This window comes from Somniosus microcephalus, chromosome 22 (assembly GCF_052327205.1).
Source record: "Somniosus microcephalus isolate GS21.2 chromosome 22, FLI_Smic_1.0, whole genome shotgun sequence".
Lineage (NCBI taxonomy): Eukaryota > Metazoa > Chordata > Chondrichthyes > Squaliformes > Somniosidae > Somniosus > Somniosus microcephalus.
This window is the reverse complement of record NC_141008.1, coordinates 70,962,377-71,034,465: the sequence shown is the minus strand read 5'-3', so window position 1 is coordinate 71,034,465 and position 72,089 is coordinate 70,962,377. Positions and strand designations below refer to the sequence as shown.

The 72,089-nt window shown below is 47.7% G+C and overlaps 1 pseudogene; it reads left to right on the top strand.

Annotated features, from left to right (window-relative positions):
- The first annotated feature begins 37,053 nt into the window (after window positions 1–37,053).
- On the top strand, window positions 37,054–51,129 carry LOC147102515 (uncharacterized; annotated as a pseudogene).
- The last annotated feature ends 20,960 nt before the right edge of the window (window positions 51,130–72,089 follow it).

The following is a 72,089-nucleotide window of genomic DNA, read 5'->3' as shown; positions in this document are numbered from 1 at the left end:
TGAGTTATATTGTCACTTCCCAGGTTGTTCTCTGGCCAGGGAAAGTAGAGATAAGCTGTTCTCCTCAAAGCTCCACTCACTGTGATCAAAACACCAGTTAGCAAAGAGCCAACAGGATACCAAAAAGTTCAAAAGTAAACAATGAAAAGAAAAGAAAACACTGCAGTCGCTGAAAAAAAGAGAAAATGTTGAAAACATTCAGCAAGTCAGCCACAGCATCCGTGGAGTGAAGCGCAGTTAACATTTCAGGCAATTGTCTTCTTGTGTATATGGATTTCACCGCCACCCCACCCCCTTTCACCGCCCCCCCCCCCCACCTTCTCTTGCTCAGTTCCTTTTTACAAGTTGTTCATCTGTAATATATTCTGATTCTGATGATGGCCAATTGCCTGAAACTTAGCTTCTCTCCACAGAAGCTGTGCCTGACTTGCTGAGCGTTCCCAGCAGTTTCTGTGAAAAATGAAAATGAAATGGGCAGGTTTTCCTGTTCTTGTGCCTGGGGCTCGGAGAACATCTGGGTGCAACGAATGCAGGACAATCAGGCGGGAAGGAGTGCACGCCCACAAGGGAGCCTGACTGATTTTCCATCCATGCATAGGGCAATTGTGGATTGACCTCCCCAAACTCTGGGGGAGGAAGAAGCAACAGAGGGAAAAAAAACTACTACTAATTTCAGTAAAAACCCTGAGAAATTCATTCCAGATTGCCTAACACAATCAAGTCAGTTCCATGAAACAATGGCTATATACATTAGAATTACTTAGGTACAGGCCATTCAGCCCAGCCTGTTAAATCTGGTGTTTATTTTCCATAGGAGTTGTCGTTTTAATCCCATGTGCCCACCATCTCCCCATATCCTTTTATTCCTCTTTCCTTCAACTGCTTATCTAACCAATTCTTAAATGTTGACACGGGGCCGAATTTTGCCAGTGCTCAGAGAGCGGGTTCGGAGGCGGGTCCGCTGTCAAAATCCTAAAGATTGACAGCGGGCCAGTATCCCACTCTGAACCCGCCTCCTTGTCAGTTTCCCGAGTGCCGGTTCTGCCTGCGCTTTGCAGACACGGCACTGAGTGGCGGGTCATTTAATTGTGCTTGTTAGGAGGGTGTTTAAAGCAATTTAATCCCCATTTTCCCAGTTCTAAAGCATTATCCCAAGTTTTCCACGAGGTTCCCGTCGCTCGGGGATCACGCCAGGTAAGTATGTCGGGTTCTGAACAACTCTGCATTCCTTTCAATAGGTGACAGCTGCAAAAGTGGTATAAAAGCCACCATTTTACAGCTGGTCACTTTCCAATCTTAGAAACTGGAGCATTAATAATTTGGAACCCACTTTTGAGCTTTACGCACTTTTGAAGTGTTTGGAGTAATCTCTCTATCCACTGTCACCTCCTTGGAACAACCTATCTCGACATTGACAGATTATTTTGTCATCTCAACCTCATCTGCCGTCTATTCCATCAACATCGGTGCCCTTGAAAAAATTTCACCTTGGTCCTCAGAATCCCAACCCGATCAGCCCCAACACCAGCATCACCAGGCACACCAGCAGCACCAACATCCACACCAACCTTCTCCGCAATCAACTGGTGCTGCACTGGACACAGGGCATCATCACCCATGCACATTGCTGCCCGGGATGCCAACAATGGCCTCACCGTGTCCAGCTTAGCTTCACTTAACACTATACACCCTGGCTGCCACTTGATGCACCAGGTTGGCACCACCCCACGCCAGCACCATAAAGAATCCCTACAATGTCCAAGCCATTCCTTTCACACTCATCATCATTGGGGGGTGGGGGGGAGGGGCAGACCATTATGTCTCACCGTTCACTGGAATTCACTAAGACACTTTCAAAGGTGCACACAAATCTGTCCAAGAGGCAAAGTGGTGACAATAAGGATTTCAATGATTAACAACACATTAACAGAAAGATTACACAAACATTGGCCCAGAAATTCCAGAACGGGGCTTGCAGCGCGTGCAAGCCCCGTATTTACACTTACCCCGCGCTACTGCCGATCAGCTCCAGGGACGCCTGGAATTGGTGTTTCCAGAAGAAGAATCCCGGGCAGCGTATGACGTCACGCCGCCCAGGAGTGCAGCCAGCGCGAAGTCAGGAGCGTGCAGTGCAAGTGAGACACGCCCCTTGAGGTCTCAGTTTCACTGGACACGCCCCCAATGTTTCTGTCAAGCTGCTAACCATTTTTACATGCAAAGCAGCAGTTTAAATAGGTTTTTGGAAGTTTTTTGAAGATTTTGGTAACTTTTATAAACTTTTTTAAATGTTTACATTATTTTGAGTAATCTGAAGTAGTTTTAAAGAGAATTAAAGCAATTTAAAGACTTTTAAAAGCCCTAAAAGAATTTTTTATATTCCATTTATTTATTTAGCAATGTCGTCGTCATACGTGTCTTCACACTGTTCCCTTTGGGGAACTGTATGAAGTGGTGGAAGGATTTATGGCCGTGATTAACGCTCATTGCGTGACCGTAACCATCTTTGAACCAGCCATTAGGGCGGTTAGTCCTATGGCGGGAGGGTTTTACAGGCTCCCACAAGCTATACAAGGAGGGGGGGCCACCCACACCCACGGACGCAAATATCCCACTGGATGTCAACCCAGAATTTAGAGCCGGAGCTTCGACTCCACTTGCCGGGACTGTCTGGAGCGGGGTTCGAAACCCTACCCTGATCTGGCCCAGCGGCGGGGATCCTACCGCTATGACAAAGGCCCAATCCGATTAGCAACGTGAAATGGCAGCATAGGGCTCCAGTCACGGGGACGGAAAGGGCGCAGGAAACGTATGGGTGTCACCTTTTGTGCGGAGTGGGCCTTTTGCGTAGCAGTAAGCATCCCCGCCGCTGGGCCAGAAGGAGTAGGGTTTTGAACCCCACTCCAGACAGTCCCGGCAAGTGGAGTCGGAGCTCCAACTTTAAATTCTGGGTGGACATCCAGCGGGATGCTTGCGTCCGTGGGTGTTGGTGGCCCCCCCCCCCTCAGATGGGTTGTGGGAGCCCGTAAAACCCGCCCGCCATAGGACTAACCACCCTAATGGCTGGTTCAAAGATGGTTACGGTCATGGAATGAGCGTTAATCACGGCCATAAATCCTTCCACCACTTCATACAGTTCCCCAAAGGGAACAGTGTGAGGATACGTACGATGATGACCTCTTGCGCAATGCACCTCCTTGGACCCTCAGTCGCAGATGCGAGGGGGCAAGTTGTGCAATTGTTAAATTTTTTATTTTATTGACATGTAAAATGTTGGCCCAGTAATTCCCTTCCAAATGCGCTAGTACGGTCGGGGTACTTACGCATCTGGCCGGATGAAATGCCGGTTTTCAGCATGCACAGTGCATGTGGGGAAAACTGGCATTTCCTGTCCTCTGAACGAAGGGGTTCAGAGGCAGAACGCGTGCGACTGCACAGGCAGCGCGTGCGCAGTATAATTCGCCGCTTTCATTAATGCTTTCAGTGAGGTCCAGTCATTACAACTTACACATGAAAAAAGCATGGGTACAGTTGCTCCAGAGGAAGATATTTCTTATCGTGGAGCTTCTGAAAGTATGTATGTCTGTATATATTCCTTTGCGTGTTATGTATATATTCCTTTACTTATGTGTATGAATGTATTATTTAATTATGACTTTCAGAGAAAGTAACTTATTGGAAAATCATAATTAAAAATATACATTCATACACATTAGTAAAGGAATATAAAACATACATACATATACGTAAAGGAATATATGTGGACATACATACATAACTCATTCTCACATTCCATTCACACAGCCACAATTGCTCCTTCTACCTACCGTTCTGAAAACCCGTTTAAAAAAAAAAAATTAAAGTTTAAAACTTAGTTAAAATTTCTTAAAATATAACTTCCCTCCCTTTCCCAAACCTAAATATTGCATTTCATAAGCTCCTCCATAAAATATATCTCCTTCCCCAGCCAATGAACAACTTTACACTTGCTTTTTTTAAGTGCAAGTTCTAGGGACTTACCCTCACTGAATCCATCAGTGAAATCTACAAAGTTCACTGCGCAAGCGCTGCCTGTGCAGTCGCACGTGCTGTGAATAGACCTCGGGTCTGGAAATGCCGGCGTTCCCCGCATGCGCTGTTCCTGCTGAACGCCGGCATTTCCAACGGCCAGATGCGTGAGTACCCCGACCGTACTCACGCTTCTGGCCTGGAATTTCTGGCCCATTGACTAAAATACCCAAGTGCCTAACCGTGTGTGTTGTTAGTTGGTATGATTGGACTAGGATGAGGGTGAGTGTGAGGGGTGGCTAGTGAGATGGAGAAGTGATAATATAGATAGAGAGGGATGGGTGGAGGTGCAAGGTAAGTTAGGGTGAGTAAGGATGTGCAGGAGTAGGGTAGGGAAGGCAGAGTGATGGAGATATGATGAGTGGCACAGCAGGATGAGGTTGAGTTTGGCTTTGCAGTAACATTTCGTGATCTACTGAGATAATTGAAAGGTTTGCGCCACTGCAGCCTGGTCCTCCTAATGACATCCCTGCTTGTGTCCTCCTGTGCAAGGTGCAACCAGGCTGCGTTGGTGTCCTGGGATGGTGTCTTCCACCCATTGGAAGGGAAGAGAACCTCCCTGCGTGCTGTGACTCCCTCCATAAGCATATGGAGAGAGTCATGGGAGGGCCTGGGTGCAGCCGTGCACCTCTGTGCAGCGATTGTCAGTGTTTGCAGCACCTCAATGCTAGAACACTGACAGCACAACTGTCAAAATCAATTTGGACATGGCCCCTTTAAGGAAACCGGCTGATGATGCGTCATCAAATGAAGTCATCAGACACACTTCCTATTAATTGGCTGGGAACCTCGCAGGGCGGGGCTTAACAAGCCCCATCATTGTAAAATCTTGTTGGAGGCCGGGATCGAGACGGATGCTGGGTCCCCACACGTGGCGCCACGGATATCGCCCGCCCCGGACCCGCTGAGTTGGAAAAATCCAGCCCCTGGTCTCTGCTTCAATCACTAGCTCTGGTAATGCATTCCACAGCCTCACAACACTCAAAAAATTCTCCTGCTCCTTGTCCTAAATCTCTTACAGTTAATCTTATATCTATGTCCCTTTGTTCTAGACCCTCGAACCACTGGAAACAGTCAGTTTTCAAACACTGTCTCAGCCCTTCGTAATGACGGTTACCTGAGTTAATTTGTGAACAGTTTCAAAGATGTGTTTCAGATCGTTTTTCAGACTGTTATTTCCACCTTGCAAAACACTTTGCTATATTCATAGTTTTTTTAATATAGCTTTGACAATTTTCCATTATAATGTAAAGTGCACAACAGCTGTAATGTATATCTCACTACATGCCCATTTTGGTAAAGCTTGAAATAGAGTTTGTGCAATTTACCTTCAAAGAGTTACATGTTGAAAGTTGTAGAAAAGATTCATTTTCAAATTGAAGAAAACTGCACCTTAGCAGATCAGCAAATGCTTCGAGGACAGAGTCCAAGCATACTAGAAAAACAAAAAATTTCCAATATAAATATAGACATGTAGGGTCTGGGGTTCCTAGCCGAAGAATTGAGATCGACTCTGAAAATCAAAAAAAATAACATTTAATGAACAAACGAAGCTGTACAGGAAACTGTAGGATACAATGCAAATAGGTCTGGTCTGCTTGAAAGCCTCTCTGGAAACTGCTAGAAGGTTCCGAGCTCAACTGCTAGCAGGTTCCGAGCTCAACTGCTAGAAGGTTCCGAGCTCTACTGCTAGAAGGTTCCGCGCTCTGACGTCATGAAGTCATCACATTCTTCCCGCCGTTGGGAGATCACGTGACGGACGTCATGACGTCATCACGCGGAGTACAGGAAAGAAGCCCTAGCACAGTTAACAGATACATTAAAGGTGCAGCCCCCAGCTGTACTACATTGCTGTAAAAGGAATTATATACAATTGTCCGCAATCCTCTGGTGGTTCCGCCACATGCGCCCCCCCAGAATTGCTTTTTTTTAATTCATTGATGGGATGTGGGCGTCGCTAGCTGGCTAGGCCTGCATTTAGTGCCCATCCCTAATTGCCCTTGAGAAGATGGTGGTGAGCCGCCTTCTTGAACCGCTGCAGTCCATATGGTGTAGGTACACCCACAATGCTGTTAGGAAGGGAGTTCCAGGATTTTGGCCCAACGACAGTGAAGGAACGGCGATACAGGTCCAAGTCAGGATGTTGTGTGGCTTGGAGGGGAACTTGTAGGTGTGATGTTCCCATACGTCTGCTGCCCTTGTCCTTCTAAGTGGTAGAGGTCGACGGTTTGGAAGGTGCTGTTGAAGGAGCTTTGGCGAGTTGCTGCAGTGCATCTTGTAGATGGTACACACTGCAGCCACAGTGTGCCGGTGGTGGAGGGAGTGAATGTTGAAGGTGGTGGATGGAGTGCCAATCAAGCGGGCTGCTTTATCCTGAATGGTGTCAAGCTTCTTGAGTGTTGTTGGAGTTGCACTCATCCAGGCAAGTGGAGAGTATTCCATCACACTCCTGACTTGTGCCTTGTAGATGGTGGAAAGGCTTTGGGGAGTCAGGAGGTGAGACACTCGCTGCAGAATTCCCAGCCTCTGGCCTGCTCATGTAGCCGCAGTATTTATATGGCTGGTCCAGTTCAGTTTCTGATCAATGGTAACCCCCAGGATGTTGATAGTGGGGGAATCAGCAATGGTAATGCCATTGAATGTCAAGGGGAGATGGTTAGAGTCTCGCTTGTTGGAGATGGTCATTGCCTGGCACTTGTGTGGTGCGAATGTTACTTGCCACTTGTCAGCCCAAGTCTGAATGTTGTCCAGGTCTTGCTGCATATGGACACGGACTGCGACAGTATCTGACGAGTCTCGAATGGTGCTGAACAGTGTGCAATCATCAGCGAACATCCCCACTTCTGACCTTATGATGGAGGGAAGGTCATTGATGAAACAGCTGAAGATGGTTGGGCCTAGGACACTGCCCTGAGGAACTCCTGCAGTGATGTCATGTGATTGGGATGAATGACCTCCAACAACCACAGCCAACTTCCTTTGTGCTAGGTATGATTCCAACCAATGGAGAGTTTTCCCCTTGATTCCCATTGACTTCAGTTTTGCTAGGGCTCCTTGATGCCACACTCGATCAAATGCTACCTTGATGTCAAGGGCAGTCACTCTCACCTCACCTCTTGAGTTCAGCTCTTTTGTCCATGTTTGGACCAAGGCTGTAATGAGGTCAGGAGCTGAGTGGCCCTGGCAGAACCCAAACTGGGCATCAGTTAGCAGGTTATTGCTGAGTAAGTGCCGCTTGATAGCACTGTCAACGACACCTTCCATCACTTTGCTGATGCTTGAGAGTAGACTGATGGGACGGTAATTGGTCGGGTCAGATTTGTCCTGCTTTTTGTAGACAGGACATACTTGGGCAATTTTCCACATTGCCGGGTAGATGCCAGTGTTGTAGCTGTACTGGAACAGCTTGGCTAGGGGCGCAGCTAGTTCTGGAGCACAAGTCTTCAGTACTATTGCCGGAATGTTGTCAGGGCCCATAGCCTTTGCAGTATCCAGTGTCTTCAGCCGTTTCTTGACATCACGTGGAGTGAATTGAATGGGCTGAAGACTGGCATCTGTGATGCTGGGGACCTCAGGAGGAGGCCGAGATGGATCATCCACTCGGCACTTCTGGCTGAAGATAGTTGCAAATGCTTCAGCCTTGTCTTTTGCACTCACAGAGAAGGTAAGGCGAGAAGGGGGTCTGATGAGTCTGTCCGACTGACTGCGATACCCCGGCAGCTGGAATGGAGCGCTAGAAGACGAACTGGCCATTGGCTGTGGTTGGGATGATGCCGCAGGCGGAGGAGAAGAGGAGTCCGGCTGTGGTCGACCCGGTGAGGCGGGCACTGGCGACTCGGCGGATGACTGTGGCTGTACTGGACCGGCAGTCGACGGTGGACGACCATGACGAGGCGGCTGAGCGGTGACGACTGGTTCACTCAGATCCAGATGCGCCGGTTTCAACCGGTTGATGGAGATGTGGTCAGGCTTACCGCCAACGTCGACTGGGAAGGACTTGTCGCCTGACGAGATGACGCGAAACGGACCTGTGTAAGGCGGTTTGAGCGGGATTTTGCGAGCATCCTGCTGAATGAACACGTATTCTGCGCTCTTAAGATCCACCAGGACATGGGAGCGCTGCAGGTCATGATGCGACGTAGGCACTGGGATGAAATTCCTAGCCGCTTCCTGGTGGCTGACGAGCTGCTGAGCTGGGGACCAGGGTTCCGTGTGAGGAGGAAGAAAATCGCCAGGCACTCTGAGTGGTTGGCCGTAAACCAGCTCTGCTGAAGAAGAATGCAGGTCGTCCTTAGGCGCCGTGCGAAGACCTAGCAGCACCCAAGGGAGCCTGTCCACCCAACTAGGCCGATGGAGACTAGCACGCAGTGCGGCTTTAAGGGACCTGTGGAATCTTTCACACAGGCCGTTTGCCTGTGGATGGTAGGCGGTGGTACAATGAAGCTTGGTGCCCAAACCTTGAGCTACGGCGTTCCAAAGCTCAGAGGTAAATTGAGGCCCCCCGGTCGGAGATGTCAGCCGGTACCCCGAACCGAGCTACCCACAACGAGATGAAGGCTCTGGAGACGTCTGCCGCTGTGGTGGCAACCAAAGGAATTGCCTCTGGCCGCCTGGTGGTGCGGTCTACCACGGTGAGGAGGTGAGTGTACCCGCGAGAGGAAGGGAGAGGACCAACCAGGTCCACGTGCACATGGTCGAATCGACGCTCCGGAACCGGAAAAGTGGCGACTGGGGCCTTAACATGGCGTTGTATCTTGGACTTCTGGCAACTCACGCAGGTATTGGTCCAGTCACGGACGTCGAGATGCATGCCCTTCCAGACGAATTTCTTTGCCATGAGTCGTTGTGACGCTCTCATGCCAGGGTGTGACAACCCGTGGATAGTGTCGAAAATTCTCCTGCGCCATTCGACTGGAACGATTGGACGTGGGATGCCCATTGAGATGTCACACAGGAGTGTGGTCCCTGCGGCCTGGAAACTGACATCAGCCACTTGTAAGCTGGAAGGTGCGGTCCGGTATGCCTGCACTTCAGGGTCTGCCTTCTGTTCTTTTGCCAAACCAACATAGTCGACTCCCAGGTGTGCTGCGTGTAGCTGGGCGCGGGAGAGACAATCCGCCACCAGGTTGTCTTTGTCCGAGACATGTTATATGTCGGTTGTAAATTCAGATATGTACGTAAGATGACGTTGTTGCCGTGCCGACCATGGTTCCGCTGTCTTGGCCATCGCAAAAGTAAGTGGCTTGTGGTCTACAAAAGCCGTGAATGGGCGTCCTTCCAGTAGGAAGCGAAAATGGCGGATGGCCAGAAACAATGCCAACAACTCCCTATCAAAAGTACTATACTTGCGTTCGTTCTTCCGCAATTGGCGGCTGAAGAAAGCCAGTGGTTGCCATGTGCCGTCGACCCACTGCTCCTGTACTGCCCCGATGGCATAATCAGATGCGTCAGTGGTAAGGGCAATGGTTGCGCCCGGAAGGGGATGTGCCAACATGGTCGCAGCGGCCAAAGCGTTCTTAGTGTCGAGGAAAGCCTGGTCCATCTCGGGTGTCCAATCGATCGGGCCTTTGCCCGATTTACCTCTGAGGGCCTCGTACAAAGGTTGCATCAACAATGCCGCCTTGGGGACGAACCGATGATAAAAATTGACCATTCCCAGAAATTCCTGGAGGGCCCCGACGGTCTGAGGAAGAGGGAATGAGGTGACTGCTTCCACCTTCGTGGCCAGCGGGACGGCGCCTTCTGAGGTGATTCTGTGTCCCAGGAAATCAATGCTGTGCAACCCAAACTGGCACTTGGCCGGGTTGATAATAAGGCCATGTTGGCCGAGACGAGAAAAAGGGTACGCAAGTGTGTAATGTGTTCTTTCGTGCTGTTACTGGCAATAAGGATGTCATCTAGGTAGACGAAGATGAACGGCAGATAGCGCAACACGGAATCCATGAGACGTTGGAAGGCTTGTGCTGCATTCTTCAGCCCAAACGGCATACGAAGGAACTCAAAGAGCCCGAAAGGTGTGATGACGGCAGTTTTGGGGACGTCCTGAGGATGCACGGGCACTTGATGATAGCCTCGGAGGAGGCCTACTTTGGAAAAGATGGAATTCCCTGCCAGATGGGCCGAAAAATCCTGAATGTGAGGAATTGGGTACCGATCCGGTGTGGTAGCCTCATTCAGGCGTCTGTAGTCGCCGCATGGTCGCCATCCGCCGCCCAGCTTAGGAACAATGTGTAATGGCGAGGACCAAGGACTATTCGAACGTCGAATAATACCCAGGCATTCCATTGTATGGAACTCCGCCTTGGCGGCCGCGAGTTTACCGGGTTCCAGCCTTCGAGCTCTCGCATAAACGGGGGATCCTGTCGTGGTAATGTGGTGCGCCACACCGTGCCTCGCGACTGAAGAAGAAAATGTGGGCCTGGTGAGCTCAGGGAACTCACTGAGAAGACGAGAGAACTCATTTGGAGATGGGACTGCACAGGCAACTGACCAAGACATCGCGGTGCTTCGGTGGCAGGGGACCGAGTGAAAAGTGGAGGCACTGATTAGCCGGCAGTGTCGGACGTCGACGAGAAACCTGTTTGCGCAGAAGAAATCTGCCCCCAGGATGGCCTGTGAGACTTTTGCCGTGATGAACTCCTAAACAAAACGTTGGCCGCCAAAACTCAACTGGACCCTACGCTTTCCGAACGTGCGAATGGCCGCACCATTGGCTGCCTCGAGGGGGGGACCTTGACTGCCGGATTGAAGATCTAGCTTCGACGCTGGTAGGATACTGCACTGGGAGCCAGTATCACAGAGAAAACGTCGCCCTGACAGGGAGTCTGTAATGTATAGGAGTTTCCCTGTGGACCCGACAGCCATCGCAACTCTGGCGCGTCCCTTAGGCCTTATTGATCTTCTCAGAAACCGCTGGTTTGAGGTAGGTTTTTTTTTGGTGAGAAACTGCAGGGCGGACGGCAATTTCTGGCCTTCACGCCGTGGTATGCACACCAGCCTGCAGGAGGAGGAGTCATAAGAACATAAGAAATAGGAGCAGGAGTAGGCCAATTGGCCCCTCGAGCCTGCTCCGCCATTCAATAAGATCATGGCTGATCTGATCCTAACCGCCAATCCACTATCACAGAACCATCTCTTGAATCTAACAGAATTAGACACACGAAATAGGAGCAGGATCAGGCTACACGGCCCCTGGGCCCGCTCCGCTACCCACAGGGCCATGACCGATCCGAACCTAGACTCATGTCCAAATTCCTGCCCGCTCCCCGTAACCCTTAATTCCCTTTACTTCTAGGAAACTGTCTGTTTCTGTTTTAAATTTATGTAATGATGTAGCTTCTACAGCTTTTTGGGGCAGCATATTCCATGGACCTACCACCCTCTGAGTGAAGTAGTTCCTCCTCATCTCAGTTTTGAAACAGCAGCCCCTTATTCTAAGACTATGCCCCCTAGTTCTAGTTTCACCCATCATCGGGAACATCTTCCCCGCATCCGCCCGATCCAACCCCTTCACAATCTGATATGTTTCAATAAGATCGCCTCTCATTCTTCTGAACTCCAATGAGTACAGTCCCAATCTACTCAACCTCTCCTCATATGTCCATCCCCTCATCCCCGGGATTAACCGAGTGAACCTTCTTTGTACTGACTCGAGAGCAAGTATGTCCTTTCTTAAGTATGGACACCAAAACTGTACGCAGTATTCCAGGTGTGGTCTCACCAATACCTTGTACAACTGAAGCAATACCTCCCTATTTTTATATTCTATCCCCCTAGCAATGAAAGCCAACATTCCATTGGCCTTCTTAATCACTTGCTGCACCTGCATACTAACCTTTTGAGTTTCGTGCACCAGGACCCCCAGATCCCTTTGTACTTCAGTACTTTCCAGTTTCTTGCCATTAAGATAATAACTTGCTCTACGATTTTTCCTGCCAAAGTGCATAACCTCACACTTTCCAGTATTGTATTCCATCTGCCAAATCTCTGCCCACTTACTTAGCCTGTCTATGTCCCCTTGAAGGTTTTTTATGTCCTCCTCACTCACTACTTTCCCCCCCATCTTAGTATCATCTGCAAACTTTGATATGTTACACTCGGTCCCCTCCTCCAAATCATTAATATAGATTGTAAAGAGTTGGGGACCCAGCACTGACCCCTGCGGAACACCACTAGTTACTGATTGCCAGTCTGAGAATGAACCATTTATCCCAACTCTCTGCCTTCTGTTAGATTCGCTCTTGTGGGGGATGGGCGCCTCATGGCTGCATAAGATTGTTGTGAGACGGTGAATATTTTATCCGCTTCCACGGCGAGTTCAGCACAATCTGTGATCGCGGAATTGGCCAATGCCATCTGTACTGGCTCTGGTAGTTGACAGAGAAACAGCTCACGGAACAGAAAACATTGCGATTCCGAGCCCAAAAGCGTGAGCATTTGGCTCATGAGCTCTGAGGGTTTTGAGTCCCCGAGGCCGGGCATGGAGATAAGTCTGCGAGCGCGCTCTGACTTGGACAGACCAAAAATCTGCAGTAAACGTGCTTTTAAAGCTTCGTACTTGCCATCGTTCGGTGGACTCTCGAGGAGGCTGACGACCCGCGAGGCCGTGGCGCTGTCGAGGGCGGAGACCATGTAATAATAACGGGTCGAATCCGCTGCTACTCCCTGGATTGCAAATTGGGCTTCCGCCTGGAAAAACCACGCGGCCGGTTGTTGCTCCCAAAATTGCGGCAGTTTGAGGGTGACGGCGTTCGTGTCCATGATGTAACTTCAACGAAAATTGTTCAAAGAAATCGGGGTCACCAATGTAGGAACTGGGGTTCCTAGCCGAAGAATTGAGATCGACTCTGAAAATCAAAAACAATAACATTTAATGAACAAACGAAGCTGTACAGGAAACTGTAGGATACAATGCAAATAGGTCTGGTCTGCTTGAAAGCCTCTCTGGAAACTGCTAGAAGGTTCCGAGCTCAACTGCTTGCAGGTTCCGAGCTCAACTGCTAGAAGGTTCCGAGCTCTACTGCTAGAAGGTTCCGACCTCTGACGTCATGGCGTCATCACGTTCTTCCCGCCGTTGAGAGATCATGTGACGGACGGCATGACGTCATCACGCGGAGTACAGGAAAGAAGCCCTAGTACAGTTAACAGATACATTAAAGGTGCAGCCCCCAGCTGTACTACATTGCTGTAAAAGGAATTATATACAATTGTCCGTAATCCTCTGGTGGTTCCGCCACAGACTGATTATTGAGAAATGTCTTAACATGCGAGCACTAATGAGCCAAGCGTTTTGGGTTAGGACAATCTCATTTAAAAAAAATATATCTAATGACCAAATCTAGGAGCCCAAAGGGTCTGGTGAGGTAGGGCCGATCTATTGACCTGAAAGACCATTGACTCTGTGGGACAGGGTCATTTTAATATTCAGGAGGGGTGTTCTGCCCCCCACCCCCACAGAGGTGCAACAGTGGTACCTGCCCCGAGTTGCTGGCGTGAGATCAGAGTTACACCCTGCTGCTCCAATAGCAAGAGCCTTGACCCTTAACGGGCAATCAGAAAAAAATACTTGTTTCCTTTGGGAAACCACCCAGAGCCTCTGCTCATAAGGTAATTGATCCCACTGCAATCAATTATCTTTGTCCCTCAACTTCTTTGGGGCCTTCAGAAGGCCAAAAGCTGTATCCACACCTGCTCTTAGCTCTCAGCGGGTATGGGATCTTCACGGCCGATCGTACCATTCTGATGAAACACAGCTTGTCGTCCATGAGCAATGCCAAGGAAGTTCTACATGTAAAAACATGTAAAAATACTTTAATAGCATGAAGGTTTGTCAGTGTGGGGAAGTTAGAGTCAAAGTGAAGAGAATGGAAGGAATAGCATGCTGCACAATGCAGAGGTTAGACTGGTTTCAGGATGCCGGGTAACTATAGCTTTGAAGTTGTGCAAATATTAATGTATGAATGCTCAATGCATTTGTATGAAATTCCTCTCCTTTAACAGAGGTATTAACCATCTATTTTTGAGATTTTTCTTGACTTGAAGCTAGATTAATGCCTCTGGTAAAATAGCAGAAAAGGACATTTCAGATGAACATGCAAAGGGTCGGTACATTAGTATTTACTCAGTATGATTAAAGGCCAATATATTCAGTTGTATATGAACACAGGAAGGCTATCTGCCTTCGAGTGAAAAGTAGATATCATAGAATTGAATCATAGAATCATAGAATGGTTACAGCACGGAAGGCGGCCATTTGGCCCGTTGAGCCCGTGCCGGCTCTCTGCAAGAGCACTTCAGCTAGTCCCACTCCCCCGCCCTTTCCCTGTAGCCCTGCACATTTCTTTCCTTCAGGTACTTATCCAACTCCCTTTTGAAAGCAATGATTGAGTCTGCCTCCACCACCCTTTCAGGCAGTCCATTCCAAATCTTAACCATGTAAAAAAGTTTTTTCTTGCATTGCCTTTGGTTCTTTTGCCAATCACCTTAAATCTGTGTCCTCTGGTTCTCGACCCTTCTGCCAATGGGAACAGTTTCTCTCTATCTACTCTGTCTAGACCCCTCATGATTGTGAACACCTCTATCAAATCTCCTCTCAACCTTCTCTGCTCCAAGGAGAACAACCCCAGCTTCTCCAGTCTATCAACGTAACTGAAGTCCCTCATCCCTGGAATCATTCTCGTAAATCTTTTCTGCACCCTCTCTAAGGCCTTCACATCCTTCCTAAAGTGCGGTGCCTAGAATTGGACACAGTACTCCAGTTGTAGCCGAATCAGTGTTTTATACAGGTTCATCATAATTTCCACACTTTTACACTCTATACCTCTATTCATGAAGCCCAGGATCCCGTAAGCCTTTTTAACTGCTTTCTCAACCTGCCCTGCCACCTTCAACGATTTGTGCGCACATACCCCCAGGTGTCTCCATTCGTGCACCCCCTTTAGGATTGTACCCTTTAGTTTATATGTCCTCTCCTCATTCTTCCTACTAAAATGTTTGACTTCACACTTTTCTGCGTTAAATTTCATCTGCCACGTGTCCGCCCATTCCACCAGCCTGTCTATGTCTTCCTGAAGTCTATCACTCTCCTCACTGTTCACTATACTTCCAAGTTTTGTGTCATCTGCAAATTTTGAAATTGTGCCCTGTACACCCACGTCCAAGTCATTAATATATATCAAGAAAAGCAGTGGTCCTAGAACCGACCCCAGGGGAACACCACTGTATACCTTCCTCCAGTCCGAAAAACAACCGTTCACCACTACTCTCTGGCCTAGAAATTCAGTTGGTTGCGCCAGCAGTTAGCGCCTAAAGAAAAGTGAATGTCGGGTGCTATGCGTGTTGCGCCCGGGCGCAGCGCAGTTTGCGCCTCGCCCCAAATTAAGTTGGCCGTTAGCGCCAGCGCAAAGTTTAGCGCCCGGATGCGCGCGCAGAAAATGACGTCACATCCTCGTGCAACGCCCTTTGGCCGCCCCGATTCCAAACTTCAGTCGGACCGCCCCATTGTGCGGCTGGCGGCCGGAGCGTTTGAAAAAGGGAACGCAACACAGCCAGAGCGGGCCCCGGGGGGCGCAAATTAAAGGGGACGTACCCTCCAGTATAAAGGCCAGCCATTTTGCAGCAAACACTCTTGTGCAACGCATTTCTGGACACACAACAAGGAGGATAGCTAACTGGTTTCAAGCAGCAACAGCTCAGGTATTTTTGGACTCAGGCCAGAGCGCTGCAAGTGGCCTTTTGGAAATTTGACTGTTTGCCAGGATTTGATGGGGGTTGCATGGGGTGCCAACACGGAGCTGCAGCGCCATGTCCGTAGGGCTCGCAGACGCATTGTGAGAGGGGCAGCCCTGGCTAGAGGCAGAGGGGGCTACAGGCGTCAGCCACGTAGGCCTTACCCAGTCAGGCTATACCGCCAGCAGCGCTCCTACCTCAACATGACTGGCGCGCGATGTGTTAGAAGGCTCCGATTCCGAAAGGAGGTGGTTGCAGAGATCTGCCACCTGCTTCGCAGAGATCTGCGTCCAAAGCTCAGGTGCAGGACGTCTCTGTCGGTGGAAGTGAAGGTGACGGTGGCATTGAACTTCTATGCCACCGGCTCCTTCCAATCTGCTGCTGGGGACATAGCTAACATCTCCCAGTACGGCGCGCATCGCTGCATCCGCCAGGTGACCGAAGCACTGTTCAGAAGGAGACGCCAATTCATCTCCTTCCCCATGGCCCTGGAGAGCCAGCATCAGCGCGCATTGGGATTTGCAAGACTCGCGGCCTTCCCCTTGGTGCAGGGTGCCATTGACTGTACGCATGGGGCTTTGCGGGCCCCTCTGGAGCATGGCGAGCAGTATCGCAACAGGAAGGGCTACCATTCTCTGAATGTGCAGCTGGTGTGTGACCACAAGCAGCGCATCATGGCTGTCAATGCCAGCTTTCCAGGCAGCAGCCACGATGCGTTTGTCCTGCGGCAGAGTACTGTGCATGACATGTTCGAGGCACAGCCTCCCCCAAGAGGATGGCTACTCGGGGACAAAGGCTATCCTTTGTGTACCTGGCTCATGACCCCGCTCCGCGCGCCCAGGACCGCTGCTGAAGAGGCATACAACGAGAGCCGTCAAACCACCCGCAACATCATCGAGCAAACTATTGGGGTCCTCAAGCAGCAGTTCCGCTGCCTTGATCGCTCCGGAGGATCTCTGCAGTATTCGCCGGACCGGGTCTCCCAATTTGTGGTAGTTTGCTGCATGTTACACAACCTGGCTATCCGCAGGACTCAGGCACTGCCACCTGACGTTGGACCACCACCTCAGGAGGAGGAGCAGGAGGAGGAGCAGGAGTACGTTCCCAGGAGGGAGCGACCAGGGCCAAGGGCCGCGCGACGCCACCTTATTACACGTTACTTCTAAGCCCCCTGTCAGGGAATGCCTTGTGGCCATGAGGGAAGATGAATGCAGCTGCTCCGCAAGCCCTCAGCCAGCGAAGCCAACAAACACTAACAAGAACAACCATGGAGACTCTATGAATAAAGATAATTATTTATTACACAAAAATGAAAACCCATTCCCACATGAATCCCCAAAAACAATCAACGGGCCCCACAAAAAGCCCAACAAACGACTCACTCCCACAAACTGGGGAGGAATAACTCCACATTTGTACAAACCTGGCCTCAACCTCGGCCTTAACGCAAAAAATAAGCCCACGAACCAAACAACCACGGGCAAAAGAACGATGGCCACCGCCGTATAAAACGAAAGCTGGCCACACCCTCTACTGAGTGGCCCGCAAGGGCGAGACCTTGTCCAGCCTTTTGCCTCCCCTGCCCGGCCTGCTGCTCCTTCGCAAGCTCTGCCCAGTGGCTGCTGCGAGGCTGGGGGAAGGCGCCTGAGGCTCAGATGTCCTTCCACCAGATGCCCTTGGGGGGCGGCCTACACGGCCTTTGGGCCTCGAGGGGCCGGCTGCTGAGTGGCGCACCTGAGCCTGGCCACCATCAGCTGCAGCCGCTTGCCCTTGACGCCCCAGTGGGGGAGTGGCGGCGACGGATGGCGCAATGTGGGCAAGCTGGCGTCTGGGATGCGCTGGCTGGTGCTGTGGCGCGCTGGCACTCGGCCGGGCCCGCATTGCAGGATCCACACCAATCAGCCGAGGGGCGGCTCGCTGGGATGCTGCAGCGCGGCGGGTGCCCTGGCGATGCCTGCCTGAGACAACGCGTGTGGCAGCAATGAGTGCCCCTGTTGTCCTGGTGTGCGCCCGCATTCCACCCGCCAGGGACTTGACGGCATCAGTGAGCATGCGGCCACTCGCGGCAGTTGATGCCCCGAACTCGCGCACACTGATCGCCAGCGACTCGATGGCCTCAGGCATGCGCCCCACCACGCGCATGAGCTCCGTGTGGCGCCGGTCCGAATCCTCGGCCATCTTGTCCAGCTTCCGCGCCTCCTCCGAGGTGAAGGTGTCCGGACTGGAGTCGGGACTCTCCCGCTGGGGAGCAGAGGACCGAACTAGGGGAACCTTGCCACGTTGGTGGCGGCGAGTGTCCCGATCAACTGCACTCCCCTCTGATCCTTCCCCCCTTTGGGGGGAAGGCCGCGGCCCACGCGCAGGGCTCCTGGGTGGCTGGACGCCACTGGTCCCAGCAGCTGCAATCCCCTGCGACAGTTGGTCCAGGCACTCGTCCAGTGAGGACGTGTCAATCATTTCGTCCTCTCCTGCGGGACCTGAGTGTTCCCCTGATGGTCCGGCTTGCTCTTGCTCCTCCTCCTCCTCCTGCTCGGAGGGGCTGTCACTGGCAGCTTCAGGGACCTGGTCGTCACCAGCTGAAAGCAGGAATGCACAAGAGTAGCTTCAGAGTGAGGAGACGGCGTCAGCGAGGGAGTCAGGACTGGTGGCATTCAGCGCATTGGTGGGACAGTGGCAAAGGAGGTAGCTCGGATGCGCAAGTGCGACGCGAGAGGGCCAAAAGACGAGGTCCTTACCATTGCCGGGCAGTGGAGGGTCGGCTACTCCGCACGCTGTGGGCACGATCAGCCGGGCTCCCATGAGCCCACTCACGCGCTCCTCCAGGGGAGTGAGCTTCTGCAGCTAGGCGCGGCCTCCCCTGGTCCTGGCATGGGCCTGGCGATTATTGGCAAGTTTAGCCTGCAAGAGAAAGGACGGGCTGTAAGTACGGAGTGTAGCCCTGATGTAGTGTGCACTGCCTCCCATGGTGGAATAGCTTGGCCAGAGTGTAGCCCTGATGTACTGTGCACTGCCTCCCATGGTGGAATAGCTTGGCCAGAGTGTAGCCCTGATGTACTGTGCACTGCCTCCCATGGTGGAATAGCTTGGCCAGAGTGTAGAGTGCAGAATGGGCAATTGATGCTCATGACTGTCCCAAAGCTGCTGGCTGAGGGCTGGCCATTAGGCCTTTCAGCTCCCTTTGCCCATCATGTCAGGTGTACATGCAAGAATGAGGAGGAGACTGGAAAGGGTACTCACCCTGACAATCCTGGTCAGGTCGTTGTATTTTTTCCGACATTGGGTGTGGGTCCTGGGGGCATCGCCGGTGACCGTCACCCTGTTGGCGATCTGCTTCCAGGCTCTGGTGTATTCTTGGTGGGTCGGATTCCTCCCAGTCTCTGGGAACAAGATCCTGCGCCTCTTCTCCAGAGCTGTCACCATTATTCCCAGATCACGCTCTGAGAAGCGCAGGGCACGCTCACGGGCCTTCTCTGGCGTTGCCATGACTCCCTGGGGCTGAGCAGCAGTGTTGAGGCCTATTTGCAAAGCTGCAGTGTGCAGGGCGTGGCAGCAGACCAAATCGTCCCTTCCCCCTTAAGAGCTGGTCGGCGCCACGGGGCCTGCTGTCAATCAAAAAATGACCGCACCCGCGCTGCGCCCCACCTCAGCGCTATCCCTCTGCACCGCCGGCTTAGCGCCTAAAGATAGTAGTGGAACGCCTCTTTTAGCGCTCCAGCAACCTCTTAGGGCGAAGCGACTGAATTTCCGGCAAGGGGGCGCAACTTTGGGGCGGGCGCTAACTTCGGGCGGGCGCTAACGTTAGCGCCCCAAAACTGGCTATACTGAAATTCTAGGCCTCTGTTTCCTAACACTTAGCCAAATCTGTGTCCATGCTGCCACTGTCCCTTTTATTCCATGGGCTTCAACTTTGCTGGCAAGCCCTATCATGTGACACTTTGTTGAATGCCTTTTGGAAATCCATGTAGACCACATCAACCGCATTACCCTCATCAACCCATTCTGTTACCTCATCAAAGAACTCAATCAAGTTAGTTAAACTCGATTTGCCTTTAACAAATCCGTGTTGGCTTTCCTTAATGAATCCACACTTGTCCAAGTGACTGTTAATTTTGTCCCTGATTACTGTTTCTAAAAGCTTCCCCACTATTGAGGTCAAACTGACTGGCCTGTAGTTGCTGGGTTTATCTTTACACCCTTTTTAGAACAATGGTGTAACATTTGCAATTCTCCAGTCCTCTGGCACCACCCCTGTATCTAAGGAGGATTGGAATATTATGGCCAGTACCTCCGCGATTTCCACCCTCAATTCCCTCAGCATCCTAGGATGCATCCCATCCACTCCTGGTGATTTATCTACTTTAAGTATCGCCGGCCTTTCTAATACCTCTTTATCAATTTTTATCCTATCAAGTATCTCCACTACCTCCTCCTTTACTATGTCTATGGAAGCATCCTCTTCCTTGGTGAAGACAGATGCAAAGTATTCATTTAGTACCTCAGCCATACCCTCTGCCTCCATGCGTAGGTCTCCTTTTTGGTCCCTAATCGGCCCCACCCCTCCTCTTACTACCCTTTTACTATTTATATGCCGATAGAAGACTGTTGGATTACCTTATATGTTGGCTGCCATTCTATTCTCATACCCTCTCTTTGCCCCTCTTATTTTCTTTTGCACTTCTCCTCTGACCTTTCTGTATTTAGCCTGATTCTCAGATGTATTTACAACGTGACATCTGTCGTACACGCTCTTTTTCTGCTTCATCATATTCTCTATCTCTTTTGTCATCCAGGGAGCCCTGACTTTAGTTGCCCTGCCTTTCCCCCTAGTGGGAATGTACCTCAACTGTACCTCAACTATTTCCTCTTTAAAGGCAGCCCATTGTTCCATTACAGTTTTGCCTGCCAATCTTTGATTCCAGTTTACCCGGGCCAGATCCGTTCTCATCCCACTGAAATTGTCCTTCCCCCAGTTAAACTTTCTTACCCTAGATTGTTCCCTGTCCTTTTCCATAGCTAATCTAAACCTTATGATACTATGATTGCTGTTCCCTAAATGTTCCCCTACTGACACTTGCTCTACTTGAACTGCCTCATTCCCCAGAACCAGATCCAGCAATGCCTCCTCCCTGGTCGGGCCGGAAACATACTGATCAAGAAAGGTCTCCTGAACACACTTCAGAAATTCTTCCCCTTCTCTGCCCTTAACACTATTACGATCCCAGTCTATATTAGGATAGTTGAAGTCCCCCATTATCACTACTCTATAGTTCTTGCACCTCTCAGTAATTTCTCTGCAAATTTGCTCCTCCATATCTTTCCCACGAGTTGGTGGTCTATAGAATACACCTAGTAGTGTAATGGCACCTCGATTATTTCTTAACTCTAGCCATATAGATACTGTCCTTGACCCCTCCAGGACATCCTCCCTCTCCATTACTGTAACATTCTCCTTGACCAATACTGCCACACCACCTCCTATCTTTCCTGAACACTTTATAACCAGAAATATTTAATACCCAATCCTGCCCTTTTTTGAGCCAGGTCTCAGTTATTGCCACAACATCATATTCCCATGTGGCTATTTGTGCCTGCAGCTCACTGACCTTGTTTACTACGCTTCGTGCGTTCACATACATACACTGTAAACCCATCCTAGACCATCCTGTATTCTCTCTTGGTTTGACCCCACCTAATACTTTACTATCTCTTACGTTAGTGCTCTCTGCCTCTCCCAATCATTTGAACACTTTATTTCCCCTTTTTAATGTTACATCCTGGTGCCCATTCCCCTGCCAAATTAGTTTAAACCCTCCCCAACAGCACTAGCAAACCTCCCTGCGAGGATATTGGTCCCGGCCCTGTTGAGGTGCAACCCGTCCGGGCTGTACAGGTCCTGCCTCCCCCAGAACCACTCCCATTGCCCCAGGAATCTGAAGCCCTCCCTCCTGCACCATCTCTCCAGCCACGCATCTGCTCTATCCTCCTATTTCTGTACTCACTAGCGTGTGGCATCAGGAGTAATCCAGAGATTACTACCTTTGAGGTCTTACTTTTTAATCTCTTTCCTAGCTCCCTGAAATCTGCCTGCAGGACCTCATCCCTCTTTCTACCTATGTTGTTGGTACCGATATGGACCACAACCTCTGGCTGTTCACCCTCCTGCTTCAGAATGTGCTGCAGCTGCTCGATGACATCCTTGACCCTGGCACCAGGGAGGCAACATACCATCCTGGAGTCATGTCTCCGGCCGCAGAAATGACTGTCTGCTCCCCTAACTATCGAATCCCCTACCACTATTGCTTTCCCACTCTTCTTCCCCTCCCCCCTCTTCCCCTCCCCTCCCCTCCCCTCCTTCCCCCCCTTCCCCTCCCCCCTTCCCCTCCCCCTCCCCCCTTCCCCTCCCCCTCCCCCCCTCCCCCCCTCCCCCTCCTCCCCCCCTCCCCTCCCTCCCTCTCCCCCCCTCCCTCCCTCTCCCCCCCCTCCCCCCCTCCCTCCCTCTCCCCCCCTCCCTCCCTCTCCCCCCTCTCCCCCCCCTCCCTCCCCTCCCTCCCTCTCCCCCCCCCCCCTCCCTCTCCCCCCCCCTCCTCCCTCCCTCCGCTGCTCCGGTCTGCAGGAATTCCCTTAGTACTTGAAGTTTACAGCACTATTAATTCACTAATGAACTTCATCAAAGCACTTTTATATGACCATTGCTTTAGAACTTGCTTATTTTTCTTACCACTGTTTTAGTTCCCATTCCAGGAGATCGGTGCCCGTGAGCCAGCTTCTGCTGTTTCCACTACTACATCCAGCGCCCTCATACCTGCAGCAGAATTCTAGACCCGCAGAATGATAGGTCCTTGATCCTTGTACAGAAAACTTTCGTTTAAACGGAGGTTAAATCTCCAGAATGCTCTATCCACTGGCAAAATTCAGGAGTTGGTTCAGATAACTTTTTTTACTTTTTGTTGCTTTTTTTCTCCATTCCTGGCTTTGCAAGCGTCTAGCTGAAGCTGTTGCTTAGCTACAGAGACGCTTGCAAGCTGCGCCGACTGTTTTGAAGCTGTTGCTAAGAAACAGGGTTTGTTGCTAGATACGGAGCTCAGAATCTCCGTATGTTTTAACATTAGCGCTGGTTTCTCCGGCAGTGTTGATCGACCGGCACCAGCTCGGTCCCATCAGTGCCAGATACCAGAAAGTTTCCTGTAGCAGGTTCAAAGGGAATGGGATTCAGTAGTGTAGATGCTCGGAATGTTTACACCACTAATTTGTGAATGCCTGTCTCCTAGTCAAGCCTAAACAAATGCCAGCATCAAAGTGTCTTAAAACTAAGTAACTCTTTATCCACCCTCACTAGTTGGATGCAAGGGCATGGGCAGTTTCATGATAGATGGAGTAATTTTATTATTCAGGCTGCGTTGCACAGTCTGGGTGATTACCCTTGGCCTATCTTTCACACATTGCAACTTCAACTGTTGTTAAATTGCACTTACAAAGTAGCAAAGATAGCTTTATGTAAAGGACCAATAGAATACCTATTCTGATGGAATTTCATTTAAAAATAAATGATAAAGAACACACTATGCATCTGCACTTAGCCCGTGATTGAAAAGATGAATTTGGCACATCTTGGTGCTTGATGTTGTCTGGCATGTTCTCTCAGCATAACTGCGGTACTAGTCTTCCTAATGCCTGTGCTGTCAATTAGTGGAGCTACAAATTATGATTATCTTTGGCTCATTCTCGCACTTGACCAATTGTCTATGATTGGTGAGCAGAATTAGGAATTTCAATACTGAAGGACAACAAACTCAACCATTTTGAACATTTACAAATAAATGTGTAAAGTAGACTTCTTGGATAGAATTAAAGTCTGGTAAACAAGCTATTAGACTGAAGAGCAGTCACAAGAGATAATTCCAATACCTTTGTCCAGATTGCTAGGAAAAAAATGACTCTTAATTTTAATGATACAATCACCATTAACTGAAGCTCTTAGATGTTCAGACTGATTAATGGGCAGAAGAAGTTCTTTTGACAAATAACTTTTGTCTCTTCAGTGGAAGTATTTGCTTAATAGATGTAATATCTATTTATTGTTTCCTTTTAGGGGTCACCTTTCCAAGGTCTCACACTTTAGGACATCACCCTTGAGGCTGTAAGTAGCTGAAACGTGGACAACTGTGTTAAATTAGCAAACAAATATCCAGTCCACTATGAATCAAATGCAGCTCAATTCAGCCAGTGATGTAACAATGAAGAATGAAGCAGGAGGAAACTCAGCAACCAACTGGTCAATTTTTTTTCAAAGCTACCATTCACTAAGTAGAAAGTACCACAAAACTGACCAATCACATTTCTGAAATAATTTCCTACATAAGCAGCTAATTATTGTTAGAAGTGGTGCTTCTGTCTGGAGCCTGGCGTGTGAGTGAACATTTCACCTGGGCTGCGCCGCTGTTGACAAATTCCATGTTTTTGTGTGTGTCGCAGAGAGAGAGATAGACAGATACATCATGGGTGGTATTTTCATCGTGCTTCTGTGGAACTACAGTATTCACAGCACACTGTGACAAACTGGGGCTCTGCATTTATGCCTGTAAATGGAGTAATAGTGGGAGGAAAATGAAAGGAAATAAAATCCACTGATTACCGCTGAAGGTTGACTTCCAATTTGTGGGCGGAGCTTGACTTAGGTGACTAGCGCGCCCGCCAGACACAGGTGAGGGCCTAAGTAAAAGATTCAAATAAGAGTCAACTGATATAGTCAGGGCCCCCAAAAGCCATTTTCATGTCAATCTGTGCTGCCACCACTACTACATCAACACACCCAGAAACAATTGGCGTTTCAGCTCAGGTGGCCGCCATTTGCAATGCTATTTCAAGGTATCCTTATGCCCCAGTAAGGGAAAGCTGGAAACATCTGTCAAAAGTTCATCGACCTGAAACATTAACTCTGTTTCTCTCTCCACAGATGCTGCCTGACCTGCTGAGTATTTCCAGCATTTTCTGTTTTTATGTCAGAGTTCCAGCATCTGCAGTATTTTGCTTTTGCAATGCTGGAAACATGTCAGGCACTCATTTTTACTTCAGTCTCTTGGGTTTTGACCTTTAAAGACTTCCATAAGTTTAATTTCCTTGCTGCTGTGCATGGTTATAAAATGTCCCCGCTGCTGAATGGCTGTTGGCTCTGTGGAATCCCGGATGCTTCCAGCCCTCCCTCTCAACGTGCTGCTGCAGGCCCAGGATGAGCATCTGGCCCGACAGGTTTCACACCCTCCCAAATTGTGAGCTGCCAATAAACGGCGCATTTAGCACTGGCAGCCGGTCTGTTCCAGCCAAATGAGGCCCGATCGCCGAAATCAACTCGGCCTCCCGCTGACATCATCGGGTGGGCGGAGTAGATGGCCCGTGCACCGCCCGCCCAATGTGCGCTGCGCACCGTGGCCATTGGCCCGTAATTTCCGATAGGAGGCTTCCTGCGTGCGGATGCCTCATATCGGAAAACAATCTACGCACTCACCTGAGGGCTCCCGAGGTGCGGGCACTTCCGCTCCTGGGCCTCTCCACAGTCGAAATGCGCAGGGCCCACGTATCCCAGGGGCGCACGTGGTTCGCAAGCGTCCCTGGGATCATGTGGGTCAGGCCAGCCAATAGGAGAAGGGACTCTCCCTTCATACTTCTGACAGATAGACCTGTCAAAAGTATGAATGGAGATCATCCCAAAAACACATCAAAACATTAAGTAATTTTTTTTAAATCACGGTTTAAAATGAGTTAAAATTACATTAAATTAAATATTTTAAACAAAAATTTAATTTTTTGATAAAAATAATTAAAGTTTTTTACAGGGCTAAAAATAAACTTACTTTTTAAAAGTATTTTTAAATTACAAATGAGTGAAAAAAAATGTACTTTTTTAAACTCTTTTGCTGGTAAAAACAGGCCTGCACCTGTTTTTACCAGGCGTAAGATTTCTAAGGGTTTTCTGCGGGTGGAGGTTCTGTAGAAAGTGGAACTCTCCCCCCGCAGAGGCCCTTCTCCAGGGCAGGCGTCCGATCTTGACAGAACGGAAATGCCGGTTTTCAGCGCATGCGCTTCGCATGTCTAAAACCAGCATTTCTGATGTCTCTACAGGTGTGTACACAGCCCGTACACACCCGTAGGGATCGGAAAATACGGCCCAATATGTTACATGGCAACCAGGTAGAGGGGATCTTATAGTTCAAGCTACTGTGGGGGGGAAAAATTCTGCGCGTGCATAAGAGAGCGAGAGAAGCATTATAGGAGTTGCCGAGTTCACCCTGCTCCTGTGTCACAATAATATGCAGAATGTATCATGACTCAGGCAGAACACTTATGAATAACAATGGTGATGCGCGCGTGGCAGAAAAAAATAAAAATGTTTTACGATTTAAACTATTAAATAAAAATTCTGAGCAGCCGCTATTTATTGGGCTGAGTTTTATTGGTGCAGCTGGAGAAGGACACAGTGTTAGAATGGAGAGTATTAGGATGGAGTGAAGCCATGGTTGGATTTGTAAGCAAGGGCAAGGAATTTGAAATCAATGCATTGAGGGGTGGGGAGCCAATTATGACTTCTGTGCAAACTAGGGAGGCAATATTGCAGTAGAAGAGAAATAATAAATTGCATATGAGGAAACTGCAGTCATTGCCAATAAAGAAAGTAATTCAATTTTTATAGTGTCTTATTACATCCTCGAGAGATTCATAAGTCATGGATTACTTTAGAAGTTTAGTCACTCTTTGTTACATAGAAAGGTGCCACAAACAGAAAATGGATGAATGACCAGATAATCTTGCTTTGGTGGTGGAGGAAGGAATGTTGGCCAGGAAACTAGGAGAGCTCCCTGATCTCATTCAAATAGTGCCATGGGATCTCTTATGTTTACCTGAGCAGGCAGTGCCTTGGTTCAACCTCTTATCTGAAAGACAGCATCTCCAACAATGCAGTACTCCCACAGTACTGCGCTGAAGTGTCAGACTCCACTATGTGTTCTGATTGAGAGGTAAGAGGCCCACCAACGGAGCCAAGCTGCCACTTGAAGACAGTTAACAAACTGGGATTCTAATACTGTGATACAACCACAAAAAGTGGAATGAAAACAACACTACAAAATGAATCAGGTGCGGGGCCGATCATCTGCTCTTGTTACTATATCTACCATTGGTGTTACACACAGATAGTTACACAGACAAACGCACACACACACTAAACAAGCCTCATAAACATCCAGGATTTATGTGCACTGTACTTAAATAAACCACATTACTTCAAGAGACTCTGGATTATAATTTACATTATTTTTATGAGTTTCTCCAACCAGTAAGGTCTGTGATGGCACAAATTCTACCTTGACAGCAGACTCTGCAAAAATAGTAGGAACAGTGTAAATTACATTTGAATAATTCTGCAGGAGCAATTTTCATTATTTATAGGAGACATTACAACCTGCGAATATTAATCTGTGAAATTCTATTCTTTATTTACGCTTCCACCTACTTCAGAGCACGAAGACCAACACAACTCATTCTGTCCTGTTTCTCTCATTTGCAGAGAAAACTGATTTTGAAAACAGTGCGATAGAAGTGAGAACCAAAATTAATGAAAACCTGAATTGGGGAATATGTCAAGGTCATTGCGAACTTCCAAGTGTTATCCCAATTTGAACGACTGAAACAAGTGCGGCTTGTCTTGCAGAAATATTAGGGGCTATTATATGAGTTCACTATGTCATCGGGGGACCTTGCAGATCTGAATTCAGACCCCACAATGCCCAGCTGTGTGGCAGTGTGTTCCTCAATTCCAATTTGCGCTACCAGTGATTGGGGTTCCCCATCAGCAGTACAAATGCAATAAACTTACCCCTGTTCTTTTCATACAGGTGGTTTTTCTTTGAACCAGGCCAGGAAGCTCCTAGGTTTGCTCCTCAGCTGGAGCATTGTCTGTGTTTGTGCATTTGAGTGTGCGGTGTGCATGTACGAGTGAGTGTGTGGTGCGCACGTGCATGTGTGCGTGTGCACATGTGCGTGCGTATGTGTGCGGTGTGAATGTGTGTGTGCATGTGTACAAGTATGTTTGTGTGGATGTGTGTGCGTGTGCACATGTGTGTGCACATGTATGTGTGCGTGTGTGTAGTGTGAATGTGTGTGTGCATGTGTACACATGTGTTTGTGTGGATGTGTGTGCGTGTGCACATGTGCGTGTGTGCGTGTATGTGTGCGTGTGTACAGTGTGAATGTATGTGTGCATGTGTGAGCACATGTGTACACGTGTGTTTGTGTGGATGTGTGTGCGTGTGCGCACACATGTGCCTGCCCGTGCAGCATGTGTGTGGTGCGTGTGTGTGTGCGGTGTGTGTGCGTGTGCAGTGTGTGTGCGGTGCATGTGTGGTGTGTGTGCAGTGTGTGTGCGTTGTGTGCAGTGTGTGGCGTGTGTGCAATGCGTGTGCATGTGCGGTGATTGAATAGCCTGCCAACAAGGATTGAACATGAAGAATGGTGACTTAGGCAAGGTATCAGAGAGTGGTGGACCCTATAGTTTGTACCACAGCATGAGGTAGGGACTTCAAGAGAGGAAGGGAGAAAATTAAAGGTCTGGATAAAGAAAAAAAAGAAAAAAACTTTGAACTACAGCAGGGGGTCAAAATTGCTCTTTAGGCTTGGGAAATGTCTTAACTGAGTGTTCTATTTTACTGCAGCATCAAGAGTGAAGTAATTGCACGTAATTTTAACAGACCAATCTCTGCACGATAGCATGTGGTGCAAGCCTTTGCAATAATGATGCTGAATCATGAGTTAATGAGCTAATATACATTTTATGGTAATCCAGCTGCGACCATGGAAATTTGTTGTGAATGGAGCAAAGAAGACATTAAAAGAAGGCAAGATTCAGTAACAATGCTCTCTCTGCAAGCTGGAGTGAGGTATAGTCGCACTAGTCTCTATAAGGCTGAAGGGCATACATCGGGTAGGACAGGTGTAGCAGGAAGTAACAGAGAGGGTCAACATGGTGTCACACGTCCAGTGCACTTGGGATGAAGTCAGGAAGAAGGTGTCTGACCTGAGTGTTGTAAAGGTAAGCAAGGAATTTCTCTACTTCCTTTGATGTAAACAGAACAGAAAGCTGCACATGACATAGACCTCTGAACAAGCACCTCAACTCTGACAATACTTCTCTGAGTTTACTTGAAATGTGCCCTGTGAACTTTCAAGAGAAGCAAATAATGTTAATGAGGAGTTAAAAAGGACTGCATTTCAGAACATGCTCTTAGCTATCGGGTGAGATAATGGAACAGTTATGTTACTGGATTAGCAACCCAGCGGTTGTGAGTCCAAATCAAAGCAAGTTGTGAAAAGTTCAATACATATGTGGGCTGGAGGAACCAAAAAAGACCATTGAAGCTATTTTGCTGTAAAAGCCCAACCAGCTCATTAATGGACTGCAGGGAAGGGAACCTACCTGCACATGACTCCAGAAACTGCCACCCCGATCCACCCTGGCCCATGGGCGACTGTAGTCCCACACTGTGTGTGTTACGTCAGTGAATAATTGAGACACGGACAGCAGGAGTGAACAAAATAAGTCTTTACTGGTGGAAGTCAATAGTGAAAACTAAAAACACAGAGGCTCCCTAGCGCCTTTTATACAGGGGTGGTGACTGCCGGTACTGCAGTCTGAGACCAGTTATTCTCTTAAAGGTACATACACAACAATTCCTCCCCTTTTAGATAAACAGTACATAACATTCATTTAACAACTAAATGATAACTAATTACAATCACAATTACTGTTGCTAGATACATTGGTTAAGTTTAAGCAATTATAAGTTCAGTCTTTGAGGAGGCTTCCTGATTCTGTCTGGATAACGCCTCTTTGGGGTATCAGGTTCTTCTGGCAATGTTGAGTCGGGATCAATGTCGTTGTTTGGTTCATCTGCTTCCAATATTACCGGTTCTGCGGTAGCTGCAATTGGAACGTCGATTTCATTACCAGGTGTATCAGATCGTGGTGTGGAGTTGACGTTTTTCAGTGACTCTAGAATCTGGTCAGCATGGCGTCTTACAATGCTCTCCCGAACATCCACGGCATACATGAGAGGTCCTTGTCGTGTACAAATCGTTCCTGGCTGCCATTTCTCAGTGCGGTAGTCCCGGGCCAAGACTGGTTGACCTATCTTAAAACTCCTGGTTGGCCTTTCATTCATATTCTGAAACTGCCTGTTCTCCACCTCCCTTCGGATGTTTGGCTTAACCAAATCCAAGCGGCATCGTAGTCTTCGATTGAAGAACATCATGGCTGGAGTTTGGTTGGTAACCGCATGTGTCGCATTCCGGTAGGCAAACAAGAAGTTATCCACCTTGTGTTGTAGGGGTATATCTTCATTATACATTGCCTTGATAGCCTTCTTGAATGTTTGGACAAACCTCTCGGCCAATCCATTAGTGGCTGGATGATATGGGGCAGATGTGCAATGCTTAACACCATTGTTCTTTAAGAACCTCCGGAACTCTTCAGACACAAACTGTGGTCCATTGTCAGAGCAAATCTGTTCAGGCAGCCCATTCCTGGCGAATATGGTTCGTAAAACTGTGATAGTTTTTTCCGTGGTGGTTGAGGACATTTTTATTACCTCTGGCCACTTTGAATGTGCATCCACCGCAATTAAAAACATCGAGTCCATGAAGGGACCAGCAAAATCAATGTGCACCCTTTGCCATGGAGATGAGGGCCACTCCCATGGATGCAGAGGAGCTTGTGGTGGGGCGTTTTGGACCTTCTGGCATCCTGCACAGCTCTTGGTCATCTCTTCGATTTCTCTATCGATTCCCGGCCACCACACAAACGCTCTGGCTAAGTTCTTCATTTTTACCCCACCCAGATGACTCTCATGAAGCTCATTGAGCACTCTATCCGTCAACTTAGGTGGAATTACTACTCTGGATCCACACATCAAGGTTCCTCTGCACACTGACAGCTGTTCTCTTCTCGGCGAGAATGCTGGCAGCAGTGGTTCGCCATGTGCTGGCCATCCCTTCACCGTTAAATCATAGACCCGTGATAGTGTCGGGTCATTCCGTGTTTCCTTTTCTATGTTTGCATTCATCACAGGGAGACATTCGACTATGGTCGAGTGGAATAACTCCATTGGATCCACTGCAAGGTCTTCTTCTTCCACCGTCGGCAACGGTAGGCGTGACAATCCATCAGCATTTCCATGCTGTTTAGTTCCTTTGTACTCGATGTCATATTGGTGTGCCCCTAGGAAAAGGGACCATCTCTGCAGCCGTTGTGCTGTCATTATCGGTACGCCCTTCTGAGGGTTGAAAATGGAGACAAGAGGTTGATGATCGGTTAGTAGAGTAAATTTTTGACCGTGCAGGTAGTGATTGAACTTCTTCACCCCCCACAGTAGGCTGAGGGCCTCTCTGTCAATCTGGGCGTAGTTACGCTCGGCAGAAGTTAACGAGCGTGACGCAAAAGCTATCGGCCTCTCTAAGCCATCAAGGAATTTATGTGACGGTACCGCCCCAATGCCGTAGGGAGACGCATCACACGCCAGTCTGATCAGCAGTGCTGGGTTGTAGTGAGCCAATACTTCCCTTGAAGTGATTAAGTCCTTACTCTTCTGAAAAGCACGCTTACAATCATCGCTCCATTTCCATGCTACCCCCGTTCGTAGCAGGGCGTACAGCGGGTGCAGAATTGTCGACAAATTCGGCAAAAACTTATGATAGTAATTCACCAATCCGAGGAATGACCTCAGTTGCGACACATTTTCAGGCGCTGGGGCCTTAACAACCGCTTCAATTTTGTCAGGGGACTTATGTAACCCCTCTTCATCAATCACGTGGCCACAATACGATATCTGTTTCTTAAAAAATTCGCACTTGGGGCGGTTGGCTCGTAGCCCATGTTCCCGTAGTCTAGTGAGCACCTGTTCTAGGTTGTTCAGGTGTTCACTGTCATCTTCACCTGTTACAAGGATGTCGTCCAAGTAACACTGAGTCCCCGGAATCCCTTGCAGGACTTGTTCCATCGCTCTTTGCCATATCGCCGGAGCCGATGCTACTCCGTATACCAATCGATGATACTGGTAAAGACCTTTGTGAGTGTTCATCGTGAGATACTTCCTAGAGGACTCTTCAACCTCCATCTGCAAATATGCTTGTGCTAGGTCAATTTTTGTAAAACGCTTCCCTCCAGACAGTGAGGCGAAGATGTCTTCTATCCTTGGAAGAGGATATTGTACTGTGTGAAGGACTGGGTTCACCGTCACCTTGAAATCCCCACAGATGCGAATCTTCCTTGGCTCTCCGGACTTATTGCTTAACGTTTTCTTCATGACAGGAACGATGGGTGTCACCCACTCGCTCCAGTCGACCTTAGACAACACGCCCGCCTTCTCCAGATTCTCCAGCTCTGCCTCGACGGCTGGGCGAATTGCATATGGTACCGGTCTTGCTTTGAAAAACTTGGGAACTGCATTCTCTTCTATTTTTATCGAGGCGGTTACGCCTTTAAGCGTGCCCAGTTCTTGTTGAAATACCTCTTTGGCGTTAGCTAAGATTGTTGACAATCGTCCAGGAGTGACGTCTTCATCTTTTTTACCGTCCACCGTCATTGCATGAATGGAATGCCAATCTAAGTTTATCTTCCTGATCCATTCCCGTCCCAATAACGGTGGTCCACCATTTGGCAGTATGTAGAGATACAATTTCCGTATTTTCTTGCCATTGTTTTCGACAGGCACCCTTATTTTTCCTCTGGGGTATACTTTTTGCCCCGTATACGTCATCAAGATGATGGATGTCTCTCTCAAGGGTATGTGTGAAAATAGCCGCTCGTAGTCTCGTCGATTCATGATGGTTAGCACTGATCCTGTATCCAATTCCATTTTAACTTGGGACCCTGCTATCGTGAGGGTGACCCAAATGGTTCGGTGATCCTCTTTTGCGATTACATTGTGAAGTTTGAGACAGCTTAGTCTCCTGTTCCCGGATTCACTATCGCTCATCTGGCCTTCGGAACTACTGTCCGTCATCTTTTGTACTTTCTTGTACGGTTCCTTAGTAGCCTTTTTGTTGTCGCTGGTCTTCTTCCCAGACCTGCAAACTCGTGCAATGTGTCCAATCTTCCCGCATTGTCTGCATATTTTGCCTTTGGCCCAGCAGTCCTTCTGGTCATGGTTAGTTCTGCTGCAGCGATAACATTTTGCAAATCCCCGTGTCATTTCGTGGGTGCCGTATTCCTGTGGCTTTTGTTGAATTTCTGCAGCTCCCCTGGCTGCTGCTTCATACGATACTGCCACGCTGAAAGCCTTATCTAGCATCAGCTCTTTCTCTGAGAGTAACTTCTTCTGTGTTCCTTCACTCAGGAGTCCACAGACAAATTTGTCCCGTAGGGTATCTGCCAGTCCTGCTCCGAACTGGCAGTGCTTTGATAGCTTGCGTAGTTCCGTAAGATACTCAGCATTGCTCTCATCTTTGTGCTGAGTTCTCCTGTGGAATTTAAATCTTTCTGCTATCAACAGCGGTGCAGGGTTTAAGTGTTCCTGTCGGACAGCAACAATTTCGTTAAAACTCTTCGCCTTCGGTTTGGCTGGAGTAATCAGGTCCCGCAATAGGCCGTACGTTCTAGCGCCCATTAAGTTTAGCAATATCAATGCCTTTTTCCCCTCCGCTATTTCGTTTGCCTCGAAATATACCTCGACTCTTTCCACATACGTGGCCCAGTCCTCTATTGTATTATCAAAAGCAGTGATACAGCCAGTCTTCGGCATCTTCCAAATCTAAAATGGCGCCTCCCGCGCTTTGCCTTCTTCCCCGATTTAACAAAATGTCGCCTCCCGCGCTTTGCCTTCTTCCCCGCTGTTGTTAGCGCTGCTTTCCACGGTTTCTTGCGCGTTTAATATTGATTTTTTTTTTCTTTTATTATTTTTCCATCATGGAGCGGACCCTCTGGGACACTTCCCTCCCTCTTCTTAGGTCCGAACGCTGCCCGGCTTCGAAGCACCGGCCGCGCCCTGTGTGCTCCACCATCTCTCTCTCTCTTTGCTTCCCGACTCGCTGCCCAGCCCCGTTGAAAAGCCACCCGATCGAGCTCTAGCCCGCCGCAGCCCAGGAAGGATCAGAGCACTACCTGCCACCAGCCCGATTAGCTGGGAAACCACAGACCGAGGAACCCAGCCTGGCTCTGGACAGTCTCTCCTGCAAGTTTTCAATCCAACGATTTGAAGGGCGGTTGCCCACGGTCGACGTCCGTTTCTTGAGTTTCTTTGGATTTTATTTACTTTTTTTTTTCTTCTGGCTTCGACCTTCGATAACATCGTCTGAGGTGCTGCCGAGCTGCAGGTAAGTTCGTTTCTTACTCGTCGCCAGTGTTACGTCCGTGAATAATTGAGACACGGACAGCAGGAGTGAACAAAATAAGTCTTTACTGGTGGAAGTCAATAGTGAAAACTAAAAACACAGAGGCTCCCTAGCGCCTTTTATACAGGGGTGGTGACTGCCGGTACTGCAGTCTGAGACCAGTTATTCTCTTAAAGGTACATACACAACAGTGTGGTTGACTCTTAAGGGGGAATTTTAACTCCCGGGCGGTCGGCTGGCAGAATGCATGGGCAGAACGCATGGGAGGTGCAGAGGGAAACCCCATCCATTTTAAATAGAGCCAGCTTCGCTGGGTTTGGGCCAGAGCAATATTGAGCAGTTTGGAAGCTGTTCGGCCGGCAGCAAGGTAAGTCATGGGGGAGGGTTTGGGATGATGTCAGGAACACAGAAGGGGAAGAGCCCGGTGTGGCTGTTTTATAATATGATCGGCCAAATCAGAGATACCACCGCCTCCCCCGCCTCCACCACCACCCCCACCCCACCGGCTTACCTTTTTTTTTGTCGGGTACGTAGGAGCACAAAAATACGTTTTTTACTTGGAGGGCCTCCTCTTCTGGTCAGACTGCTGCTGCTGAGCAGAGTGTCCACGGCAGACGCTCCATCCAGTAAGCCGGATAAAATGGCTTTGGGGGTCCGATCCTTGTAATAGGATCCCGATTGGCATAAATTCATGACACTCTCGCCTGAGTCAGGTGAGAACCTCAGCCACTCAGCTTTAAGATAGCCACAGGCTGAAAAAGAGTGGTAAGCAGGTTGCTTTGATTTTAATTCCAGCCCTACAACCCTCCAAGATCTCTGCGCCCCCTCCAATTCTGGCCTCTTACACATCCCTGATTTCCTTCGGTTCACCTTTGGTGGCTGTGCCTTCAGCTCCCTAGCCCCTAAGCTCTGGAATTCCCTAACTAAACCTCTCCGACACTCTACCTCTCTCTCCTCCTTTAAGTCGCTTCTTAAAACCTACCTCTTTGACTAAGCTGTGGGTCATCTGTCCTAATATCTCTTTATGTGGCTCGGTGACAAACTTTTTCTGACAACACGCCTGTGAAGCGTTTGGGACATTTTACGGCGTTAAAGGCGCTATATAAAGACAAGTTGTTGTTGTTTTTGTTGTATCAGCCAGTGTCTGCTGGGCAGAGGGAGATAAAATCCTCCCACTCAATATGCTCTGAATTCGACAAGCAGACCTCGAAGTTGTAAAAAAAAACAATCACTGCAGCAGGGGGAAAAGAAAAAGCAATCAATGGAAATCCTAACAATGCACCATCTGTTCTTCTGATGGGAAGATGTCAGGCAACAGAAGAAGAGCCCGAGTCTGCATGCTCAGATAAAGAGCTTTCTCTCACATAGCCACTGGCTGGTTCCTCATAAGCAGACATGGCATCACAGCACTTTACATCAACATCGACACCAGCCCATAAACATACCCAAGAGGCTGATAGAAAGGCAAAGCTCCAATTGCTGAAAATCTGAAACCAAAACAGAAAATGCTGCAAGTACACATCAGGTCAGTCAGCGCCTGTAAAGAGCAAAGGCAGGTATTAACTTCTGACTTGTGTTTTTCCTTTACAGATCTTTTTACTGACCTGGTGTACGTTTTCAGCATTTTCTGTTCTTATCCATGAGGCTGATGGTCAGTTTGATAAAGGATTACTGTTTTGGACACAGAGCATAGGGAGCAAGGAGCAAAGCTGGTGACCAGAGAAGGTCAGACTGGTACTAAGAGGGGACGTGGATCTGATGTGTCACTTCAGGAATCAGATCAGCAGCGTAGGCAGCGGAGTTGTTCAGGGATTTCAAACCCCCTGAAATTTCTATTTTTTTTACAGAACTTCTCCTTTCAAAAGAGCGTGTCTTAGGTCACTTGAAAGAACACAGAAACAATGGATGTTCTTCCAGAGATAGTCAGTTCCACTATTCAGTCAGTGAAAACCAATTAGTTGGGCTTGCACTTCTAGATGTTCACCGGGATATGGCAGAGAGCAATGAGTCTTTGGCTTACTGGTAGCATTCCCACCTCTGAGTCAGATAGTGAAGGGTTCAAGCCCCACTCCAGACAGCACCACCGAGTGGAGATTAAAATATCCAGCGCGAAATTTGGTTATGCCCCGTTTGGGGGCGGTAACTGAATTAGTGACGAAGATTTAGCGCCTGGCGTGAAGGTACTGCCCCGGCCGCTAAATTCGGCTTACCACCCAGGAGAGGATGTGAAGCACTATCTTGGGTGTTCCACTTCCTCTAGGGGCAGTGTTGGGGGCACAAATCGCGGTAACGCCGGAGCGCTATGCGGCCGCTTTGCGTAACGCTGATGCGTTTCGCCGCCCCTTCCCTTCCATTAAAGGGGAGGGACGCTGCGAGCTCTGCAGGGCCTCCGATGGCCCACACTAGCCCACCAGGGTGGCATGGTGCCGTGGCTGCAGCCCAGCACCGAGACGCGGTGCTGTGGCTGCACGATGGCGGCCAAGGGCCGCATCAGAGGGCCAACCTGGAGGTTGGCCAAAAGAAGGAAATGGCGGCGCAGGTCACAGCCGCACCTCCCCTTTAAATACCGCCCCTCCAGCGGCGTGCAGCCCAGATCACAACCCGTGAGGCTGGCGCTGACATCGCCCGTGGCAGCTTCGCGGGGCGCAGCTGAATTTCTGTTGTGGGGCGGTACGGGGCCACGGCGGGGCGCTAAGGTGTCACGTCACACGGTGATGATGTCATCGGCAGCGCTGCAGTGGCCTGGGGCGCTACCGGCAGGACGCAGCGCTATCGGCTAGTGCCCCAGCAACGCCGCACTGAATTTCTCGGGAGGCTCTATTAGCGTTGCCTCATTAGCGATCCCCAGAGGCACTAACGGCAGGCACAAAGGAGCCGAATTTCACAGCCATGGTCTCTAAATACTGGATTGACACCTGGCCATTTATTCAGGTTTCCAAAGATGATCCATCAAAGTTCTGGTAGGAGGCTAGGAGAAACCTGCAAAAATTCAGAATCAGTCCACAAGAGATGAAGGTACCCTTTTTAGACTGTTTGATAAGCAATAGGACTTTTGGATGAAACAGATTAGCTTAGACCTTCCAATGTGGAGTTATATGTAGATGACATGAATCTCCAGCCTCTGAAGTTAAATCTCTCAATCATTCTTGATGATTGACACATTGGCAGGGGATATTGTATCTCATCCTACTGAGCAGGTGCACACATCATCTAGGTTACACATATCTGCTCGTGCTTGGCCATGTCTAACTTAATTATTACCTGCATGAAGCCCCTGTATCCTGACGGTTATCCAGATTAATCAAGCTGTCCTGGTCCCATAGTGTGGAGATGCCGGAGTTGGACTGGGGTGGACAAATGTAAGAAATCACACAACACCAGGTTATAGTCCAACAGCTTTATTTGAAATCACAAGCTTTCGGAGCGCTGCTCCTTCTTCAGGTGAAGTGGAGAAATGCATAAAGACACAGCGGCCTAGAAATTGAGTTGGCGCCGCGCCAGGGCTTTAGCGCCGGAAATTTAGCGCCGGCACTAAGTCCCCCTGCGTGCGCCAAAAATTCAGTAGCGCCACGCCCAGACGGCTGCCGGCGCTACTGGCGGGCGTGAGCGCCTCCCAATGGGCGCTGACTGCCGCATTGCGGCGCTAATCCGGCGCTGCGGGACCCGATGCGGTGCGGCAGGCTGGGGAAGTGCAGGCCTCCTCCTTCAGTTAAGGAGGAGCTGCCTGCACCCGCCCGCTGTCCGTTCAAATATTGAAAAAAATGAGCCCGGCACCTCGGACAAGTGCCGGGCTTGCAGGCCAGACGCATCTGTTCCGCGGGGGGGGGTGGAGGAGTCCAGGGAGGGAGGTGCAGGCAGGCGGTCGGCGGGAAAGCGGCCGGCCGCCGCGCGACCTTAATGCGCCGGCGCTAACTCGGGGAAGACTCGGTTGAAAAAATCTTAGTTGCGGCTGCCACGGGCGAGGCGGCCGCAACTCAATTTCGGCGCTGGGGCCCGTCACCACGGCAACCGGGACGCTGCGCACACTGATGACGTCATCGGTGCCGGTGCAGCGCAACCGGTCTACCGCCGATTCTAGGGCCCCAGGGAATTTCTAAACTGGCCATAACTCCGGCGCTAGGCCCTCTAGCGCCTCAAATGCGGCGCTAAGGCTACTCAATTTCTAGGCCAGCTTATATAGTCAGAGAATCATGTCAGATGTTTACAGGTAACCTTTCCAACTGCCATTTGTCACACCTCGGCAGAGAGATAATCACAGCAGTCAAAGGTGTGAATGGTGTCCAAACAGGTCAGTCAGGGAAACATTACATCTAAGAACAATGAGGTGGGGTCACAAGGGGTCAAATATTGCAGATGCTGGGGTCTGTATGAAAAACAAAAAAACAGACAAAAAACATTTTTTTTGGCTGGAAATCACAGCAGGTCTGGCCGCATCTGTGTAGAGAGAACAAGCCAATGTCGACTCGAGTCTGGATGACCCTGCAGCAGACGCCGCAACCTCGAAACCGAGATGGAGTCCATGTTCTCAGCCTGTGCTCAGGACGCAGCAGACCAGCTACGAGACACCGCCAAACAAACAAGGCAACGGAACTACGCTACCTACATGCACACCAAGAACAGGAAGCTTGAGAAACTTGGCATCACCAGCAGCAGCAACCAAGTCTCCCCCGGTACCACGGTTGAAACCACAGGGAAATCCATCGTCAACCTGTCCGACCACACCCTTCAACCAGACGAAATTGAAGTTCTCAGCCGAGGGCTCAATTTCTGCCCCACCACCAAAATGGACCCCATCGGTCTCGCGGCAGACACAGAGGAATTCATCAGGAGAATGAGGCTCCGGGAATTCTTCCACAAATCCCAAGATGTCAGCAGCGAACCCAATGAGACAATCAATGATCCGGAACAGCAGACAGAGGGATCCGCAGTGCAGCGACCGAAGAAGAAAGAGTCAAATTGGACCCCTCCGGAGGGTTGCTGCCCTAAGCTTGACATGTATGCTCAAGCTGTCAGGAGATGCATCAATGCCAGATTCATCAGCCGCACTCACAAGACAGTCCAGAATGTCACCCGAGCACAACGCAACGCCATCCACGCTCTCAAGACCAACCGCAACATCGTCATCAAACCAGCAGACAAAGGAGGTGCCATCGTCATACAGAACAGAATGGACTATTGCAAAGAAGTATACCGACAACTGGACAACCAGGAACACTACCAACAGTTACCCGCAGATCCGACCAAAGAACACACCCGCCAACTCAACAGACTGATCAAAACCTTCGATCCAGACCTTCAAAGCATCCTACATGCTCTCATCCCACGTACTCCCCGCGTGGGTGACTTCTACTGCCTCCCAAAGATACACAAAGCCAACACACCTGGACGTCCTATCGCATCAGGCAACGGAACCCTGTGTGAGAACCTCTCTGGATATGTCGAGGGCATCCTGAAACCCATCGTACAGGGAACCCCCAGCTTCTGTCGCGACACTACAGACTTCTTACAGAAGCTCAGCACCCACGGACCAGTTGAACCAGGAACACTCCTCGCCACGATGGACGTCTCGGCACTCTACACCAGTATCCCCCACGATGACGGCATCGCTGCGACAGCCTCAGTACTCAACACCAACAACAGCCAATCTCCAGACGCCATCCTACAACTCATCCGCTTCATCCTTGACCACAATGTCTTCACCTTCGACAACCAGTTCTTTACCCAAACACACGGAACAGCCATGGGGACCAAATTCGCACCCCAATACACAAACATCTTCATGCACAAGTTCGAGCAAGACTTCTTCACTGCACAGGATCTCCAACCAACGCTATACACCAGATACATCGACGACATTTTCTTCCTAAGGACCCACGGCGAAGAATCACTGAAAAGACTACACGATAACATCAACAAGTTCCATCCCACCATCAAACTCACCATGGACTACTCCTCAGAATCAGTCTCATTCCTGGACACATGAATCTCCATCAAAGACGGACACCTCAGCACTTCACTCTACCGCAAGCCCACGGACAACCTCACGATGCTTCACTTCTCCAGCTTCCACCCTAACCACGTTAAAGAAGCCATCCCCTATGGACAAGCCCTGCGAATACACAGGATCTGCTCAGACGAGGAGGAATGCGATGGACACCTACAGACACTGAAAGACGCCCTTGTAAGAACGGGATATGACGCTCGACTCATCGATCGACAGTTCCGACGGGCCACAGCGAAAAATCGCATAGACCTCCTCAGAAGACAAACACGGGACACAACCAACAGAGTACCCTTCGTCGTCCAGTACTTCCCCGGAGCGGAGAAACTACGCCATGTTCTTCGCAGCCTTCAACATGTCATCGATGACGACGAACACCTCGCTAAGGCCATCCCCACGCCTCCACTACTCGCTTTCAAACAGCCGCCTAACCTCAAACAGACCATCGTTCACAGCAAATTACCCAGCTTCCAGGAGAACAGCGACCACGACACCACACAACCCTGCCACAGCAACCTCTGCAAGACATGCCAGATCATCAACACAGATACCATCATCACACGTGAGGACACCACCCACCAGGTACATGGTACATACTCATGTGACTCGGCCAACGTTGTCTACCTCATACGTTGCAGGAAAGGATGCCCCGGAGCATGGTACATCGGCGAGACCATGCAGACACTGCGACAACGGATGAATGGACACCGCGCAACAATCACCAGGCAGGAGTGTTCCCTCCCAGTCGGGGAACACTTCAGCAGTCAAGGACATTCAGCCTCCGATCTTCGGGTAAGCATTCTCCAAGGTGGCCTTCGAGACACACGACAACGCAAAATCGTCGAGCAGAAACTGATAGCCAAGTTCCGCACCCATGAGGATGGCCTTAACCGAGATCTTGGGTTCATGTCACGCTACATGTAACCCCACCTGATGCAGGGTCATCCAGACTCGAGTCGACATTGGCTTGTTCTCTCTACACAGATGCAGCCGGACCTGCTGTGATTTCCAGCCAAAAAAAATGTTTTTTGTCTGTTTTTTTGTTTTTCATCCAGACCCCAGCATCTGCAATATTTGACCCCTTGTGACCCCACCTCATTGTTCTTAGATGTAATGTTTCCCTGACTGACCTGTTTGGACACCATTCACACCTTTGACTGCTGTGATTATCTCTCTGCCGAGGTGTGACAAATGGCAGTTGGAAAGGTTACCTGTAAACATCTGACATGATTCTCTGACTATATAAGCTGTGTCTTTATGCATTTCTCCACTTCACCTGAAGAAGGAGCAGCGCTCCGAAAGCTTGTGATTTCAAATAAAGCTGTTGGACTATAACCTGGTGTTGTGTGATTTCTTACACTGGTCCCATAGACAATTTGTCTTGAGGCCTCTAATTCTGACTTTGGGTGAGGAAAAACAGGTCCCATTTAAACACTACTGACTTTAAAACACCATGTTAAATGAAGACAGAATGTTCTCTGTTTTGTCATGTGCATATGTGGCATTGCATATAAAAATACTTTGGAATGTTAGCTCAGAGTACTTGCCTCCTATAATAGTTTGGGAAATTCCAGTTGTTGCAATGATCAGTTTAGATTTGCATAAGAGTTAAAGTGAAGGAACACAGTTTTCTGACTTGTGTATAAGCAGTTACTAGTTATACAATAAAAACAGAAAATGCAGGAAATACTCAGTAGGTCAGGCAGCATCTGTGGAGAGAGAAACAGAGTTAACCTTTCTGGTTGATGACCTTTCATTAGAACTGGGATGAAACGTTGGCCGCGATTTCCCCTACGTCGACGGGTCCGTGGCAGGCGACATCGGTGGCGGGTCCTGACCCCGCTGCTGGCTCCCCGCTGTGTAGAATGATTTTACTGTACATTAATTGGGCTTGTTAAGCCCACCCAGCGCGTTTGCCGGCCAATTGAAGGAAGCGGGTCTGATGATGTCATTTGATGACGCGTCATCTGCCGGTTTCCTTAAAGGGACCATGCGCAAATTAATGATGACATTTGTGCTGTCAGTGTTCTACAGCGTTGAGGTGCTGCAAACACTGACAATGACTGCACAGGGGTGAAGGGCTGCACCCAGGCTCCCCATGACTCCCTCCATATGCTTATAGAGGGAGTCACAGCATGCAGGAAGGTTCACTTCCCTTCCAATGGGCAGAAGAGGCCTCCCCAGGAGACCAATGCAGCCTGGTTGCACATTGCACAGGAGGGCACAAGTAGGGATGTCTTCAGGAGGACCAGGCTGGAGTGGAGCAAACCTTTCAATGATCTCAGTAGATCACAAAACGTTTGTACAAAGCCACACTCAACCTCACCCTGCTGTGTCTCTCATCACATCCCCATCACTCTGCCTCTGAGTCAGAAGGTTGTGGGTCTTAAGTCACACTCCAAGGACTTGAGCACATAAATCTAGGCTGATGTTAACATAACAAAACAAAAACAGATTATCTGGTCATTATCACCTTGCTGTTTGTGGGAGCTTGTTGTGCACAAATTGGCTGCCACATTTCCCACATTACAACAATGACTACAGTCCAAAAGTACTTCATTGGCTGTAAAATGCTTTGAGACATCTGGTGGTTGTGAAAGGTGCTATATAAATGCAAGTCTTTCTTTCTTCTTTCTTTTCCTACCCTACTCCTGGACATTCTTATTCACGCCAAGTTACCTTGCACCTCCACCCAACCCTTTCTATCTACTTCTCTATCTCAGTAGCCACCCTCACACTCACCCTCATCCTAGTCCAATCATATCAACTAACAACATACAAGGGTAGGCACTTGGGTGTTTTAGCCAAAGTTCATGTGAAGTTTCTGTTAATGTGCTGTCAAACATTTTATTCTCAACACTTCACGTTCTTGGACAGATTTGTGTGAACCTTTTGAAGTGGCTTAATGAGTTGCAATGAATGGTGAGACATAATGGTTCCTCCCACAATGGTTATGAGTTTGAAAAATGCAAGAAGTCACACAACACCAGGTTATAGTCCAACAGTTTTATTTGAAATCACAAGCTTTCAGAGCGCTGCTCCTTCGTCAGGTGAAGTGGAGAGATGCATAAAGACACAGCTTATATAGTCAGAGAATAATGCCAGATGATTACAGGTAATCTTTCTAACTGCCATTTATCACACATCGGCAGAGAGATAATCACAGCAATCAAAGGAGTGAATGGTGCCCAAACAGGTTAGTCAGGAAAACATTACATCAAAGAACAATGAGGTGGGGTCACAAGGGGTCAAATGTTGCAGATGCTGGGGTCTGTACGAAAAACAAAAAACAGACAAAAAACATTTTTTTTGCTGGAAATCACAGCAGGTCCGGCCGCATCTGTGTAGAGAGAACAAGCCAACGACGACTCGAGTCTGGGTGACCCTACGTCAGGTGGGGTTACATGTAGCGTGACATTTGACCCCTTGTGACCCCACCTCATTGTTCTTTGATGTAATGTTTTCCTGACTAACCTGTTTGGACACCATTCACTCCTTTGATTGCTGTGATTATCTCTCTGCCAAGGTGTGATAAATGGCAGTTAGAAAGATTACCTGTAATCATCTGGCATTATTCTCTGACTATATAAGCTGTGTCTTTATGCATCTCTCCACTTCACCTGACGAAGGAGCAGCGCTCCGAAAGCTTGTGATTTCAAATAAAACTGTTGGACTATAACCTGGTGTTGTGTGGCTTCTTACATTTATCCACCCCAGTCCAACACCGGCATCTCCACACCATGAGTTTGAAAGGAATGGCTTGGGCATTGTAGGAATGCTTTATGGTGTTGGTGTGGGGTGGTGCCAACCTGGTGCATCATGTGGCAGCCAGCTTGTACAGCATCAAGTGAAGTAAATCTGGCCATGGTGAGGCCATCCCTGGCGTGCCAGACAGCAATATGGTCGGGTGCTGATGCCCTCTGTCCTGTGCAGCATCACTTGATTGTGGAGAAGGTTGGTGTTGATGTTGGTGCTGCTGGTGTGCCTGGTGCTGCTGGTATTGGGGCTGATTGTGGTGGGATTCTGAGGACCAAGGTGAGGTAGTTTCAAGGCCACCGATGCTGATGTAATAGATGGCAGGTGAACTTGAGATGACAGAAGCGATCCGTCAATGGTGAGAGAGGTTGTTCCAATGAGGTGACACTGGATAGAGAGTTCACTCCAAACACTTGCAACCTGCGCAAAGCTCAATCTGTCTTCCAAATGCAGTAAGCAACAGTTTTTGAGCTTAGAAAGTGAACAGAAGTGAGATGGGAGCTTTAATAGCACATTTGCAGTTGTCAAATAAAGAGATGATTCCATGGTCATACAACTCCCGATCTGCTTGCCTGACGTGATCCCCGAGCAGCGTGGACCCCATGGACGACCTCCTAAAATGTAAAGTTGAGCTCAAAATACCTCTTAATGGGCTGTTAACAAGGATATGATGACCTGAATTGCCTCCCCCGCCGCTACATACCGGATCTGTTCAGCGCTGATAGACCCAACATCTGGGAACGATGCATCCCGACCCGCAATCAAAAAAGGTTTCCCCCACCAAACGCGCCCGCGAACCCCCAGAAAAATTCCCCCTGTTAACTCTGTTTCTCTCTCCACAGATGCTGCCTGACCTGCTGAGTATTTCCAGCATTTTCTGCTTTTATTTCAGATTTCCAGCATTCGCAGTATTTTGCTTTTGTATTGCAGGTTATACAATGTTTGCCAATGCACCATCAGTATAAGTAATTTTAATAAGCACTTTTCATAGCCAACCTTCTAAAAGTACATAAGAAAAACTTCCGAATAAATGCAGTATCTTTTACTTATGACAAATATTGCTGCTACTCATTTTTATTAAGTGAACTACAGTGCTTTAATACATTCTAATGGTTTATTCACAATTCCCCAGTACTCGTTGTCTGATTCTGTCAGTATGCCTCTCCGTTGACAGTCCATCACTGGTCTCACTGTATTAAAAAAGCCCGAAGCAAGATTTTGCTTGTGCATTTATACGGTGGTGATTCTTTGTGAACTCTTAACGAAATGTCAAGCATTTGTTCCCAATGTAAATGCATTTTCCCATTAAACAGGACAAACAGTCCAAAAACCATGGAACACTTGCAGCTTTCAACAATTTTCCAATGTTGTCACAATAACGATGAACAATTCAGACCACTACATTATGTTTAGATTATATTATATTATGTTTGGATACATCTTAACTAGCAACATGCCAGGAATTTAGTGCACAGTATACTATTGTTTTTATAGTTCCAACCCACATATAAATAATTGCAACATAATTTTGCAGTTCATCTGCAGTCCAGTGACTATTAGAACACAAGAACATAAGAAATAAGAGCAGGAGTAGGCCATTTGGCGCCTCGAGCCTGCTCCACCATTCAATAAGATCATGGCTGATCATCGACCTCAACTCCACCTTCCTGCACTATCCACATACCCCTTGATTCCCTTAATATTCAGAAATCTATCGATCTCTGTCTTGAATATATTCAATGACTGAGCCTCCACAGCCCTCTGGGGTAGAGAATTCCAAAGATTCACCACCCTCTGAGTGAAGAAATTTCTCCTCAACTCAGTGACCTCTTATTCTGAGACTGTGACCCTTGGTTCTAGACTCCCCAGCCAGGGGAAACATCCTCCCTGCATCTATCCTGTCAAGCAATGTAAGAATTTTGTATGTTATTAGTTAAGATTAGGTGAGTTTGAAGGTTGACACTTGGTGTCATCAACTTATAGGCACAATGTTTGTTAGAACTGTAACCTCTAATCAAAAACTCAAGTCTACTGTGGTCAAGAACTTGTTCTTGTTTAACCGGCGCCTCAATCGCCAGAACTCTCTAATAACCGGCAGAATTCTCATGCCGCAAACTACAGTATACAGTCGTTTATAAGTTTTGTTTTACTGTTAAGTAATTAAAGAGTTATGGATTACCCTCAACTGGCATTACTGTACTTAATCAAGCATCTTCCACCATCCATTTAACACAACATTCTGTAGGTGAGTACCCAATTATACTGCACATTTCTTCATTTTTTTATTTTTGTTTGTTAAAAATAGCCTCGGTAGGTATACCTCTCCGTTATCCAGAATTTTTTTTATCAACCGGCACCATCCCGGTCCCGTCGGTGCCGGATACCAAAGAGTTTCCTGTACTTTGCTCCACCCTTACTCCTATTGAGTGACAGGTAGGGGTGATTTGTGTTTGCCATGTATATTGGGCCATCGATGGGCAGGACATCTGCCCTGCTCGCCCAATGACATTGGGCCTCATTTGAATACAATAAATCAAATCAAATCAACTTTTATTGTCATTGTTAGTGCACAAGTGCAGTACAACGAAATGTAGGCTTGCGGCTCCCGAGAATGTACATTTAGGTTAAGACATTTAAACATTCAACATACATTTGGCTTGTAATACATTAACATAATAGTAGGAAGCTGTAGCACTAATTGCACTCATTATAGGCAGTTGCTGATTGGGGAGTGGGGGGGGGAGGGGATGGGATGGAGGGGTGTTGGGGGGGGGGATGGATTCTAGTAGGGTGACCAGCACCAGAAGGCAGACCTAAAGGAGAGGTTCTCTTTTCAAAGGTGGTCAGCCGACAGTGGGTTATTGAAGCAACGGACAGTATGATGTAATTTGGAACACCCGCCCCTTGATTTTCCAAGGCAGAGAGTTGGGATAAATGGTTCATTCTCAGACTGGCAATCAGTAACTAGTGATGTTCCGCAGGGGTCAGTGCTGGGTCCCCAACTCTTTACAATCTATATTAACGATTTGGAGGAGGGGACCGAGTGTAACATATCAAAGTTTGCAGATGATACTAAGATGGGAGGGAAAGTAGTGAGTGAGGAGGACATAAAAAACCTGCAAGGGGACATCGACAGGCTAAGTAAGTGGGCAGAGATTTGGCAGATGGAATACAATACTGGAAAGTGTGAGGTTATGCACTTTGGCAGGAAAAATCGTAGAGCAAATTATCATAATGGCAAGAAACTGGAAAGTACTGAAGTACAAAGGGATCTGGGGGTCCTGGTGCACGAAACTCAAAAGGTTAGTATGCAGGTGCAGCAAGTGATTAAGAAGGCCAATGGAATGTTGGCTTTCATTGCTAGGGGGATAGAATATAAAAATAGGGAGGTATTGCTTCAGTTGTACAAGGTATTGGTGAGACCGCACCTGGAATACTGCGTACAGTTTTGGTGTCCATACTTAAGAAAGGACATACTTGCTCTCGAGTCAGTACGAAGAAGGTTCACTCGGTTAATCCCGGGGATGAGGGGATGGACATATGAGGAGAGGTTGAGTAGATTGGGACCCTACTCATTGGAGTTCAGAAGAATGAGAGGCGATCTTATTGAAACATATAAGATTGTGAAGGGGTTGGATCGGGTGGATGCGGGGAGGATGTTCCCGATGATGGGTGAAACTAGAACTAGGGGGCATAGTCTTAGAATAAAGGGCTGCTCTTTCAAAACTGAGATGAGGAGGAACTACTTCACTCAGAGGGTGGTAGGTCCATGGAATATGCTGCCCCAAAAAGCTGTAGAAGCTACATCATTACATAAATTTAAAACAGAAATAGACAGTTTCCTAGAAGTAAAGGGAATTAAGGGTTACGGGGAGCGGGCAGGATTTTGGACATGAGTCTAGGTTCGGATCGGTCATGGCCCTGTGGGTAGCGGAGCGGGCCCAGGGGCCATGTAGCCTGATCCTGCTCCTATTTCGTGTGTCTAATTCTGTTAGATTCAGGAGATGGTTCTGTGATAGTAGATTGGCGGTTAGGATCAGATCAGCCATGATCTTATTGAATGGCGGAGCAGGCTCGAGGGGCCGATTGGCCTACTCCTGCTCCTATTTCTTATGTTCATATGTAGCTCTGGAGCTACAGTGAAACCTGTAAACAGGGACACCTAAGGGACTTGAGTCGGGTGCCATTAATTTACAGGTTTCACTGTTTTGCAGGTGTCCTTACTTTCAAAATGGTCATTGTATGTACAGTAAACCGGATGAGCCAAATATCCCAGGATTGACTGTATCTCCTGCAACAGTCCTTTTTTTCACCTTCACCTGGGATCGTGCCTAATTCTGGGTGTAATTTCAGTTCATTTCCTCCTACATTGCCATCTCAGTGTCCATTACCACTGAGGGAGGGATGTCCTGGTCCTGGGATTTGCTACGTTGGCAGCTTGCACAGGGCAAAGTGGCTGCTGTCGGGCCGGAATTCTTTGTAGATCCCAGACAAATTGGGGGGGGGTTGGTGGGGGTGGAGATTAATGTACTGCAGCCCCCTGTCTGGGACCCCCCCTCCCTCCGTGTGCTGCAGTTGCTAGTGTTTGAAGTGTTGGGGGGTGGGTAGGGGGCTTTTAGCAGCTCATCAGCACCCTGATGTACTGAGGTGGTAGGTTTCCCAACTCTGGTTGGAGACTTTCCTGGAAGTTTGGTCATGTGATGTTCTGACCACATGGCATCTGGCCATGTGACGTCAGATCAGTTGCTGTCAGATCACATGACATCGGAACACATGACTTCTACACGTGCTATTGGATTTGCCTTATAAAGGTTGGGTCCCCTGTAGTTGAGAATCTTTGTTTGTGGTTTCGTGCCAGCAGCTGTTGAGCGAGAAGTTCCAAGAACCAGGAGGCCACCTGAGAACAGGCGAAGAGGGGAAACCGAGCGTGGGGAAAAGGGGAAACCATGCTCTCCATCTCTGCCCCGAGTGCCCAGCATCCATATCAGCCCGCCCCATTCCCCAATCTCCCTCTTCACCCAGCCCCATTCCACAGTCTCCCTCTACCCCCGAGCCCCCATTCCACAGTCTCTCTCTACCTGCAACTCTTGAGCCCCCTGTGATTTGAGGGCATCCCTCTCCTGCAATTTTATATCACGTTCCCCACCGTGATCTCAGCACCCCCCCCCCACCCCACCTCCCTCGCCCAACCAGTAGTGCCTGGCTTTTGTGTACTGGAGATCTCTTTACCCAACACCCACAGCGGCAGAGAAACCCCTCCAACCCTGTGATAAAGCCATGCAAGCTTTTAATCCCACAGATAGAGGGGTGTCTCTCCCACTGTGCATGCTGGGTAAAGAGATCTCCATTACACAAAAGCCATTTTTTTACATCCACTGCTGCCTCACACTCTGTGTGTCCGGTGTTTTAAGTTGTAAACAGACTTGGCTCGTTGAAGGCTGTCCATAGTTCATAATTTGCAAGTGTCCGTGGTTTCAAGCTGCAGTTTGTATCTATTACAATGTAAGTTATTTGCGACTGTCAATAAGTGTCCGTTTTTTGCAAGTGTCTGGTTTTTGGCGGTATCCATTTGTACAGGTTTCACTATACTCATGGAGCAAGTGAGGAACAGGAAGGAGGTCCTCCTGCCTTCCAGTGAATGATAGGTGCCCCATCAAATTAGTCATCAGCAATGAAGAGAGGTGGCTGAACAGGTGAACAGGCCAGTAGCATTGTTCCAAAGATCTGGCTGCAGTGCTAGAAGAAATTTAATGGCCTCACCAGGACTGTCAGGGTAAGCTATCTCTCACTTTCTGTAAAGCCCTGCGCCATCTTACGTTAGCCTCATCACTATCAATCCTTCCCTCTCTCCTTCCTATGCCTCTCTTCCAATCATTATGGAAAACTTCACTACACCTCTTTCTGATTGCACTCACACCCTCCAAAGTTGCTATTGCCTTCACAACTACTGCCCCCTCTTGGCCATTCTTAGTGTTTCTTTCTGCTTCATATACCTTGCAAACTCTTCAACACAGCACAGACTACCCCGTGTCCACTCTTCTTGTATGAAAAGCAGTCACACAGCAGAATGAAGAGGATGAGAACAGGAGGAGGCCCTGCCTCTATACAGACACTGACACCAATGGAAGAGGCCACCATCAACATCATTGGCAGAGAGTAGTCATGCAACATTGGAGTTGAAAAGGGTGGAGGACATGGACAGCAAGCTGTTTGGGCATCTTCCCTTCCTTTTCGCTTTCCACTTAACTCCTTTGCTCACACACAAATCCAGCACGGTAACCCGGTGGTGCGTTGCACTGCCACTCAGCTGCTACTGTTTACATGGGAACCCGTGTCCCTCGCCCTTTTTTCTAGGTACTTCAGACAACTTGGGCTTTGCAGCTGCAACCAACTGAGGTGCAGTACACAGCCGGAGATGCACCATCACTCGCTCTTAGCCTTCCAAGCACCAGCATAGAAATTGTCACCCCATGTGATATATTCACTGGCCATTCACCAGAAGCGGGTGCAAGTGAAAAGGACAGCTCTAAAAACGGCTCACTGAAGGGAAAGTTCGGGTCCTAGCTCTGCTCAAGAGGACATAGATGCAGCCTTTAGGGGCCCAGCACTTAAAAGAAAAATGTTTTCTGTGCACCAGCAAATGCTGAATGCGTTGGACTGCCTGCCTGGGAGTTTCCACAACATGTCGGAGAGTTTGAGGAGTCCACTACCAACTTGTGTGGCACGTGGCATTGGCAATCTGCAGTCATCCATGGAGCGTGTGGGCACCTCACTGCCAGCTGCAGCTAGGCTCTCCTTGTAGAAGTCTGCGGCACCAATAGTAGCATTACTCAGGGATGCTCATACTGGGGCCATACAGGCTCTGAGCTCCACCATCTCTTCCGCCTTAGATAGGCTGGAAGACCAAATAGATAGGAGCTTCAGTAGGATCACTGATCTCCTATAACCGGCTTTCCTGCAGACCAGTGGGACAGCTGAATAGCAGGAACAGTCGTGCAATGGGAATGAAACATGTCGCCCTCTCTCAGGATGACAGCATGCCTTCACCCTCACCATCCCTGCAACCAGTGCCATCCCTGATACCAGCAGTCTGCAGTTGGGCCCTCAGGCCAGAGCTCCCAGAGCTCATCGACCAGGAGCATCATCTTGAGGATGTAGCAAATGGGTCGAGGTTAATATGGTTGATATTTTCAAACATTGCCTTGTAGAAAGCATTTGATAAGTTCCCTAATAATAGGGCTGGGCCTAAAGTCAACTACAATTCACTAATTGTCAAAGATTATTAATTGAACAAATACGACAGAAATTAGCTGGGAGCAAAATGACCCTTTATATATTTATATATTTATGCATCACGATGCACGTGACCAGTTTAGAAGGTCACTGCTCTTCAAAACCTTCAAAATTCTTGCCCTACTAGTCCTGCTATCTGATAGATCAGAGCAGGGTTGCTTTACTAACTGAACATACATGCTGACGTAAGTCGTACTTTCCACAGTTAAGATCTAAAATTGCCCTTGTTGCTATGGGATTTTTTTGGAAATGGTTACAGTCAGTCCTACAGTACTACAAGTGGAAAGCACTCCATCCAGTCCCAGTTGAAAACTACAGACCTTTTTGTAGTCTGAAAAGATATTGAATGATAATGATGCGAGAAACCATGGGATTCATAGTAATATTGATTGTTCAAGAATTCATGAATATGCAGTGCCGTTAGAACAAAGCGCTCCCCATTTTATTTTATTCATTGACTGTACTGTTTCTGGTGCATTTGACATGGTGTTGGGACAAATGATCAAACATTATTTCAGTCTTTAATAATGTAATTGCTCCCTACCCAATTAGTCTATCATTTTCCACGCACAAAGGGTGGTAGAAGTTTGGAACTCTCTGCCGCCAACGGCAATTGGTGCTAGATCAATTGTTAATTTTAAATTGGAGATTGATAGCTTTTTGTTAACAAAAGGTATTAAGGGACATGGGCCAAAGGCAGGTATATGGAGTTAGATTGCAGATCAGCCATGATCTCATTGAATGGCAGAATAGGCTCGAGGGGCTGAATGGCCTCCTCCTGTTCCTATGTTCCTGTGTATTTCTACTATAAATGTGATATCCTTACTCACTCTTTCCTTCGGGTATCATCTTAGCTGTTTGTGTCCTCCAGCCTCCAACTGCAGCGCTGAGATCCGATAGTTTGGGATTTGTATTTCTCAGGTAGCCTTGAATCCATTTTTCATGGTCTGTATTAGGTCATTAGATATAAGCTTATCTTTGCAAACAGTATTCATAATAGTTTGTTTTGCCTGTATTGTAGCAGGTTGTCTCAAAACTACAATGCAGTGGGTGGGAAGGTTTCCTCTGTGCACTAGATGTAGGAAAATGGTAAATGTGTTCTTTATAAATGTGTTTATAATTTTGCCTCAGCTGGCACACAGAAGTCTCCCTCTCCAGTTTGTTCATATCTCCTTTGCACCCAAGTGCCACTGCCAAGTTATCACGAGTGTCCACTTCAGATGAACTGATAGTCCGTTTAGTATTGGAAATGGAAATTGGAGTTGGATGCACATTTTGCCAAATTTCATCTCCATTTGAATGCTAAATGCTCTGAACTCTGCCAGGACCTCGAATTGACCTGGACCATCTCACATGTCTGATCATGGAACAGGTATTTAGGCTTCACTCCCAAGTCTCATGTGCCCATACAATGGGCCCCAGTTTTGGTGACTGCTCCTTTCTCCCCATGGATCACTTGCATCCCTGCACAAAGTTGTTTTTTTCCCTACTTACTCTGGCTGTTGCATGGATCACCAGCAAAGACAATGTGAAAATGCAAGCATCATATTTGTGTGTGCTTGCAACCCATTTCCTAAGCCGGTTATTTATCCAGCCCTTTCACAGGGGCTAAGGTCATTAGGAGGAAAACTGCTGAGTGTATGTACTAGCCACCTACAGGAGGTTGGGACTAGTCGCATGAGGCAATGTCTGTGTTCTCTCCTACCTACTAGTTCAGAAACTGTCTCTAATATAAACAGAACACATTTTGAAACAGGAACACAGATGTCAGACTTGTATGCGAATTCTGCTGCATTAAATCCTAATACTAACCTCTTTGGCCACAGGTGGTGTAATGTTACTTGAAAAGTCAGAGCCCATATCAATTAGATCTACTGTTCACCTGTTCAGTGATGTTAACAGTTTATTTACTAAAGGTATAATGGGTGGAAATGGCAATTTCCCTCATTACTTAACTATAGAGAACCGGGACCATTGTAAAAGCCGAATGTAGAATTACGTAGAACTCCATAGAATTTATAGCACTAAACAGTGTAATGATATCAGCAAATAGAGATGGTATTTGCCTGTTCGATTATGATGCCTTACCAGCATGATTGTATGTATTGATTGCTTGTGCCTGACCAGCAGAGGGCATGTGACCGAGACAAGCAAGGCAGTTGAGTTTAGTTTCAGTTTCGTTCTAGATGCATCACTAGCTTGATGTCTCCTGTAAATGCTGTTAAAAGAGTTGAACAGACTTTAGATTAAAAGACATTCTCTTTCATAAATGTCTCGTCATTGAACCCACAAAGAAATCAATACAAACAGGTCATTCGATCCTTATTCCAATAAGGCCCTATCTGACCCTCAATCTCATTCCTACTGAGTTCAGTGGTTCATGCACTGGACAAGTCCCACTCCTCCTTTTCACACATCCCCAGTGCCAATGGCCCCAACTGCCATCTCGTATATTGGAGGAGGGAGTGAAAATATCATGTGGGAATTTTAACTCTCTGCGCGGGAAGGGAATGGAGCCTGGGAGCAGTTTAAAATGGAGCGACTCCATTAACTGCTCCATTCCTGCCGATCTCTGATTTTAGCGTTGGCTGTGGATGGGATGCCTGCCAGCCTTATGCGGGGGGGTGGGCTCACACATAAATGCTGAGCGGGGTTCTATGATGTCCGTGGCGGTTTCCTCACTCAGACCCCAATTAAAGTGCCAGAGGGGTAATGGATTTGCCCTGTTCACACATACAAACCATTCCTGCTGAAAAACACATGATTTGCATCCACCAGTACGAACAAAGGGCTTGAAAAGCTGACGTCCATGCAAAAAGCAGGCGGCTGGCAACCATGAACACAATGGATGGAATATTGGGTAAAGCTGCTGCATAAAGTCTGACATGTTCATGTCCCACTGAGCTCATATTGTAACTACGCTTCGTATGTTAAATGTAAAGTCACCGGGGTAGATCTTGACTTTGTGTAATAGTGTAAAAGGCGTGATAGCAAGTCAGCGGCCCATTTTACATTGAAGCCAATGGAAATAAAAATCAGGAGAGATGTAAAATGGGGTGCCCACTCACTAGCACCCGCTTTACACTTTCGCACAAAGTCAAGATCTACCCCATTGGATTTCAGTTTTCACAGACAAACAAAAATCCTGAAATACAAAGTAATAAACATGAATTTAACTTGTTCAGTCACCTTGAAGCAGTGGCCTTGGTCATAGGCCTTTATTCAGGGCTGTCTTTCAGTTCTGTGTTGCTCCGTGAGTTGCCAGTATTTTTGGAGCTGCGCCAGTCTTTTTTTTCCCCAAGCTGTCCATCTGCTTTTCCAAGTACTCTGGGTTGGCATGTACATCTGTAGCAATCACGCAGTCCTTCCACCCTCGATTGCATGCACAAAAAAAAAGGCTCGCTGTAGTGTATGTGCCTTTAAGACAGAACTACTTTTACAGCTCCTGTATACTGTAGTACCGGCAGTGACCACACCTGTATATAAGCCTTGCGCGTGCCTCTGTACCCCCAGTCTTGAGACTACCCTCCTCCAGTAAATACCTGTTTATTGTTAAGTTACAGCATCCGTGTGGTTATTCAAAAACATCATACTCTCAGAAGCACGGATACAACAGTGGCGACGAGTGTCGATTCGAATCTACCTGCAACTAAAAAAAAAAGTCGAGGCCAGGAACACGGGTGTCGACCACGAGCAACCACCCAGTCATCCAGCAGAGAGTGAACATCGCAGGGGAGGCTGTGGAGAGCCGGGCTTGTTTCCCCAGCCACGACGATCAGCAAGAGACTGACGACAGGTCCAGCGCAGACCCTTCCCGGACAGCGGCGGCTGGAGCCGACCGACGGCGGAGAGAAAGCCGAGCAGCGTCGACGGGGTAAGACAGAGGGTGAAGCGCACAGGGCGCAGCCGGGGGTTGAAAACCGAGCGGCGTCGAGAAAAAAAAAACAAAAAAAAACGGAGAGAGAGGGTAAACAACAGCCGGGTTCAGGACCGAGCGGCGTCGAGGAAAAGAAAAAAAAAAGAACGCGCAGAGCACAGCCAGGGCTCAAGGGCTGAACAGTGTCCACAGGGAGAAGAAGGGAGAGCACGGGAGACGCCATTGAGCCGCGGAGAAGAAGGAAGAGCGCGGGAGACGCCATTTTTAGAAGCCGCAGTGGAGAAGAAGGGCGAGCACGGGAAGGAAGGAAAGCGCGGGAGACGCCATTTTGTGCCAGCGGAGAAGAAGGGGAAGCGCGGGAGACGCCATTTTTGACAGTTAAATCACACCCAGGGATGCCGAAGGGTGACAGTATCTCTATGTTCGACAATGAAGTCGAAGATTGGGCGACATATGTGGAATGTATTGAGGTGTACTGCAGGGCGAATGAAGTGCCAGATGCTAGTAAAGCACTGGTTTTGTTAAATTCCATGGGTGCAAAAACTTATGGGTTACTGCGAAATCTAATAACCCCAGAGAAGCCGGTGAACAAGAATTTCGAAAGCATAGTAGAAATCCTACAGGACCACTTAAACCCCACACCGCTGCTGATAGCAGAACGATTTAAGTTCCATAAAAGGAACCAACACAAAGATGAAAGCAATGCTGAGTACCTAACGGAACTGCGCAAGCTATCGAAACACTGCCAGTTTGGAGTGGGACTAGCAGATACGTTAAGGGACAAGTTTGTGTGTGGGCTACAAAGTGAAGGAACGCAGAAACGGCTTTTATCAGAAAAGGATCTTACGCTGGACAAGGCTTTCAGTATGGCAGTATCACATGAAGCAGCCGCAAGGGGCGCTGCAGAGATACAACGGAGACCGCAAGAATATGGCACCAATGAAATGTCCTATGGAACAGGGAAGTGCTATCGCTGCGGCAGAACAACACATGACCAGAAGGATTGTTGGTTCAAGGACCAAGTGTGCAGACAGTGTGGAAAAGCAGGAGGCATAGCAAGAGTCTGCAGGTCTGGGAAGAAAACCAACAGTAAGAAATCTCCACAGGAGAAGTACAAAAAGGTACATCAGGTGATGGACAGTGGTTCAGACGAACAGAAAAGTGACACAGACTCCGGAAACAAGGAGCTGGGTTGTCCGAAACTACATAAGATAACCAAAATGGAGGATCACCAGACTATCTGGGTTACACTCAAGATAGACGGAGTCCAAGTAAAAATGGAATTGGACACAGGATCAGCCCTAACAGTCATAAACCGAAGGGACTACAAGCGGCTATTTTCACATCTACCCTTGAAAGCTACAGAAATTGTCTTGAAGACATATACGGGGCAAAAAGTCTACCCCAAAGGAAAAATAAGGGTGAAAGTGATATATAAAGGCCAGGAAATACCTAAAATGGATATATATGTATTGCCAGATGGAGGACCACCACTGCTAGGATGTGAATGGATCCGGAAATACAATTAGATTGGCATTCCATACAGGCACTAAAGGTTGAGACCAAAAAGGATGACGACGTCACACCTGGACGACTGTCAAAAATGCTAACTGATGCAAAAGAAGTGTTCCAGGAGGGACTAGGAACACTAAAAGGCATAACAGCAATGATTAAAATAGAGGAAAATGCAAGCCCAACGTTTCTTAAGGCCAGACCAGTGCCTTATGCGATCAGACCAGCTGTCGAAGCAGAGCTGGAAGGGTTGGAACGTTCAGGAGCACTGTCCAAAGTGGACTGGAGCGAGTGGGCTATACCCATCGTTCCTGTAATGAAGAGGTCGTTGAGTAATGCGCCTGGGGAACCAAAGAAGGTCCGCATCTGTGGGGATTTTAAGGTGACAGTGAACCCAGTCCTTCACACGGTACAATATCCGCTTCCACGAATTGAGGATATTTTCGCCTCACTATCTGGAGGTAAACGCTTCGCCAAAATTGATCTAGCCCAGGCGTACTTGCAAATGGAGGTAGAAGAAGCTTCGAAACAATACCTTACAATTAACACTCATAAAGGTCTCTATCAATACAACCGGCTAGTGTTCGGAGTAGCCTCGGCTCCGGCTATCTGGCAAAGGGCAATGGATCAAGTCCTGCAAGGGATTCCAGGGACCCAGTGTTATTTGGACGACATCTTGGTCACGGGCGAAAATGACAGTGATCACCTCGCCAACTTGGAGAAGGTGCTCACCAGATTAAAGGAGTATGGGCTACGAGCTAATCGCCACAAGTGCGAGTTTTTCCAGAAACAGATCTCGTATTGTGGCCACGTCATCGATGAAGAAGGGTTACATAAGTCCCCTGAAAAGATTGAGGCAGTAGTCAAGGCTCCAGCACCGGAAAATGTGTCACAACTGAGGTCGTTCCTCGGGCTGGTAAACTACTACCACAAGTTCTTACCAAATTTGTCCACGGTATTACACCCACTGAACAGCCTACTGCAAACAGGGGTACCATGGAAGTGGGATGACGAACGTAGACGAGCTTTCCAGAAGTGTAAAGAATTGATCACATCAAAAGAGGTGTTGGCCCATTTCAACCCAGCACTACCAATTCGTTTGGCATGTGATGCATCACCCTACGGTATTGGAGCGGTGCTGTCGCACAAATTCCCAGACGGGTTGGAGAGGCCAGTAGCCTTTGCGTCTCGGTCACTAACCTCAGCCGAGCGCAACTACGCCCAGATTGACAGGGAGGCCCTCAGCCTAGTATGGGGAGTAAAAAAATTCAACCACTATCTGCATGGGCAGAAGTTCACCTTGCTGACTGACCACCAACCACTTGTCTCCATCTTTAATCCTAAGAAGGGCGTTCCAGTGATGACTGCACAACGGTTACAAAGATGGTCCCTGTTTCTAGGGGCGAATCAATATGAAATAGAATATAAAGGCACGAAACAGCATGGGAACGCTGATGGGCTATCGCGCCTGCCACTGCCTACTGTGGATGAAGCACCAGCAGTGGACCCTATCGAGATATTTTAATCGTCAATAATTGAACGATTGCCAGTAACGAACGCGGATATAGAGAAGGAGACCCGCAATGATCCGACGCTGTCTCGGGTATATGATTTGACGGTGAGGGGATGGCCAACACATGGTGACACACTGTTGCCAGCATTCTCATCCAGAAGAGAACAGCTGTCAGTATGCCAGGGGACAGTGATGTGTGGATCCAGAGTGGTGATTCCACCCAAGTTAAGGGAGAGAGTGCTAAATGAGCTACATGAAGGTCATCTGGGGGGAGTGAAAATGAAAAGCCTTGCTAGGGCTTATGTGTGGTGGCCGGGAATCGATCAATAAATCGAAGACCTAACTAAGAGCTGCTTAGGATGCCAGAAGGTCCAAAATGCACCACCACATGCCCCTCTACACCCATGGGAGTGGCCCTCCTCTCCATGGCAACGGGTGCATATTGATTTCGCTGGTCCATTCATGGACTCAATGTTCTTAATAGCAGTGGATGCTCATTCGAAGTGGCCTGAGGTGATAAAAATGTCCTCAACCACTACAGAGAAAACGATTGCAGTCCTACGGACCATATTTGCCAGAAACGGTTTGCCAGAGCAGATTTGCTCTGATAATGGACCACAGTTTGTGTCCGAAGAGTTTCAAAAATTTATGAGAAGGAATGGGGTAAGGCATTACACATCCGCCCCGTATCATCCAGCCACAAATGGAATAGCTGAGAGGTTCGTACAAACCTTTAAGAAGGCGATAAGGGCCATGTGCGACGATGAAATTCCACTACAGCATAAGATGGACAATTTCTTATTAGCCTACCGAAACGCGACACATGCAGTTACCAACCAGACCCCAGCCATGATGTTCTTTAACCGAAAGTTGAGAACTCGTCTGGACTTGCTCAGACCAAATGTGCGAAGAAATGTTGAGGACAAACAATTCCAGCACATCAATGAGAAGCCGACAAGGAGCTTCAATGTAGAACAACCAGTCTTGGCCCGTGACTATCGAACAGAGAAATGGCAACCCGGAACGATATGCACAAGGCAGGGGCCATTAATGTACACAGTGGATGTCGGGGAGAACATTGTGAGACGCCACGTCGATCAGATCTTAGCGTCACAGGAACGCGTCAACCCCATGTCTCAAGTACCTGGGGATGAACCCGACATACCGGTAGCATCTACCTCAGAGCCAGTAGCAGTGGAACCCGATGAACTAACCGATGAAAAGGGGTCAGAATCGCCTCTGCACCAAGAATAAGAACCTCAGGAAAAGTGCTATCCCGAAAGGGTCAGGAAGCCGCCCCAAAGACTGAATCTATAAATGGACTATTGTTGTTTAATGTACATGTTAAAGTGTTAATTGTTATTTGAATATTAGGGGTACTACTAATCTAAAAGGGGAGGAATTGTAGTGTATGTGCCTTTAAGACAGAACTACTTTTACAGCTCCTGTATACTGTAGTACCGGCAGTGACCACACTTGTATATAAGCCTTGCGCATGCCTCTGTACCCCCAGTCTTGAGACTACCCTCCTCCAGTAAATACATGTTTATTTGTAAGTTACAGCATCCGTGTGGTTATTGAAAAACAGCATCCTCTCAGAAGCACGGATCTAACACTCACGACCCTTGGAGGCCAGGGCAGGGAACCCATGGGTTCCGTCATTTGATGTCGGTCTCCAATTAATTTTTTGAAAGTAAGGCTTCAGGAGTGGCACTGCCAGCAAACATAAACCGGGGAGAGGATGGAGGCTGTGAGTCCAGCCATGTTGTCTTGATTTGAGCAGAGCCCAGAGTGTTCACAGGAGAGGAACAATTATAAGGAGTGTCATCTTAAATTGTGGGGGTCTAGAATAGATGTGTTTTGGCTGGTTTCCCAAAAGCAGGCACTAGTACATGTTGCACAAAGAGTTTGGTAAAAGTGAATACAAACAACAACAGACACAGACAAACCATAAAAGTTACAAATGTTTCTAGAAGCTAGTCTATCATTTCATTCCTGTTGAACATGTCAGACAGGGAAAATTTATTGAGACAATATAAGAGCCGTGAGTCATGATAGGACCCTGGAAACTTGACTTCAATGGTGATAATTGTACACTATTTTTATCGATGCAGTTGGAGCTCTTTACGTAAGTCACAATTGCTTGCTTATCTACGTAATATCTGTGCACCACAGGCTCTGCTGCTCCTGCACAGGCAATACCTTGCTCCCTGGGGAAACTTCTCTTCTGAAAAGCTCTTAATTCATTCTGCGGGAGGAAGCGAAGCTTTCAGCTGTCTGTCTTTTTATACCAATTTTTGGAAAGAAATTTTAAAAGCAGGTAAATGTCATTTCCTCACAAGTGGCTTACTGGCAGATCAATTTACATATTGTAAACAACTCCCAAAGAGAACCTGCAAACAACCTGCGGAGAAAAGCCTCCCAGCGTTTCGGAAAACACAATTTCATAAAATAGCAGCGATTACTGAGTGAAAAATAGAACCCAATTATCGGATCCCCTCAGAGAACATTTGCATAAAAATAGAATGTGGATATACCCTTGTGGAAATGCAACACTTTTGCAGCTCAGGCATCAAGACTATAATCTATCTAAACAACAAAGGTGATGGCTTTTGTACTTTTTCATGCTTCTTCTGTTAAGCAATCACTTTATTACTGTGAGTTTGCAAATATAATACAACTAGCACTAATTCTCCATGTATTTACTCTGTCATTTTAAATATAAAAAGGCAATGCTGTTCAGTTGATACAGTTGCACTTACCTTAAATATTAAAATTATTTTCTGCTGAAAAGAAAATGTCAGACCACAACAGCCCAAAGAAGATTCCCACACCCTCTGAGGTTCTTTTCCTCCTCATGAGACTAGGGTGGCAATATTATATTTGCAATCTTCTTTTGTGAGAAACACTAGGATAATTCATTGGTGAAATAGGACAAGTTGCAAGGTTAGCTTGCTGGAGTTTCTCGGAACGCATTCACATTTCACAAGCTTAGCATCAGTGTAAAGCCGAAACCACTTCCCACTGACTCTAAACAATTAGGATGAGCCCAGTGCGTGCCCAAACAGAGAGGCCCGAGACACCATTTCGGGCCGAGTCCTCCTCTAGTTTGGGTCTGGTGTCATCTTGTCATGCAAACAGAGAGTAGTCGTGAGATATTGTATGTGGAAGGATTGCATGCACAGTAACTGATGTGCTAAAGCTGTATCCCATCATGGGTGCCATGAAGGGATCATGCAGTGCATAATTAGACTGTGCTATTATGTGAAGTCCTTTGAACATGGGATTGCAGCAAAGCTCTCAATTGCAGGTTACAGTGCATTGCGTACCCTATGGGTATCCATGGTTAGCAATGAAAGAGCTGTAATGCGAGGACTGGGCTAGCAGTAAATTTGCAATGGGTTACCTGGCAACACTTTGTAGCATGCATACAGTACAATAGGCTCTGAACTTGGGAAAGGGTACTTCTGGTTTGGCAGATTCCTTAAATTATTCCATCCTTTTCCACATCTGCTCCTTGGTGTGGCAGATAGTGCATGCAGTGTTGAGCATGGCCATCTCTTCCTGCCAAGCATGTAGCCCTACAGGGGAAGGTGTCCTGGAGGAGCAAAATAGGCAACCCTTCTCATATCCACCTCATACAGCAATACCTCCACTTCACCACTCATGAGCAGTGCTCCATCACTAGTCCATAGACTCCATTTGCTGCTTCTGCATTAATAGTGCCAAGCATTGGGTAATACCAGCTACTTTCTTGCCCCAAAAAGCCTTTGGAAAGCTTCTAATGTGCAATTTAAAAAAATGTTCCCAGCCATTTAAAGGCTTACCTTTAAGTGATCACATCTCTTTAAAGTTTCCCTGCTTTAAGGGCTGTTGACACGAGATTTCCCACCAGCCTCTAAGAAGCACCCAGCACCAGGATCATTAAAGCCACGAGCTCATCACCTTTTCTAAAATGCAGCTGACCCCAGAAATCCAAGCCGCCAGCACTTTCCAATCAGGTGGATGCTCTTCCCATGGTGCCTGCCTCCCACTGAATCTCCAGATGGATTTGAAAATCGGCACCTAAAGTGTCTTAGGAAAGAGGAGTAAGGAAGCTGTACGCTCTCCCATTGTTTCTTCCATCCATTAGCTCCCTGCATCCTTGGCTAAGAGGGAGAACTATCCAGACTGTAGACCTCTCCAGGGATGCTGGCAATGCTACTCGTTGACTGCTCCTACATTAAATACTCTCCAGCAGTATAGTCTGGGATTCTCTGACCAGTTTATCAACTCTCCCTCAGGATTTTGAAATCTACCCTGTATGAGAAGCATACAGTACAGAATGCAATTGCAGCTCCTCCATCGTTACCAAGATGGCCACTTTTACCTAACTCTGATTTACAGCACCCTGGGACTGATTTTTGTCTCACTAATGCCCCACTTGCACATAAAAACACTCTATAATTTTGCTCTCTAAAAGGGATAACATATTGAGCCACCATTGAGGATCGCCAGTACGACGAGAGAGAGCATGACATAAAAGATGGCAAGGAAGTGGAAGGACTGCATCTGCAACACCTACTTGCAGCTGGAGCTCTTCTGCAGCAGTTCACTGAAGAACGCTTCATCTGATCAATCTTCGCCCCTACATTAACTGTCCTGCGAATAAACTGCATGCACCCAAAAATCAACATGATATTCATGTCAACTAATCCTGCAGGGTCACCAGTTACTACAGGAATACTCCCTGCACACAAACTTTTCAAAAAGGTTTATCATTTTACTTACTTACACAAATGCCTACTGATCGCCCTGGTGTGCGCAGCTGATGCCTGTCTTAAGTGATCTCTTACCTACGTTAATGCTCTTGTGAGCTGCTCCACCAGTGGCTTCAGCATGGGAGGTGGAAGGCTGTTCAGTCAAGGGCAAACATATCTTTATTTGGATGTATTGAAGTACTGTCGCTAGATTCTCTTTAGTTGTTCCCTTTAAACAGGATATGTCAAGCTGAGCAGTTTATAATCACAGTTGGAGAACTGTGGGACGTTTTAGGCTACACACTATAGAACAATATTGCGGCAATAGAGAAGGCAGAGTGCAGATTCAATAGGACGCTGCCTGGTTCGAGGATATAAAAAAGATGTGAAGAAATACTTGAAAAATTGTGGCTGTTTTTGTTCGAAAGTGGTGATTTGATAGAGGTGTTTATAACTATGAAGGGATGGGACAGAAAGAAACAGATTCTTTCCATTGTTTGTGGGATGTAGATATAAGATTAAATGTAAGAGATTTCGGATGGAGAAAGGGAGAAACCTTTTACATAGAGAATTGCAGGGCTGTGGAATTGTTCGTTGAGTTCGTGACTGAAGCAGAGACCACCTCAACATTTAGAATTAGATTGGGCAGGTGGTTGAAGGCAAAGGAAAGAAAGGGATATGGGAGAGTGGATGGGATGTTGAAAATGGTGTTAGAAGGACTAATGGAGGGAAAAAAACTAGAGACAGTGGGGGAAAAATTCAGTATCGCCCCGTTTGGGGGGCCATTATTGGCCGTGCGCAAAGTTTAGCGCCTGGCGCTAATTGTCGCCTCCGACGGCAAACTTGGCTTTTATCGCCCCTAGACATGATTGGAGCGTTAAATCAGGTGCTTCACACCTGTCTTAAGGCACAAAGGCCGAGGAGCGAGGCGCTATCTCAGAGCGTTGGCGAAGCTCATGTGATATCAGTCAGCAATGGAACACAGACACACTGGCGCCGGCCAGTTCATAAAGGGAAGTTCTGACGAAAGGTCATCGACCTGAAACGTTAACTCTGTTTCTCTCTTCACAGATGCTGCTTGACCTGCTGAGTTTCTCTGGCATTTTCTATTTTTATCTTAAAGGGTGGGTTGATTTTGCTCTCCATCCACATCCTGCTCATTGCAGCCTTAAATCTTGGCCTGGAGAGAATTGTACATCAAATCTGCTGGACTGAACAATGGTGAGGCCCAGGGAAAGAGCTCAGAGTGCAGCCGCCACAGTCTCTTCTAAATCGATACAAGGATGGGCAAATCAAAATGAACCTGCAAAGTGCGGCTCAGTACCCAAAACTCCTTCACACAGCGTTGAATCTCTCCAGAAGTCTCTCTCTCTCTCTCTCTCACAATGCGTGGTGCAAAAATGTCAGGAACCAAAAAAGGCAGGAAGCGGTCGCCTTTAAATAGCGCTCCCCCAGTCCCTTCCTGACTGCAAAACGCTCCCCTCAACCTGTCGTTGCTAGCGGCAGCCACTCAATAGCTGGTCCAGGGCGCTAACGGGGTGTTGCGCACTCGACTGACGTCACGATCTGCCGGCGCAGGAGATCATGGCGGTAGTGTTTAGCGCCACCCCAAAATGTCTAGTTAATTTCGCGAGTGGTGCAAACATCGCTGCGCCCGGGCGCTAGTTGCTTTGCGCCCCATTAACGCTGTCTTAAAGCGCTAATGGGAGGCACAAACCAACTGAATTTATCCCCCAGTGACTGTTGTAGAGCCCAGTGACTGTTGTAGAGCACTGCCTAAGTCATTTGCCATCATCAATGGAGTCAAACAAGGATGTGCCTTCTGCCTAAAAAAACAACAGAAAATGCTGGAAATACTCAGCAGGTCCGGCAGCATCGAGGAGAGAGAAACAGAGTTAACGCTTCAGGTCGATGACCCTTCGTCAGAGCTGGAAAAGGTTTTAAGCAAGTGTGGGGCAGGGGCAGGGAGGAGGGGAGGAAAGAACAAAGGGAAGGCCTGTGATAGGATGGAAGACAGGAGAAATTAAAAGACAAAAGGGATGATGGTGCAAGACAAAAGGAGATGGTAATGGGACAAGTTAAGAAACAAAAGATGACTCTAGATGAGGTGTAAATGGCGATGGCAGAATGATCGATAACTGCCATGTGGGAGAAAAAAGGGGGAAAAAATATAGGGGCCGAGGTTCTGGTCTGAAATTGTTGAACTCGATGTTGAGTCCAGAAGGCTGTAAAGTACCTAATTGAAAGATGAGGTGCTGTTCCTCGAGCTTACATTGATGACTGTATTGGTGCCATTTCCTGCTCTCGCCCTGAACTAGAAAATTTCATTCACTTTGCTTCCAATTTCCACCCTTCCCTCACCTTCACATGGGCCATCTCTGACTCATCCCTTCCCTTCCTCGACTTCTCCGTCTCCATTTCTGGGGATAGGCTATTGACCAGCATCCAGTATAATCCCACTGACTCCTACAGCTACCTGGACTACACTTCCTCCCACCCCGCTTCCTGTAAGGACTCTGTTACATTCTCCCAGTTTCTCCATCTCTGTTGCATCTGCTCTGACGATGCCACCTTCCATACTAGTGCTTCCGATATGTCTTCCTTTTTTCTCAACCGAGGATTCCCTTCTACCATGGTTGACACGGCCCTCGACCGTGTCCATTCCATTTCCCGCACTTCTGCTCTCACCCCTTCCCCTCCCTCCCACAACCATGATAGGGTTCCCCTTGTCCTCACCTTACACCCCACCAGCCTTCACATTCAATGGATCATCCTCCGCCATTTCCACCACCTCCAGCGTGATCCCGCCATTAAACACATCTTCCCCTCCCCCCATCAGCATTCCGAAGGGACCACTCCCTCCGTGACACTTCTCTCTCCACAATGCTGCCTGACCTGCTGAGTGTTTCCAGCATTTTCTGTTGTTACTTCAGATTTCCAGAATCCGCAGTATTTTGCTATTGTATGTGTGTCTTATGCCTAGCATCTTTGAACTATTCTTCATTGCAATGCTTGATGATGCAACAAAAGGTCTAACATTTGTGTGCATATACGCTTCCACATATTTAGGAGTTCCTTTAGCCTAAGTAGATTATAGGGTTTGAGGAAGATCATAAAGATATCTCACAATCATTTGCAGATGGTTTTGTCCTAGAGAATCAGGAGGATGTGCCACTTACTACCGACCAGCTTGTCACAGCAGCAAACAATTACAGACTATCATAAGCCTGAATAAAATAGAGAATATGCCTCAGCTAACCCTAGAAAAACTCAAAACCTAGCCAACCATTACCATTAGTAGCACTGTGCTAAATGTTGCAAATTACTTCATTTATCTAGCTAGTGAATGTCAAATGATGGACTAATAGACAATTAAATTTCAGAAAGGCAAGTTCTGCATGTTATAAAATTGAAAAGTACATCTGGACCAGCATGGGATGAAACTTTTAACAAAGCTGCACGTGCAGAGTACTGTGGGCATCACCACCCAATGGATGCCAATCCCCCCGGGATATCTGCGCTCCTCTAATTCTGGCCTCTTGAGCATCCCTGATTCTAATCACTCAACCATTGGTGGCTGTGCCTTCAGCTGCCTAGGCCCTAAGCTCTGGAATTCCCTCCCTAAACCGTTCCGACTCTCTACCTCTCTTTCTTCCTTTAAGATGCTCCTTAAAACCTACCTCTTTGACCAACCTTTTGGTCATCTGCCCCAATTTCTCCTTATGTGGCTCGGTGTCAAATTTTGTTTTATAACACTCCTGTGAAGCACCTTGGGACATTTTATTATGTTAAAAGCACTATATAAATACAAGTTGTTGTTGTGTTACAATTGTCGCATTCAGCAGCTCGACAAGTTCCAATTTCAATACCTGAGTACTATCATGCTCAAATAGTAAGACATAATTACCAACTGGAAAATCCTCCAGTGCATCAAGCTCAGCGGTGATAAGAGCACAGTTGAGAAGAGAACACAGAGATGCACTGGTCAGGACTCATCGCCCATATAGAAGATTCCAAAATGGCAAAAGGATCCTGTAGAGAAAGCTGGAAGAGAGTAGTTGGAAGCAGAGTGGACCATAAAAAGAGATATTGGGGCATGATCAAGCACAACATCAAGCCATATAATATCAATATCGACAGCTGGGAAGCCTCATGGTTGATTGCACAAGCTGATGAACAGCAATACATGACAGTTGCAGATGGCAAGAGCGCCAGAGCATTGATCTGGAGGGAAAGCAGCAACAGTGTAAATGTGAATAGTAGCAGCCTGCCAATCCCCAGATAGGCTGTTTGGATTTGCAAACCATGCAGGACAATTTGTTTTCTCATACTGGCTTTAATATTCATCAACATAAGACCAGTTCTCTCTTCACCAAGGATCAATGTCTTATCTCAGTGGCATCCCCTTAAGCATCATACTCTCTGGTCTGTAAAGATCGGATTTTTCTCATCTTTCTTCATAACTCATCCTGTTTACACTTCTAATTGTTCATGTTGTGCTTCACTCCCCCTTCTCTAATACACATGCGTTTGGTGGCGTAGTGACCAGAATTACACACAGATGAAAAAAAGAACTTCCTCAGGTTTCCCAAAGTATTTTAAGGCCAATGAAGAACTTTTCAAGTGTTGTCACTATTGTAATGTTGGCAAGTGCAGCAAACAATTTGTGCACAGCAAGATTGCACAAACAGCAATGAGACAGATGACCATATAATCTGTTTTTAGTGATGTTGGTTGAGAGATAGATGTTGGCCAGGACACAGCGAGAACTCTCCTGCACTTCTTCAAATACTGTAGTACCATGGGATCTTTCATGCCCTCGGGGCCTCAGTTTAATGTATCATCCAAAAGACAATGAGGGTGAATTGTGGGGGTCCGCCCACTGGTCCACCATACATCCAGAGGTAGAGCCGCGGAAACCCCGAAGAAACCATTTTCTTGGGTTTTCGCAGCTCTTCCGCTGAAGTTATAGCCGAGAAATGGGAGAATCCCCGTGGAAATCTACTCCAGCGGCTCCAATAATGCAACTCCCCCTCATTACTGCAACAAAATGTCAGCCTAAATTATGGATGGGGATTTCTGCGGGGGAGGGGGGGGGACGGGGGATGGGTCTCCTTATCATCTGCCAGAACTTCAATGGAAGAACCTCAGAAACCCCAGAAAAAATGACATAAATGCTACTTACATCATTTTTGTGAGGTTTTCACGGCTCTTCCACCAAAGCTTCAGTGGACGAGCAGGAGAACCCCCTCCCCCCACCCCTCCACCCCCGCCCAGAAATCCAACCCCATGGAAAAGATAACCAGGCTGGCTGTAAAGCGAGCTGTTATCGCCCATTTTGCACTATCGCCAAGGACCAATTGCACCCCCTCTGTCTCCTTACTATACCCATGGGCAGCAGAGCAGCATTTGTGCAGAAAGGATCTTCTGAGATGACTGCTGAGTACAACTGCGATGCTCTCTTGCTATTAAGTGCACCCACATTTCAAACACGCCTGAATGTAGCCATGGGCGATTGACTGGTATGTATCATTTAAATTACTCCTACAAGGCTTTTTTGTTCCAAGCTGAATGAATGACCAGAGCACTCACAGTTCTTTGTTGATATGACCATAATTAGAAATAACAAAATCATCTGTCCATTGATTTGCCAGAATAATCTTAAGATATTGTTGTTGTTTCATATCGTTATGTAAACAGTTTCCCTTCTTGTTGATACTACTGGGCCCTTGAAAGTCAAGAAGGTCATTTTGCTTTGGTTTAATGAATCTTATTATGTTCTCTTCACATTGTTCTAAAAGGAAAATGCAATTCATCCTGTCAAGTAGTGATCTCTATCCAAAGCTTTTAAGCCATCTTTGATCTCTCAGTGCTTAGCTAGGATCCATGATACTGCTTATTTGCAGGGCAGTAAAATGTAAATGTGGCTCTGTGAGACAGCTTTAGCAGTCTCATAGAGCATGGATAGATCTCGAAGTACGGATAAGATGTGAATGCTTGGTGGATAGAGTTGAGGTTAAAATGAATGGGCAGTTACCATAGGCCGGTGTTATAGGTTTGGTTCTATCCTTAGATAGTCTCTCAGGTACAGCAATGCTATATTAACGATTTGGAGGAGGGGACCGAGTGTAACATATCAAAGTTTGCAGATGATACTAAGATGGGAGGGAAAGTAGTGAGTGAGGAGGACATAAAAAACCTGCAAGGGGACATCGACAGGCTAAGTAAGTGGGCAGAGATTTGGCAGATGGAATACAATACTGGAAAGTGTGAGGTTATGCACTTTGGCAGGAAAAATCGTAGAGCAAGTTATTATCTTAATGGCAAGAAACTGGAAAGTACTGAAGTACAAAGGGATCTGGGGGTCCTGGTGCACAAAACTCAAAAGGTTAGTATGCAGGTGCAGCAAGTGATTAAGAAGGCCAATGGAATGTTGGCTTTCATTGCTAGGGGGATAGAATATAAAAATAGGGAGGTATTGCTTCAGTTGTACAAGGTATTGGTGAGACCGCACCTGGAATACTGCGTACAGTTTTGGTGTCCATACTTAAGAAAGGACATACTTGCTCTCGAGTCAGTACAAAGAAAGTTCACTCGGTTAATCCCGGGGATGAGGGGATGGACATATGAGGAGAGGTTGAGTAGATTGGGACTCTACTCATTGGAGTTCAGAAGAATGAGAGGCGATCTTATTGAAACATATAAGATTGTGAAGGGGTTGGATCGGGCGGATGCGGGGAGGATGTTCCCGATGATGGGTGAAACTAGAACTAGGGGGCATAGTCTTAGAATAAGGGGCTGCTCTTTCAAAACTGAGATGAGGAGGAACTACTTCACTCAGAGGGTGGTAGGTCCATGGAATATGCTGCCCCAAAAAGCTGTAGAAGCTACATCATTACATAAATTTAAAACAGAAATAGACAGTTTCCTAGAAGTAAAGGGAATTAAGGGTTACGGGGAGCGGGCAGGAATTTGGACATGAGTCTAGGTTCGGATCGGTCATGGCCCTGTGGGTAGCGGAGCGGGCCCAGGGGCCGTGTAGCCTGATCCTGCTCCTATTTCATGTGTCTAATTCTGTTAGATTCAGGAGATGGTTCTGTGATAGTAGATTGGCGGTTAGGATCAGATCAGCCATGATCTTATTGAATGGCGGAGCAGGCTCGAGGGGCCGATTGGCCTACTCCTGCTCCTATTTCTTATGTTCTTATGTTCTTATGGTCTGAGTGTCTTACATTTAGGGTGTGTCCATACTGCCCAATATCTACCTATGCTGTAACCCAGGGGTGTAACAGAACTTGTGATCTGAACTGTGTTTATTTCTTTACAATTTGCTTCTCCAATCTTTTCGAAGGTGGACCAAGAAAACACTTGGGAAGGTGAGGTCAGATATGTTAAGCTGTTTAATTTCACATCAAGTGAGCATATGGAGGAACAGTTATAATCAGACACACTGTCGTAGATTTTCATCTACATTGCATGGCCAGTAATCTGGTGTACCGTGTGGCCCACCTGTTATAGAACCCGCCTCATTATCATTCCATTATAAAATCAAAATCGAGGCTGCTCTATATCAGTTGGACGATTCGCTTTGCCACATTACTGTCCAGGCCACGAAGACAAAATTCTACCCCACTTAGATCACTTGTTTCCACATAATAATACAAAATAATAAGGGGGAAAGATTCAGTTGGTTAGCACCTCCAGTTAGCGCCTGGCGGGGGCACCAACGGGACGCTGATGCAGTAGCGCCAGGGCAAGGGGAATCCAGCGATACACGTCAAATCCAGCCCCCCCCCCGGAGCACTGCCGCCACGAGTTATCGCCGGGGACCTCAGTGCCAGGCAGATCGTGACGTCAGTGGGCGCCCGATCTGCAAAATGAATTGTCGGCCCCTGCCTTCGCGCCTTGCCCTGACAGTGACAGGAATAGGAGGCGTGAAGCAGGCAGATACCGGCTCCAGGGAAGCGACTTCAAGGGATCATGAGGAATGAGTCGCAGCTGTCATGTTAGTGCTGTTTCACTGCTTCCTTGACATTGTGCAACAGTTTAATTCAGTCATTTAAAGGTGGGCAGAACAGTTCTGACAAAAGGTTCGACCCAAAACGTTAACTCTGTTTCTCTCTCCTCGATGCTGCCTGACCTGCTGAGTGTTTCCAGCATTTTCTGTTGTTATTTCAGATTTCCAGCATCTGCAGTATTTTGCTATTGAATAAAAAATGGAAGGTTGGTATGGGAATAGGACCATTAAGAGATAGACAGGATAATACCACAGGTAACGATAGAGAGATGGCAGAAATATTAAATAATTATTTTGCTTTAGTATTTACCAGGGAGATAGAACAGGTGGACATGAGATTGGATGATGAGATTAGTAAAGAGATAAGTGCTTTTAAAATAAAGAAAGGGGATATATTAAATAAAATAATCAAACTCAAAATGGATAAGACCCCTGGTCCAGATGGATTACAGCCACACATTTTAATAGAATCGAGGTAAGAGATAGCAGAGGCATTATTACACATATTTAATAATTTGTTAGAAAAAGGTGTAGTGCCAGAGGACTGGCGGCTAGCTAATGTAATACCGATATTTAAGAAGGGGAATAGAACATGTCCAGGGAATTATAGACCAGTCAGCTTAACATTGGTGGTAGGAAAAATAATGGAATCCCTACTAAAGGAGAAAATAGAAGAACATCTTGAAACCAAAAATATAATAATGAATAGTCAGCATGGATTTCAAAAGACAATTTGGCCCCGATTTTCTGCCAGCCGTCAGGTGGTTTTTCATGTGGCCGGGGGCCGAAAATCGCCGAAAAAGCAGGTCGCGACCCCCCCCCGCCTGATTCCCTGCCCCGTCCGACTTTCAGACCGACGTTTCTCCGCAACCCGATTCAGTCCCGCCCGCCGCTGGCGGGACTGGCCGTCGGAACACTAATTACCAATTATTTCCATGTTTAAGCTGATTTTCAGGGGCCGGTGCGATTTTGTGGGGTTCCCCACGCTAAACACGCCTGCGGGGAACCCCGCTGATGAAACCTGGCGTGAAGCTTGTCGGCTTGCTTGCTGTCAGCTGCAGGTCATTCGGGAAAGCTGCGATTTAAAGGGACAGCATTTGTTTGGTGAAGGACCTTGTTGCTGCAGGCTTGGGGCTACTTCTTCAAGGCTTAGGCACAGCTGTGGAAGGTTGGAGCCTCACACACTTCTCCAATGTGATCTCCTGGGAAGCCCCTCT